A 70497-nucleotide genomic window follows, 5' to 3' on the forward strand; every position below is an offset into this window, starting at 1 on the left:
GCCCAAGCTTCTGCATCAGGTAAAGACTGACAAACCCACCGGCCATTAGAAGCAACTGTTGGATCCCATCCCATCAAGATACATAGAGCTCTATGAAACCCTAGGTGTGCTGCTCTAAACCCAACCTTAACAGATGTAAATGCATGCGCTGCAACATCTTTTGTTTGAATAAACTCTTTAGAGCTGTTGAAAAACGGCACATAACACCAGTAAGTTAACTTGAACAGTTAGTAGCATCCAGGTAATCTGAGTCCAGCTTTTGTTCAAATAAACATATTTAGCACCAGCACCTTAAAAACTTATTCTTGATAATACTACAAGGCTTGCAACAACTACTAAACCCAAAATTGGCAGCATAAATAAAATAAAACAAAAAGACAAATTTACCCCACTATGGACAAAGAAACAAGGGAGATAATAGAAGTAACAAGCCCACACAAAGACAAGAGAAGGAAACTAATTTAAGAATAACACAAATAATGCTCAAAAGGGGACTGTCAAACAGCAATTGCAAAAGAATGATTCAAAATAAGGATTCTAAGCAGGTTTCATATTTTAGAAAACTTAATGGACATAAGAATATAAGATATATGTTAAGATAAGCAATGTTTGCACGTTGTCCAGCCCTCCTAAGATATAAATAGATAAATAAGGAGGAAAGAAAGATCCTCGGTCTCAGGGTTCAGTTTACTGCTTAACATAGGTTTTTTTGCCTGTAATGGCATCTAGCTCTCAGTATCAATCATCAAAAGCTACCCTTATTTTTATAATGATAAAGCTTCAAAATACCAGGCGTCTTAGGACCTAAGATGTTTATTTACAATGCATTAAATCATACTGAATATTTAATCGCCAAAAACAACTGTATTAATCACACAATTCACTTAGTTGCAAGGTTGAGGAATATTAAGACTGATTAGCAATAGGGCTCCTATTTAAAGAGAATCAAATCAATGTCAAGACAGACCTGGAACATATGACGCACTTCAATGTGCCAGCTTTTCCTTGCTCCTTGAACTTTTTCTGTTGACCTAGGTTTGTATTCAAATAAAGCATGCATTTTAAACACCAATGGTCCACCTGACGCTTAAGTTCTTCAGAGTCTTCTGGAGGATCTTTCTCCATGGGTTTCACCTTGAGTATTGAATGGTCTGGATCAGCTTCTTGAGGAGGACCTGCCTCTTTTGTACTCCCAGAGTTTTTAGCAGCTAGCTTCTGCTGAGACTCCAAGTCAAGTCTAGAATGTGAAACTTGAGAATCAGATGGAGAAACATCCATAAAAGATGGTCGCTTGAGCCTCTTTCTAGTGCTGTTGCATTTTTCTTTGCCATGAGGTTGTGAATCAATGTGGTTAACATTCAGAGAAGGCTTGACAGTGCTTTTAACATTTCCCTTCAAAAATTTTGAGGCTTTAGGTCCATAACAACGAGGTATAAAATGAGGGTACTTAAGCCGGTTTTTTATATCATTGCTGTCAGTTTCACCAGGTTTGCTTAAACGGCTTTGCAATTTCTTAGACAAACCACCAAATGGCTGTTTAGATTCACTTTTAGGCTTTCTTGCAGTTTCATTTGAATGAAAATAATGACCTGAACTCCTATTTGAGTGACCTAACTCATTATCAAGCTCAGCAGTTAGAAGCCTATTATCATAGCTCAAAGCACCTCTACCACCCAAGGTAGAAGTTCTGTGCTTAGGCCCACTCATCTTTCCAACTAACCCACGCTTTCTTTTAGAAATTTTCTTGGACTGGTCATGCAAATCAATCTCTCTTGACCTCAATATCTGCTCTGGATCTTCATCAACAATTAGAGTTCCTTCCTCTAGCGTTGAATAGTTCCTTGTTTGGTCTTCATATGATACACCATACGCATCAATTTCATATGGATACTCCTCTTCATGAGGTGTTGTTTCATAATTAGCCCGTGTTTGATGTTCACGATAGCTATTCGTTGGTTTCAATTCAACCCCACCATATTCTATCTCATGGGCAGTCATTCTAAAGCCATTGACATCCGTGATAGGTGCCTCTTGCAGTGTGTGATCAGAACTATGTCGTCTATCATCTTTATATCTGGGCAAGGCAGGATTTAAAGTGTCATTTCCAAATGTTTCTCCATAATTATTGTAATCTTGGACATTCTCATATTTGTCATAGGCATCTTCTGATAAAGCTCTTCTATAACTCTTTCCAGAACTTTGACTCTCTGAATGCATACACTCAGCATGCCTGCCCGTGTTTGAATTATGCCCTGCTCTTAGATAAACACCATCATTATTTGAAATAGATAAAGCATTTGTACCAGCTTTAGAGTATAATATTCCATGGGAATCATAGCAACTTGAAGATGGATTATTCCCACAAGTTCCAAGCCCATCAGCAGGATGATGGAAAATTACTTGGCGTGGAACTTCCAAATTTGAAAAGATAATTCCTTGCGATGGGGTATGTTGACCACTAGACTGTGAACGTGGAGTCAAACTACAAGAGCTATCCTCACCCTGAAACCTATTATAATTTCCCTCCCCGTAAGATTTCACTAACGAAAATTCCCTATCCATACGCTGAGAATAGTTCCTTGCCAAAAACCTCCCACCATCTTCAGCTGGATGACTAGTCATCACACTCCTTGTGCATCTATGATATTCAGCATCTTCAACTGAAAGCCCAGTCTCTTTCCTAGAGCTTATCATATTCCTGTTGTTTCCATTATAATCAGCATTTTCAATCTGAAGACCAGTCAAATTCCTAGTGTGTCCATTACAATCAGCATCTTCAATCCGAAAACCAGTCACATTCCTATTCTGTCTATGATACTCAGCACCTTCATTCGGAAGTTCAGTCACAACATTCCTAATACTTCCATGATATTCCAGATCCTCAACCAAAACACGTGCCACATTCCTAGTACGTCCACGGTATTCAGCATTACGAGCATTATATTCATTAGTTGGTAAATTCCTAATCACCTCGCCTTCCACAATTATCATTTCCCTACCATTATTGGCATGCCCACTATCTAGATAACCCCTTTCCATGCCATCAACCATAGAATTCCCTGATTCTCTCATCAAATTCTTCCACTGAAACTTCGAAGCCGTATCACCATCCCTAATTGGAATATCCTGATCATTAAACCGCGAAAATGTCCGCAATTGCCTATCACCATTTCGGCTCATTCTAACCAAGCCAACCCCTCTCTCTTCAACAACACCATCCCTAATTGGAACATCCTGATCATTAAACCGCGAAAATGTCTGCAATTGTTCATCACCATTTCGGCTCATTCTAACCAAGCCAACTCCTCTCTCTTCAGCAGCACCATCCCTAATTGGAATATCATGATCATTAAACCGCGAAAAAAATGTATGCAATTGTTCATCACCATTTCGGCTCATTCTAACCAAGCCAACCCCTCTCTCTTCAGCAGCACCATCCCTAATTGGAACATCCTGATCATTAAACCGCGAAAATGTCCGCAATTGTTCATCACCATTTCGGCTCATTCTAACCAAACCAAACCCTCTATCTTCAGCAGACCAATGTCGACTACTACCGCGTTCTTTTTCCCCAGTTCTCTCTCCATGATAATCCATTTCTCTTCTACCATCATCATCTTGTCTATCTACCATTCTTCTTCCTTCCCTCGTCATTTTACCACAAAAACTAAAACCCAGAAATTCCAACTTTATTTAAACCTAATTTCCTCAAGTAACAGCGATTAACACAAACAGCATGCATCTACGCTAAATCATAGCAGTTCTTCGCAAAAACAAAGCGAAAACTCAGAATATATTCAGACATTTAAAACGAAAACCATTGCGCAGTTTAAAAGCCTAATAAAATCAAAAAATCGAAAACAAGAACAGAAATTGCGAGATTAAAGCAAAAGAGGAGAAATTTCTTTAATTTTTGCGAAGAACACTTGAGATAAAGCAATGAACAAACCCTAAGACAAAATTCTTCTGGGCGGGAAAACAAGAAATGTCGAAAATTTACCTAGAAAACGACGGGAAATCAGAAAACGAAGTTGTGAATTGAGGAGAAGGAATCAATCCAATGAAACAGTATGCAAATTTGGGGAATTTTGCAGAAGAAGAAATTCATGCGAGGTTAAGTTAATTGAGGTTTTAGGGAAGTTTCTGGAAATTCTGTAGAACAGAGGAGAGAGAAAATAGGAAGATGAGTGTTGCATTTTTATAATTTTCGCTGGGATTCTTCTACTTTTTTCATGGTTGCTAAATGCAACCCTATTTTACTTTAACACAACCCTCCTAAATACCCATAATACCCCTGTAACTTTTTTTTCCCAAATACTATGTCAGTTAGATATCCAGACGTTCGTTTTCTAGTGAATCCATTAACTCAACTCTTCTTCTTACTCTTTTTATTTCAGAAATTCAATCTCACTTTGCTCTTTTTTTAAAAAAATAATTCTGAACCAGTTAGAATTTCTTGACCATCTTTAAATTTTTGAGTTATACACTTCTCTTCATCTTGCTATATTTTCCCCCAAAATCTCTACATTGAAGTTGATAGGAATTCACAATGATAATTCGAATATAGTAGTACATTGCAATTTTATCGAGGAATTTAACAAAGAAAAGGCAAATTTAGAAACAGATTTGAAAATTAGAATTTATAAATTGAGGTATTTCATATAGCTGGGCTGAAGCATATGGGTAATTTTCATATAGCTGGGCGAAATTAGATTGTTTTACTTCATGTAACTTGACTGAAATATGATCTATTGTTTCGCTTTATACAAATTCTTAAATGGATCTGGTTCACACTAATTTATTGTGGACCACTAACATTAGAGAAAGTAGGGTTGTTTTATTAATAAAAAAAAAGGGTCACTATAATTAAAAAAAAGGTCACTATATTGAAATAAAAATTTATTTTGGTAATATATATGCCTAAGTGGTTATTTTTGTAATGAAATATTTTATATACTGATCAATATGAATAATAAAGGCTACTATGTTAAAAATAGGGTAATAGCGTCATATTTCAAGTTCACAATATTATTAAACGTTGTAGTAGTTTTAATAAAGGTTACTAGATTAAAAATAAGGTTACTATGTTAAAAATAATGGTCACTATGTTCAATATAATATCAGTTGCGTGTGTATAGACCTCGGGTCCACAATATTATTGTGGACTAGGTCCACGCAAGTCTTTTTGTTCTCTTTATTGGATTGAAGTCTTTCATGTTGTTTCATTTATTGGATATTTGGATTGATGCCTGCTATTTAGTTTACATGACAATCCCGCAAATTGTTTCGCGTTTCATTTCTTTAGTTGTTTGATGAGTACTGAGCATGGATTACATGAACCTTTGAAGAGGCAAGAGGAGGTCCTTGCTTTAATAATTACATGGACGGACAAGAGTACATGTAGATTTACTCATATTCAAGTTGAGTTTGGTAAAAAAAATCATCCGTTTCAATTTGGAAGTGTTTAGAATATTGGTTGTATTTTTGAAAAGTGGGAGGAAAAAAAAAAGTAAGAGTGGGAGGTTTTTTTTTTCCTTAAACCTTTACAAATGATGGAAACAAGGGCTGCGTTAAGAAAAGTGAGATTGTGTTTAGCAATGCCCACTTTTTTTATTTTTTGGACAGAGGTTTTGGTATCTATGATATTTATTGTCTTTTACTTCCTCCGTTTTTTTTTATTTGACCCGCTTTTAATAAGTAATATCATAATATATAACTTCTATAATTTTTACTTATTAGAGGGATTTATAGTTATAGATTTTCACCTATTATAGTGATAAATGAAACAAGTCAAGTAAAAAAAACATAAGAAATATTTATTTAGGAGTACTGTTTATTTATTTATTTATTTATTTTGAATGGGCCTCTTTTAGTCTTTTGTGTTATTCTAGAGATATTTGATAATGTTTTGGAGCATAGACAATTTTGGGCTACGCTAGTACACTTAAAACATTCAAGGTTTGCACCATATATTTAAATTTTTGAATAGGTAAGAAAAAAATACTCAGAGTATATTATGAGTAAATTCTTCTCAAGAAAGGAATTTTGTAATATATTTCGTAATGTATTAGAAGAAAGAATGGTAAATACAAACATCTATATTCATACTGCCAAATACTAAATGGCCTACATTAATTATCTAATCTGTTGTCCGATTTGACTCTCGATAGATGCAATAATATTTCAATTGTAAAAATGAGTGGTGAGAGAACTAGTGTCTTTGGTAATATGCATGCAATTAATTTTTTTTACAAAAATTCAGTTTGTTTATAGTTGGGTAAGAACATTTTAAATACATAATATTATAGGTGAACATCAAATTTTGGAAGAGTCGCTTATAAATAGAGAATAACTAATTTACTAATAAAGATCACATCTACTATAGGAGGGTTACATAGGCAAAGTTTTAATAAAAATTTACATTTTATTTTTTGTCAATCACAAGGATTATTTTACACTTTCTTATAGTTGATTATAGTAATTCATATTCATAATTGGAACATATTATATTTAATATATTCAATTTTCAATTCGATACAAAGTAGTTTGAAAAAGGCTATAAAGCCCTCAACATCCAAATAGTATAGAAGAACATATGTAATCTTACTTAATATGTATTAACATTGCTTAATTCGTCAAGAATAAGGCGTAAAAAAAGAAAAAAAAAATCATAAAAGGTGTTGCAAATTGGATTATATGTTAGGATTTGACCGTCTAACGAATTTTAATAATTTCCTATGATATATTGGTAGATTATTTAGAACTAGTATGAGATGGTTTCACCCAAGACTTTTGTTAGTGGAAGAACAACAAAAGAACAATGAAATTTGTTTTAGACCCAAGTATGAAGTATTTGTTAAAATAACTTATTCTTATCATTTTGTTGGAAGAAAGGTTTAGTGTCATACTTGGTATACTTGTTGCAAACTTAATTCATTGTACCAAATGAGAAACAAAGAACAAAAAATATTCTTTGGCAGAGGGAGGTAAGTTAATAGTAACTTGTAAGGAAACCATTGGCATACATATATGCAAAGCTAATAATATTAATATCACTCGGCCATATCTCATCCCTTTTCCTTATTTTTCATTGTCATGATATCAACTTTATGAACATGCACAAGTTTGCTACATTTACAATGAAGTTTTGCTTGATAAATCTACGAAAGTTGTTACTTTCTAGCTCCAATTCTTAAGGCACCCTCCCATACTGTGAATACTGATAGAGTTGTAGTAGTAATTCCTTGTAAGTGTAGTTTCATCCTTGTTAAGTTTGCTTTCTGAACTTCTCATTGCTTAATTGGTTTTTATACGAATCTTGAGCTTGTTTTACATGAACATTTCTTACCATAATCTAAATTGTTAAAAAAAAGGTGAAGTGAATATTGTTTTTATTTATAGGCCAAGTTTAGCTAGAGATGATTGGTATCAACATAATTTACTTACAGCATCCTTACTTTACATACACCTTTTTAAAATTTATTTTTTCAATACTACGAGTACTATTACATGTTTTCGAAATGTGAAGCACAAATTGCATAAAAATAGATATAAATATAGATCTAGTGTGCCAAGAAATAAGCCTGAGGCAAATGCAAAGCCAGCAATAGCAAGATTAGCAACCAAAACAAAAATTCAGAAAAGTTCCAAAAAGGCAGAGACAGTTACTCTTTGATTCTAACAAGTATCAGAGGCAATTACCCAAATTAGTATGTTTAGGGGAAAAAAAAAATTACTGTAAAAACAAAGTACAAGTATTTGAAGTAGTTGTTAACTCCAAAACAAATATGTCAAGTGCTAACCTTTACACAATAGCTGCTGATTGACAAAGATGGGACTTAAGGGCAAACATTGACACACCAGGCTATATTAAACTTGGCCAAAGAATGTGAAGTGGCATAACATAATATGAATTGACGAACAAAGAAACTTAGCAACGACAAAATGATAAAATGATTAATCACACTGAAGATCATGGATATCAGACTGCCAACAAGGCGAGTTGCCAAATACTATAGGGCTTTAAATACATAGTTGACAAACTAATGGATCAACTTGAAGTAAATGATCAACACAACTACAAGGACCAGTACTGCGATGATAGTACCAATAATCCATTTGTTCCGGTTCATTCTCCTTGACATTGCAGTCAGAATTTTCTTGCTTCTGCCAACATTCTCGTCAACCCCATGAAGCTGGGTACAATAATTAGCATAAATTTGATTAGAAAACGGGCTTGACAAAAAGCTCAAAATGTATGCAAATACTGAAGATTAAATTCAATGTTTAAGGGTTTCCAAGGGAAAAAAAAAAGATACATGTCACACAAAAGGAAGCACTGCTTACTGTATTATGAGCATGCAAAAGTGACTGGCGTTGCGAATGCAAATCTTCTAGTATAGAAACCCCAATAGCTTCAGTTTCCTGCATGGTCATTCTGCTCTGCCTGACTCTGTCAGTGGACTGATTCAATCTCTCTGTTGACATCAATAGCCGCCCTCTTTGATCAGCAGAAGCCTGAACCGCGTATAAACAAACACAAAAAATATGAAATGATCAGCAAGATTCATATAAGTAGTCATGTTTAAAAATATACTACGTACTTTATATTTTACAAACAATTCACAAGTTTCTCTTCAATTTTTGGATGAAGAATATACTTCCTCCGCTTTTTTTAGTTGCAACACTTATTTTCACAATCTCCTAGGAAATTTTGGAAGAGGAGAGAGATAGAGAGAAAAATAAGAGGGACCCATGTGGGTAGGAGAGAGAGAGAGAGAAAGAAATGTCAAAAATGGAAAGTGTTGCAAGTAATTAACAATTTTCCAAAATAGGAAAGTGTTGCAACTAAAAAGAAACGGAGGAAGTATAATAAGTCAACTAATTGACTAGAGTTGTTCGCCATACAGATAATGAGATAGGTCATAATAAACAAAATATACAACACTAACCATCAGTGCATCAGCCATGCCCGATTCCAGTAACGCATCTCGGGCGGCTTGACTGTCTGTAGAAGAAAGTCTTTTGATCTCAGATTTCAGGTTGCTTAGGTCATTTTTATACTCTCTAAGCTTGGTAAGTACCATAGCTTTCACATTCGGCTGCAATGCTCTTGCCTCCAGGTCCATTTTCCGGATCTGGACATGTTCAAAGAAGAAACATATTTGTAACCACAACTTGCAAAGGGTTGACTTAAGATTAATGTTGATCAAGAAGAATTGCAACAGAAAAGATCTTATACAATACCAGTGCTTCTGCTTCTTCCAACCCACTTTTGATTTCAGAGACTTTCTGTTTCTTCTGTTCTGCAAAGCAGCACTGGATAAATCAGACAAAAAAATGGCAATAGCCACACCAACGAATGATGATTCAATTAAAATATTATGATTAGTGAAGAGAAGTGCCATACAACATCTTGAGGAATGTAAAAGTTCGTTTTAATTAATGCAAAGCAGTATATATTTCTGTCTTAGTAATTTAGTATGCAGACTTGCAGAGTTTTCCAGGTTGTGAAGCTCCAGCCTCCAACTATAATCTCATCAGCCAAAGTAAAATCAAAATCTGTCTAGTAGAGAGTGCTATCAAGTTGCCAAATGAGGAAAACAGACATTGCAGAAAAACACTGGATATCTTTCAATAAGAAAATAACAGCAAAATCACCCATTCGACTGGATCTTATGGAGCCCGTTCATTCATCACATGATTCAGGGTTGATCATAGAATAGATTCATTAGATGCTGCACCTTAAGATGTCTATATAATATTTATCTTGACAGATTTAGCAGGATTAAAAGATAAAATTCTGTCCTCGAATTAAAAGTGTCAAAATAATGCATCTTAATAAACTGTACTTTATTCCCCATGAAACAAAAGTTGACCAATGACCTTCCAATCATCCAACTACCCCAACAGAAACAAAATCTTGATATTTGTTGTTGCTGGGGTAAGCTTGCAGATGGGCTTCCCCTGCTTAACCGACCCACAACCCTGCAACACTGAGAAATACGTATCTTCTAAAGTTGTATTTTACATCATTATAAACTCCAAGCTCTCTATATTAGAATTAAATGTGCTCCCATCACTCAGCAGTCCCCAGTAAGAAATATACGACAAGGATTTAATGATTGTAAAACAGAAAACATAGCTCTTTTCTCAAATAACACCATAAAGATCCCCTTGCTTTGGTAAGTAAAACCAATGAAACTTGCTTCTTCAAAAGTTTATGTTACCAGATAAACAGGTTGGTCAAGTCTTATTGATACGATCAAGATAGATCCCTAAGCGCAAGTTTGGAGGATTTTGAAGCGCACAAGCAACAAGGAAAAGGGTTTATAATTCGCTCTAGAACCCTTATAAATCAAGCATAAAGACTCAGCACAATAATCAAAATTCAAGTCTCTCTCATGTAATACAATTAACCCTTAAAATGGGAAGCTCAATTGAACCCTGTAGAAAATCTCTACAACAATTGAAATATTAGAACTCTTAAAGAAATAATTAAAATATTATCAATACCAAAACTTATCTGAAGCTAATCAAATACTAACTAGATTGGGAAATTGGACATGCTGGCTTGGGCAAACTGTTGCTCCATTTCTCAGAACCCAAAAACAACTTTAAATCACTAAGTATATCCATTACAGCTTTGATTTACAAGATAAGCCACACCAAGATATTAAAAATCTCATTAAGATTATGTGATTTTGAGTAAGACCCTTTGCTCCCACATCACCTATAGGGAGATCCTATCAACATCTACCTCTTATTCTCCCGAAGCTAAAGGGGTCAAAAGTGGAATTAATATGAAATAATTGGTCCAACTACGATAAGCAGGCAAAGCTAGCAAACAACTTCAACCCAAAAAATGGCCATGCTAAGAATCAAGATAGATTCAACCCAAAAAATGGCCACGCTCGAGTATTTGATATTACTCAACTTTTGATTCCTTCCAGAAAAAGGGAGGGTATACAATGCTGCCATGATCAATTCCTATTCTAACGACTTCGCCCCAACTTCCCTCCAAACCATCTGAGTTTAATCAACCTTAGGGATTAACCCAAGACAATAATCCCAAATTATACAATCACAAACCATCCAATCATTCAACCATTTCTTTCCACCCACTTAATTATAACTGAAAACCCTCATTCTACATAAATAAAGAATTTGCCGCCATTATAACACAAAGTAATTCACCAAAACAATAAAGGAATTCAGAAAAATTGGGAATCACCTCCATTGAGAGCAGCAGCAGCAGAACATTTCCGAGTCAAATTCGCTGAAATTTCACAATATTGACGCTCATACCCTTCAAAAACCTGACTCATTTTTCCGAATATTTCTTTGATGACTAATTCTGAAATTGGTCTCTGTCTACCCTGATTCCAACAAAATAAAGGGAAATTCGATGAACATCAAATTCAATTCGTAATGAAAACCCTAGATTAATCAATTGGGTTCGATTAAAGAGAAAATTAACTAAATAATTAAGGGGAGAGAAGACGGTTACCAGAAAATTGATCGGAAATTGACGCCGGTGATCGAAGGTCGTAATTTGATTTATCGAAAAAGGAGAGATCCGGGAATTTCCAGCGAAAGGAGTTTGCAGCGATTATTTGGTGTTGGGGATGATCTTGGCAATGGCAAAAATGTAACTTTTTCAACACTGTTTTAAACAAAGGAACTTTCTTTATCTTGTTTTTTGGTCGACAGCTATTTTGTTTTAGAGTATGATTTTATGCGGTTTTAACTTTTAAGGGTTAACTATAGAATATCGAGCATTGTTTTGTTTTCTTTCGGTGTTCCCGACTTCCAGCTATGATCCGAATACTGAACTATGGAGTAGATGATATGCGTAAAAAAAGTTGGTTTAAGTATGTTTAGGTTAAGAAAAGTGCACCTTAGAAGTGAAATATAATTGGCTATTTAAAAATTCTCAAGTTGGTGCTACATGTCGGTCCACTTAGTTATTTTGTCAAGTGGGTAGTGGGTGTCCACGTGGCCAGAAGTAGTTCTCCACATGGCTGGCAAAATAGGCTGATATAGATAATGGGCTGGTATTGGAAATGAACCTGATGTCAAGGCCCAACCCAATTTACCTGATCCATATCGGTGTCGGTATTGTCCCGCACACCTCTATGTTTCACAAACATAGAGACATTCCTTCGGACTATCCGTATTTTGGTCAAAAAGAGACAATCCGCCGTTATTTGTAAAAGTTACCGTGTCAAACATTTTAGTTAACGCCTACCTGCTATTACTCTTAAGTCATATCAACACATATACCCTTGATAAACATATCTCATTAATGGTTAAATACCCTAATAATATTTGCTATAAGCCTATAAGTTATATTTGCACCATGCTCGCAAGTGTAGGATCTGATTTTCGATGTGATACGACTAACGAGTACGAGTATATACTGTTTGGGTCCAATTTACTCCAATTGGGCTACTCCACAAATGATTCAATTACAAAGCCCAAAAAAGGTTCAACTCTCCTAAAGCATGTCAAGTCAGTCAAAGGCCCGGTCAACATGGTAAGCCCATCTGAATTCAAGGCCCAATTTATCTATTTGAGCAAGGTATAAAAGCCTTGACTTCCTTCTTTTTTACATTCATTCACTTCAAGCCTCAAGCAATTAACTCTCTTGCATAGCTTTCTCTCTAGAAACACTGTACTGACTTCGGTATCGGAGGGGCCTTCCTCGGCACAACCCCGAGGCCAGTTTACGTGTGTTTTCTATGCAGGAAACCTTCGTCCAGTCATCACTTGGGCCGAGTCCAGTTTTCAGCCCACAAGAAAGATCCAGACGAAGGACCTATTGTTTTCATCCGAAACAATTTGGCGCCGTCTGTGGGAATGACATTAAAAAACAAGCCAAAAATCCATCATCTTAGCAACATGACTAAGAGCGAAAAGAGCGCCAAAAAAGAATGGTCCTTCTTCCTCATAGAAAGGCTCAATTCCATCTTCACCCTTAAAGAAAGGACCACCTTCATCATCATCTTCTGAGGCTACATCGTCAAGGAATGTTGTCGGATAGATCACCTCACAACATAGTTCAGCTGCCAAGTTCTCATTGGCCGAGCCAGTCAATCGCTAAGAGTCCAACTCCTAGCTGCTATTCCCAGTCCCGTCCAAGGTGGACGCCCCAAACGGGTCCCTCTACGGAGGAAATGGCAAGAGCCCTCGCTAACTTCATGGATTTCATGAAGGCCCAAGCGACTCAGCATCCCCCACCTCCTACTCCCTCAGTGCGCGCTGACACCATAGAGCAGCCGAGACACTTGAGAAGGAGGATAGGGCAAGAGGAAGGAGAGCGAGTTCCATCTTTTAAGGAGCTCGAATACTGGGACGAGGACACTTGGAGAACTGAACGGGAAAGAAAAAGAAACCTACAATTCTTCGATGATTCCGAGCTCCGAAGTATCAAAAGCAGCAACACCGCATCCACGTTGCAAGAGACTGCCCGCTGAAACGTTCACGAACGCATCGGCCCGAGGGAGGGGAGTGTGCACAGTCGCCTCACCTACCTCTAAGGAACTGCACCTTACCCTGCACCATCCCAGCCGAGGACGAAAACCACTTCTACCTCTCTAAGAGGGGGAAGCGAGGTCCCATCACCTGGGAACAAGGGGAAAGTCGTGATGGTTCCCTCTAGTTCCCCATTCCAGAGCTGGATTCTGAAAGAGCATGTGCCGACAGTAAAAATCCTGGCACACATCACATATGATGGTACTTTAGACCCGAAGGACCACTTTACCTCCTACGAGGGGCAAAAATGCATCTGAACCCCAGGTCCGAAGTGACCTGGTGCAAATACTTTCCAACAACTTTGAAGGGTGTTGCACAAGCATGGATCACCAAAGGTGTAAAGGAAGGCTCAATACCTGGTTGGAAAGACCTCTCAAACAAGTTCAATAGCAAGTTTTCTACGGCAAACCGCCGAGAGAAAACAACTGCGGAGCTCATGAGCGTGCAACAAGGGGAGGACGAAAGCCTCCGGGACTATAAGCGTAGTTCTGCTGAAGGAGGAAGACAAAGTCCAGAAGCCGATCTACTTCGTCAGCCACACTTTGACGAATGTCGAGACCCGCTACCCTTTACTTGAAAAAGTTGCATATGTAGTAGTGGTAACCGTTCGCAAACTGAGGCTCTATTTTGATTGTCATCAAATAGTGGTCTTAACTGATCAGCCACTGGAAAAAGTCCTCAGTAAAGTGGAAAAATCTGGTAGGCTGGCAAAGTGGGCCTTCGAGCTCACTGAGTTCAACATCAGCTACCAGCCGAGGACATCCATCAAGGCACAAGCTCCGGCGGACTTCCTGGCCGAGTGCTCTTACCAGGAAACACTAGATGAAGAAAAGAAGACTGTAAATGGTTCGGGGGCGAGGGTAGTACTTACCTCACCCAAAGGCAAGCCCTTTGAGTATGCACTCAAGTTTGCATTCCGAGCTTCGAACAACGAAGCAGGATATGAGGCAGCGATCGCTGGCCTAGAACTGTGCATATCACTAGAAGCCGAGCATGTCTATTTGAAGACAGACTCTCAGCTCGTCACAAATCAGATCCGAGGCGAGTATGGGGCTTACCTCGCAAAAATCAAAACGATAATTGCGAAGCTGAGAACTTTTGAAGTCGAGCTGATCCCAACGGGTCAGAACTCACAAGCCGATGCACTCTCCAAACTTGCAAGTTCAACTCTAACCGAGCTGAACCGATTTGTCTATGTTGAGGTGCGGCGAAAAAGAAGTGTTGACGAAGCACATGAAATTTGCTACGTCACACCCGAACTGAGCTGGATGGACCCCATCCTAGCTTACAAACTTCGGGGAGAAATTCCCGAAGACAGAAACCTAGCCTCCAAGCTGAAGAGAATCAGCTCAAGATTCATCGTCTTCAGAGGAGAGCTACTGAAAAAATCCTTCCCACTCCCACTGTTGAAATGTGTGTGACCAACAGATGCTGACTACGTCCTTCGGGAGATTCACCTCAGCATATGTGGGAATCATATCGGGGGGAGAACTTTAGCCCACAAGGCACTGAGGGCAGGGCATTATTGGCCCACCATGATCATAGACGCCAAGGAACTACTCAGAAAATGCGAGAAATGTCAAAAAATTCACATTAGTTATCCATCAGCCACCCGAGATCTCCAGCCAATTCTGAATCCTCTTGCATTTGCTCAATGGGGGCTGGATATCTTAGGACCATTCCCAGATGCTCCGTACCAGAAAAGATGGCTGGTAGTCGGCATTGACTATTTTAGCAAATGATCGAGGCCGAGGCCGAGGCAGCCTCGAACATCACTGAGCAAACTGTCAGGAAATTCATCTAGTAGAATATTATCACTCGCTTCGGAATTCCGAAGGTCTTTGTCTTCGTTCATGGGAGACAATTTGACAATCTGTCGCTGAGGCGGTACTCTGAGTTTGGCATCAAGTTGGCCTATTTTGCAATATGCCATCCGCAGAGCAACGGTCAAACCGAAGCAGCAAACAAGGAGATTCTCAACGCACTCAAGAAGAGGGTTGAGGATCAAAAGTCCAAGTGGATATGGGAACTCTCTGGAACCCTCTAGTCACTTTGGACAACCGAAAAAGAGGTTATGGGACATTCACCATTTGAGCTGGTGTATGGATCCGAAGTCGTCCTTCCAGTCGAAATTGGCATAGAAAGTTTGCGAGTGCACCACTTCTCAGCCGAAGAAAATGAACAACTCATGAAAGAATCCCTCGATTTTCTAGATGAGGTCAGAGATTCGGCTCAAGACAGAATGACTGCATACAAACAAAGAATCGACAAGTTTTATAGCCGAAGGGTCAATGCAAGACCACTCAAAATTGGGGACTTGGTTCTTCGAAATACCGCAGCAATGAAAAAAAGCGGCATTCATGGGAAACTCTCAGCCTCTTGGGAGGGATCTTATGAAATTTATGATGAGCTTCAACCTGGAACCTACCGACTTCGTCAGTTGGATGGAACCGAGTTGAAAAACCACTGGAATGTTGATGTACTGAAAAAATTTCATGTGTAAACCCTTCGGGGAAGAACTATCTATGTAAGTGCAGCTTTTAAAATTAATGAAAGGCCTCCGAGCCACCGTTCTTATCAATTTTGAAAGTTTAATTTCTATTTTATGTCTTCTAGGTTTTTTGAAAAGGGGTTTCTGTTCGGCACTGTCCGAAGTAGCCTAACAGCGATATAATACTTCAGATTGCAGCCAAACCCGCCCAATAGGGAACAATGATTTCACAACCGAAGTATAGCCATATGAAGGCACGGTACTTCTGATAAATCAGTCCCTTGGGACAAAGAGGCCGTGGACAAATCTGAAGCATAGCCAAGCACTGGCATTGTGCTTCAGTGGTGTTATATCCGAGGCATTGCCATACTCTAGCATTGTGCTTCAGATAGTCATTCCCTCGAGAAACTTTCAAGGATCACGAGAATACTGCTCTCGAAGTCTAAGACTTCTGAGCAGCGAACTCATAGATTCTTCAAAAAAAAAAAAAAAAGCATAGAAACTTCAAAAATATTTTGCTTAATACAAGGCAGAACGAAGAAAGTCTTCATCTATACCAGTTAAAAAAGCAAATACCTTATAAATCCTAAGACTATGACTTCAGATTTCTGGGGGACAAGAAGCACTCAGCCAGTCTTACTTTTTCAGCAAGTGGGGACCAAATAGGTTCAAGCCGAAGCTCAACACTTAGAAAAATTAACAAGAGAGAAAAGTGCAAGACTAAGTAAAAGAGGCAAAGCAGCTGGAGAATAAAACAATGCATTCAAAGCAGCAAATTATGCTCGGATCCCCGAGCTACAACAAATCAAGTTCGGAATAAACAGAGACATATCCTAAATTGGCATCCACCCACTAAACTCTCAATATACCCTAATAACTACAAATAGCCGTTATTGCCTCAATAACCACGAAATTCAAATGCTAATTAATCATTTGCTTCCCTCCATTTTGCAAATCAAAACCCAACTCGTCAAACTACCGAATCGGGTCTGGGGGGCAAGTTGTTTGGATTCAATTTACTCCAATTAGGCTGGTCCACAAATGATTCAATTACAAAGCTCAAAAAAGGTCCAACTCTCCTAAAGCATGCTAGGTCAGTTAAAGGCCCGATAAACATGGCAAGCCGATATGATTTCAAGGCCCAATTTATTTATTTGAGCAAGGAATAAAAGCCTTGACTTCTCTCTTTTTACATTCATTCATTTCAAGCCTCAAGCAATTAATTCTCTTGCATATTTTTCTCTCTCTAGAAACACTATACTGACTTCGGCATCGGAGGGGCCTTTCTCGGCACAATCCCCGAGGCTATTTTGCGTGTGTATGTTGTGCAGGAAACCTCGTCCCAGTCATCACTTGGGCCGAGTCCAGTTTTCAACCCACAAGAAAGGTCCAGACGAAGGACCTATTGGAGGCCTAGGCTGTGGAGGTAGTGGAGGTTGTAGCTGATGATGAGAAACACCAGTTGTTTGCATTGGTTGCTGTAAATGGCCAGGCACAGTTGGCATGGGGGGTTGATGAGTAGGAGGCGGCTGTGATCCAGAATGCATCGATAGTGGGGGCATATTAGGAACTTGAGAATACTGCGGATGTGGCATTTGGCTTGCCTGGGTATTCAAGGGACCCCTAGGCTGCTCAATTACTTGTGGTGGTATGAACTGAGAATGCATACCCTACATAGTAGTTGACGCGATTGGCAATGAAGGTTGATTATGTTGTTGCTTTCTCACAGGAACTTGAGCCTTGGATATATTTGCTTGGTCCGGCAAACTAACTTGCTTAGGTGCTGAGTGAGCTGCATGGTCCGGCAAAAATCAACTCTCCAATACAGAAAGAAATACAACAGTATCAATATAGAAGACAATTACAATGCATGAAAATGCAGAATTGTTTTCATCCGAAACATATACTAACACAAGTGCTCATTTTATCAGAGTATAACCAACCCAGTTTGCTCATTATTATTGTGATTTATGCCAACCAATCTTCAGCAACAATTTGGAATTTGAAGTCTTTTTACTCTTATGCCTGAATTTGCGTGTATTGCTCTTGCTCACCAAGTGTTCGATGAATTACCTAAGAGAACGTAATGTAAAAAGAATATATACCCTGAAGCTGAAAGGTTTTCGCTTTTCTCTGTATACCACAATGGTAACACCTCCTCCTACTACTGCTCTACAAAACCTTCCTGGGTTTCAGGAGCTATGCAGCCTTGTTTCGACTCCTATCGGTGGCCTAAATGAATTGGAATTGAGTCTTAAGAAATGTGAAGTTCACTTAACCCCTTCAATTGTGGTCGAAGTGGTGAATCATTGTAAAGAGGAAGCATCCACGAGGCGGTTGCTTCGTTTCTTCACATGGTCATGCAAGAGTTTGGGTTCGGCTTTGGGGGATAAGGACTTTAACCATGCCATTCGGGTTTTTGCTGAGAAGAAGGATCATAGGGCAGTTGACATTTTGCTGGCAGATCTTCGTAAGGATCAAAGGGTTTTGGAAGCACAGACTTTCGGAACTGTGGCTGAATTATTTGTGAAGATGGGAAGAGAAGACGATGCACTGGGCATCTTTAAAAATCTGGACCTGTTCAAGTGTGCACAGGACAGAATGACTGTCACTGCTATTGTTAATGCGCTTTGTGCAAAAGGCCATGCAAGAGGGGCAGAAGGGGTTGTGTATCATCATAAGGATAAGATATCCGGTGCAGAGTCTTGTGTTTATAGGAGTATATTATATGGTTGGTCTGTGCAGGGAAATGTCAAGGAGACTCGTAGACTTCTCCAGGAGATGAAGTCGAGGAAAATTACTCTGGATCTTTATTGCTTCAACACGTACCTTAGGTGCCTTTGTGAGTATAAACTTAAGAAAAACCCGTCTGGGCTTGTGCCAGAAGCTCTTAACGTGTTCATGGAAATGAAAACATACAAGATCACTCCAAATTCAATAAGTTACAATGTGTTGCTTTCTTGTTTGGGTAGAACAAGAAGAGTAAAGGAGTCGCTCAGAATCTTTGATTCCATGAGGAAATCAGGCTGTGCTCCTGATTGGGTGACCTATTATCTTTTAATTCGGGTTTTATACTTGACGGGAAGGTTTGGAAAAGGTAATCAGATACTGGAATTGATGGCAGAAGATGGGCTTGAGCCACCAGCAAAGTTTTATCATGACCTGATTGGTGTTCTTTGTGGGGTTGAGAGAGTAAATTATGCATTGGAGTTGTTTGGTCGCATGAAGAAAAGCTCAGCTGATAATTATGGTCCGGTGTATGATGTTTTGATTCCAAAATTTTATAAGTGTGGTGAATTTGAGAAGGGCAAAGAGCTTTGGGATGAGGCAGAGAGAATGGGTATTGCTCTACAATGCTCAAGAGATGTGTTGGATCCTTCAATAACCGAGGTTTTTCCGCCCAAGAGGAAGGAGCACTCTCTGAAAGTCAAGGATACATCAATGCTGAATACTAGAATTACCAAGGGTAATCGTCTTCTACAGATTGCAAAGAAGCCAAAATTTCGTAACAAGAGAAGGCAGAAAAAGAAAAAGCCTAAGAAGAAAGCAGCATCAACTTGATTTGGTTCATATGATAAACTTCATTTGTTTTCTTCTTCTACCAATTCTGATCTAGTGTAATATCTATCTACTGAAAATGAGCCTTCTTATGTAATTCTTGAAAGAGGCACACAGCGGTCACATATGATTTTGATGAAATTATATACAAAGTGTCACGAATCTCATTTCTGTCTGCAGCTACAAAAATTTAGTCTTTCAGACTTTCAGTACCCTTGTTCTCTTGAAAACATGTCTTCTGATGTCCATTTGAGGTTTTGGTTAGTTAAATCCTTTACTTATCAAACTGCCAGGTTTTTCAGGTTTTCTATTTAAGAGAGGTCTGAAATTCTGTGCAAAAGGATCTTTTGGTGATCGTAAGGGCCTCGATGAAATCAATTTTGAGCCGTATGTAGATGCAAAATTAGAAAGAATGCTCATTGCATAATCTAGAAGGGTTTACTGTGGATTGTGATATTAAGAAAATATACGTTAAGACGAATTCAACAAAATTCCATGTGACTATGTCATCTTTTAAAGATTAATAAGAATTTACGGCCAAAATTTTCATAGTTTAACCTAAGTATTAGCAACAGGACAATATAAGGTAGAGTATGACTCCGTATATTACTACGTGGATACAAGTAATGGTAGCAACGTTCAAACAAGTATTTGATCTTACCCTCATATTATATTACTCGCCCCCAAATTATTTATATGCACATGATTACTCCTTCTCTATATTATATACTCTCTCTGTCTCCTAATACAAAGCCTCTTTTGGTTTTTGCCCAAGAAATAAGAAAGTTGTAAATTCTTTAAAACTAAGAAAAAATTGGCAAAAATAATCTCAACTTTGCCTCATTCGCTCAAAATAATCCCAAATTTGGATTACTTTTTTATAATCCGAACTTGATATCAATTTGCTTCCAATGGTTCCAACCGGTCATCTAACTTGTTACAACAAGTTACCTGACACGTGTCGGCATGTAATTGGTCAAAAAAATAAAAATAAAAATAAAATTAAAAAAATATTTCCAAAAATAATTAATTCAATAACCAAAAAAAACACCCACCACCTCATCCTCCACCAGCCCAACCACCCTATCCGGCCAGCCCTCCGCCCCTGCCCCTCCCGCCGCGCCAAGATCCTACGCTTTCGCCGGCGTCGACACCGGCCCTCCGCCCCTACCCCTGTGCCGCCCCCTAAATTACCATTACCCCAATCTCGAAACCCCTCTCCCTCCCCCGAAAACCCCTAAAAAACTCCTCCTCCGCCGCAAAAAGCCCTCAACTGCCCCTCCTCCACTTTCGAAACCCTAGCACAATAATTAGATGCTGCAATTCAGAGCTTTCTCTACTTTCACGCGGGCGGCGCAGCTGGCGGAGAATAATCGGATGGTGGTGGCGTAATGGAGGTGACGAAGATTGAAATTGGTGGGGAGTAGAGGCGAGAAAATGATCGAGGATCTTACTGATCTCGGCATCTCGCCATTGTTGGGTATGGTGGTTTAGGGGCGACGCAGGGGGTAGAGTGAGGGCAGCGCCGATGCGAGGGCGGAGGGCTGGGCAGGGCAAAGGGCTGGATTGGGCGGGGTAGGGAGGGTGGCCGGTGGTGGTGGGTTTTTTTTTTTATTATTATTTTTTTAAAATTATTTTTTTTTAAATTAATTATTTTTTTTAATTAATTAGTTTTATTGAGTAGTTAAGTGTTAAATAATAAATAACAGTTTTTTAAGTGTTAATTAGTATTTTTTGACTAATCACGTGGTGACACGTGTAAATTAAACTTAAAAATAAAAACTTACCTATTCAACCGATTACAGGTGACTTGGGACCATCGAGAGTAAATTGATATCAAAGTTCGAATTATTAAAAAAATAATTAAAAGTTGGGATTATTTTGAGCGAATAAGGCAAAGTTGGGATTATTCCAGTCAATTTTTCCTAAAACTAATGATTAAAAGTACATATGTGCATGTGGGGTTAGAGAGAGATAGAGAAAAAGAAAAAGTAGTTAGGAATAATTGAAAAGATAGAGAGAGAAATTGTTAGAAGTTGAGGTTAAAAGTACAAAAAAGTAATGAAAAAAAGATGACAACTCATCAAAAAAGAGGATAATAATGTCAAAAAATACAACCTTCAAATAAAAAGAGCCACTGTATTTTGCTTTATCCAAAAAGGAAATAAGGCTTTGTATTAGGGGACGGAGGGAGTACTAAAGTAATTACCAAATAAAACACTTGACACAATTCTATGAAATTTTTTCCCTCCAAAAAGCTTCTTTTTTTTTCCCCTTTCTTTTTTTTTTAATTTGTATCAAATAATTTAAAATCATTTTAATATAAACAAACAAGAATTTTAAGGGTATACAATAAACAAATTTAAAATTTTAAAAAAAAAATGTTACATAAGTCATTGTTAATAAAGCTTACTATTATGAATCTGTGCATATTTGCACAGGCACAAAACTAGTAATAATAATACTTTATCCATTGTAAATTACTTGTCATCTATATTAAACAGAATATGGTGAAAGTAACACGTTGACCTCCAAAAATGAATGTATAAGCTAACGACCGAGCTCTCTGAGTTACTTGTATAGTTGTATGTATATATTTGGGGTAAACGCTAAATAAACAATACAGAAATCTCTCTTACCAGAACCATGGAAGACAATAAGAAGCTCAACATAGTAATGTTCCCATGGCTAGCATTCGGTCACATGCTACCTTTCCTACAGCTCTCCAAACGCTTAGCTACAAAGGGACACCATATTTTCTTTGTTTCAACCCCCTCGAAACCGCAAACGCCTTCCAAACATCCCTGAAAACTTAGCCCCTTTGATCACTCTAGTCCCTCTTCCGTTACCTCGAGTTGAAAACTTACCACCAAATGCTGAAGCCACAACCGACATAGGCTTTAGTATGGGGTTTGATCTTCTAAAGAAGGCCTACGACGGTTTACAAGATCCTATGAAACATTTTCTAGAAAATTCTGTTACTACTTATCCATTAGACTGGATCATCTATGATTTCAGTTGTTAATGGTTACCTCCTATTGTGGAAAAACTCGGAATTCAAAAGGCCTTCTCCATATTAGGTGCAAGAATGCTTACAATCTTAGGTCCATTAAGTCAGGATAATGGTCCTGCTGCTGATTCATGTACCAATAAAAACTCGGTATTTATTTGGTAGGATCTTGGACGGAAAAGTGAAGAAAAGCAAGAGCAGAGAGCTTGGAGCGAGGTTATCAAATTGAGCCAGAACTTTCTAGATGAGGGTGATTCAATTTTATAAGTTGAAACTTGAGCGAGGTTATCAACACTCGTGAAAGCTAGAGCAAATCTAGCTAAACTGGTAGCCAAATGTTCAAATTGAAGCTAACTTATTAGTTATTACTTATGTGAAATCTGTTTTGTGTAATTGTGTTTTGTGTAATTGTGTTTTGTGTAATTGAAATCTCTTGAACTTATTAGTTATTACTTATGTGAAATCTGTTTTGTGTAATTGTGTTTTGTGTAATATGTTTATGTGATTATGTCATTATGTGAAATTGCTTTATTTAGACCATTTAGTTGAATATTTATTCAAATAATTTTTCTGGGGAATATTGCTTGATTTAGTTCAATATTTATTCAAATTTCAGAATGAAGAGAAAACATACTCCAAATGAAATGCAAAACATTACTAGCTTCTTTGCTAAAAAGAATCCTACTCCAACTTCTCTTCCACATCCAACACAAAATGAACAAACTATAACTCCACCTCAAGAAAGTGAGCAACTTTCATCTCCATCTCATTATTCAACTCAAAATTCCCCTCAAAATGAACAAGGCCAATGTTCTCCTAATGCCCCAATCTTTGGAGAAAGATTAAGTGAACATGAATTTGCTAATCTTCCACAAGATCCAGGAAAGAGGAGAAAAATGAGTCAATTTCATAAAGATGATAGAGATTTAGTGAGAAGAATTTACATTCAAAGAAAGCCTTGTCAGCCCAAAGACTTTACATTTCCTCAAACTTCTATTTTTGGCAAAAATCGTCGCTTTTGTGCTAAGTGGTTTGATACTTGGACTTGGCTTGAGTATAGTGTGGAAAAGGATGCTGCCTATTGTTTCCCTTGTTATCTATTCAAGGATGAAAATGCCTTTGGAGGTGATGCTTTTGTTAGTGATGGTTTCAAATCATGGAATCGATCGGATTTAATAAGAAAACATGTCGGTAAACACTTGAGTGCACATAATAATGCTGTTTTAGCTATGGATTTGTTCAAGAAACAAAATTCAAGCATCACACAAGCCTTAACAAAACAAACCGCTGAGAGTACAAATGCATATAGGACGCGACTTGAAGCTTCAATTGAATCTATCCAATGGCTTTTACTCCAAGGGTTGCCTTTCCCTGGTCATGATGAAAAAGAAAGTTCCTTAAGAAGAGGTAACTTTCTTTCACTTTTATCCCTTATTTCCAAAGGTAATCCTGAATATTCTAAAGTTGTTTTCAAAAATGCTCCTAGTAATTGTCAACTTACTTCTCCTAAAGTCCAAAAAGATATCATAAATGCATGTGCAAAAGAGACCACTAAAGCAATGCTTGAAGATATTGATGGTGGTTTATTTTCTATCCTTGCTGATGAGTCCGCTGATGTTTCTGACAAGGAACAATTGGCTCTTTGTTTGAGATATGTTAATAGAAAGGGAGAAGTGTGTGAGCGTTTACTTGGTATTGTGCATATTGTAAACACTGCTTCTTTGACTCTCAAAACTGCTATTGAATCCTTATTAATGGAGCATTCTTTGTCTTTCTCTCAAGTACGGGGTCAGGGTTATGATGGGGCAAGTAATATGCAAGGTTCTATTAATGGCCTTAGGACTCTTATAGAGAATGAGTGTAAAGAAGCTTATTTTGTCCACTGCTTTGCTCACCAACTTCAATTAACTCAAGTTGCACTTGCTAAAAAGAATTCAGATTGTGCTTGGTTGTTTGTTGATGTACTTGCACCTCTCTTGAATTTTGTGGGGGGTTCACCAAAAAGGAAAGAGTTTCTTCGTGAAAATCAAGCTCAAAGAGTGGTGGATGCATTGTCTCTAGGTGAACTTGAAACGGGTTCATGTTTAAATCAAGAACGTGGATTAGGTAGACCTTGTGATACTCGTTGGGGATCTCACTTCAAGACAATCTTGAATGTACTTGATTTATTCCCTGTAATCCTTGGTTCTCTTGAGGATATTGCAAAAGTATCTGATACAATAGATTCTAATAGAGCTCAAACACTTACAAATCTTCTGATGTCCTTTGATTTTGTGTTCGTGGCACACTTGATGGTTAGTATATTTGCGATAACAAATGCTTTGAATGTGGCCTTACAAAAGCACGATCAAGACATTGTGAATGCAATGGCCATGGTTAATGTAACCAAGACTAATTTGCAAAACATGAGAGATGAAGGATGGGATTCTCATATGGAAAAGGTAATTTCTTTTATTGGTGACTATGACATTGCAGTTCCAGATATGGAGGCTAAATATGTTGTTCCCGGGAGGAGGTTGTTTAGAGGTAAATGCCCACAAGTGTCTAATCTACATCATTTTCGAGTTGAAGTTTTTTTTGGTGTCATTGATCTTCAATTGCAAGAACTTGAAAATCGATTTCCCGAAATAACTAAAGAACTACTTGTGTGTATGTCTTGTTTGAGTCCTGTGGATAGTTTTTCTAAGTTTGATAAGGAAAAATTGATTAAGCTTGCAAAATTCTATCCTAATGAATTTCCAAGTTCAGAATTGATAGTCTTTGGTCATACACTTGATAGTTACATTTGTTCTGTTAGAGGAGATGAAAGGTTTTGGAATTTGAAGGGTCTTAGTGATCTTTCAATCAAATTGGTTGAAACGGGATTGTCTGAAACTCATGATAGGGTCTATTTACTTTTGAAGTTGGTGTTGCTTCTTCCTGTCGCAACGGCAAGTGTGGAAAGAGTATTTTCTGGCATGAAGCAAGTGAAAGACAAACTACGAAATAGCATGGGAGATCAAATGTTGAATGATTGTTTAATTACTTATTTGGAGAATGATTTGTTTTTGAATGTTAGCATGGAAGATATCATGAATCGATATCAAAACATGAAAACTCGTCGAGAACTATTGTAATAAGTTTGCATTACTATTTAGTTGTCTTTTGTAGTATTATATGAACATTTGGTTGTATTTTGTACTGTTTGAATATTTGGATGTATTTTTTAGTACTATTATTTGGTTGTTTGGTAAATTTTTTTTTTTACGTATTTGATTATCGATTGTGACTCACCAGTCGGAAAATCCTGGGTCCGCCACTGCAATCAACGTTTGTAGTTTGATAGAGTTGTAGTAATTCCTTGTAAGTGTAGTTTCATCCTTGTTAAGTTTGCTTTCTGAACTTCTCATTGCTTAATTGGTTTTTATACGAATCTTGAGCTTGTTTTACATGAACATTTCTTACCATAATCTAAATTGTTAAAAAAAAAGGTGAAGTGAATATTGTTTTTATTTATAGGCCAAGTTTAGCTAGAGATGATTGGTATCAACATAATTTACTTACAGCATCCTTACTTTACATACACCTTTTTAAAATTTATTTTTTCAATACTACGAGTACTATTACATGTTTTCGAAATGTGAAGCACAAATTGCATAAAAATAGATATAAATATAGATCTAGTGTGCCAAGAAATAAGCCTGAGGCAAATGCAAAGCCAGCAATAGCAAGATTAGCAACCAAAACAAAAATTCAGAAAAGTTCCAAAAAGGCAGAGACAGTTACTCTTTGATTCTAACTACTCTGTCTCTTGCAATTCAGTGGCCTACCACTACTTTTTTCAAAATAATAGTCATGGCCACAAAGCACAACAAAAGCAAAGATAACATTAAAAAGTTGTTACTCAACAAATTTGTGCAAAAAGAACATGATTTAGAGCCTTAATTCAAAGTTTTTAAAAAAAACTACAATCAGAAACACCTGTCAATTGAATCTTTGTCATTTAAATTCAGAAATTTAAGATTTTGGATTCCTTAATAATTACTGATAATTTGCTGTCATCTTTGGGACAAAACAAATTATTGCTTCATCTTTTTTTATGATCTCTTTTTAAATCCTCCAACCAATCAATGTCAAAACTTTTTTGAAAAACAGTTTAAGCTATGATAGAGAGCTAAGTAATTGTATACAAAAGGTGCTACATTTAATGATTACTTTGCATTATAAATCAGTGAATTTGAACATAGTATTACATTGGAAACTTTTGAATTACTAGCATCATACAGATCCACTTGTAGGGGCTCTTTCTTTTGTTTAGCTCTAATAATAAGGAGAGTTAGTTAGAAGAATGATTTATTATTTGGATATGCTTAATAATATTACTAATCTTTCATGACTTGAAATAATTATATACTCCTTTTATCCAAATCATTTGTTTTTCACATTATTAGTTCAAATTACACTATCAACGTGACTATCAATTCTGGACAATTGAGGAACTACATAAAGTAAAAAAACCTAACTTGATAAAATTTCAGCCAAGTTCATTGCGGATCTAAAGTTATATGATGAAATAACTCTCCAACAGGTGCAAGTAATTTCCCTTGAGTCAATTTGAAGAAAGTTTCCCCGGCCAAGACAAAGTAAGAACCTTCAAGTCTACGTTAGTGGTTAGTCACATAGTGTTGGGATGATCTATCAAGCCTCAAGTTAAAATTTAGACACAAAGAGATGTATTGCATAAGTATGCCATCATATAGTCACAAAAGTAAGTAACATATAAAATCAATAAACAAAGTAAGAATGTTCATATGAAATTTAGAAACAAGATTCACAACTCATGAAGCTAAGGTAGTTTAATTTCACATGTCAATATGTGACAGGCACAAGAAGCTGGAGAGCAATCATACCTGTAAAAGGCAAGGCAACTTCTCTCCTACCCTGTCTTGGTCCTTAAGGCTTTAAATAATTTTCCATTTTATGCCCTTTACCTTTTTTTTTTTTGTTTGTTTAAATGTTTATAGTAACAGGATTGTATGTAGGTGACCCTTTACTGTCCAGGCCAATCCTTGAGCAATCTTCTACTTCAAGCACCCCTCTACCAAGATAACAGAAAGATTTACTGTCACTCTTTCATATATGTATGCTTTAATTTCTCTCATATATATATTATTGTTCTACTCAATTTATAAGAAAAGGGCATGTCAGAAATAAATATGGTTGGACAAACTAAGGCCTTATGACTATGGGAACAAAAGGATAAGTTTTCATATTAGAGTAGATTGTGCAGATAAGTTATAATGAGCGAGTCATGTTTAGAGCAGATTAAGTGTGAATGTGTGATGGTCTGGATGTCCTGTAAATGACCAGGATGTCCTGTAAATGACCAGGATGGACTTAATAATATCGAACCTTAATTGTGTTTTGGTATACTTGACTGAATTGAGCACATGTGGGCATATATGTGGGCATTGGAGAATATAAACCCACCAAGGTTCCATCCTAAAACCAATTATTGGTGAAAGGGTGAGTGTAGCCCATCAATCTTATGTATTTTAGTCATTCTCCCTGTATTTCTTTAATGTGTGACAACTCGTGTCAACTCATGTGGTCTTTTTTACTAACAATTTGTCTATTACATACTGAAATCACTTTTTTTTTTTTTTTTTTGATGAGTATTACTAAAATCACTTCAGCACATTATAGTTGCAAATTATTTCACAAGCATTTAATTATTGGGCCTACTATTATGAGTTTCATTTTTTTTAAAAAGGATATAAGTAATGGAGGGTAAATACCAATCATAAAAATAAAAATTATGTACTAAAAGTTTGGATAAAATGTACATAGGAACAAATTATGTTGTTAGATGAATTTGCCAATTCACCAACTTAAGAAAATAGCAATCCTACCAAAGGAGGTCCATCACCAATGTTTAAATCCATATATAGATATTAAGTGAGGTGTATTAAAACTTTACTACAACTCAATTATTTAGATCAATTTTAGAGATGATCTTTCTTTTATTGAAAGAAGAAGAAAAAAGGAATTTTATTGGGACCTTCAGGCTACAAACTGTCCCTTAGAAAAAGGTCAGGAATTTCTCACTTTCACTACTTTTGTTTTTGTATTGTAAATTAAAGAGTAACAAAATAGGCAGTTTAGTCATTTCATGTTAATGTATAATAGTATATTATATCATACATAATACATTATAGTATACGCTTTTTAAAAAAGATACCTGTAAATACTATAGTTTAATTTAATTTCATAAGTTGATTCATTGCCTTAAAAGCCAAACTTGATGAGAATCCAATAAGCAAACTGTGTAACAGGAAAATAAAGAAAGAAGCTAAGCTAAGTGCTGTTATAAAACAACAAAAGAGGTGCTATATATTTTGAAGATCAGGTGATTTGGTATATTGGAAATAATGACAACACCAAAACAGATTTGGGAGCAACAACATCAAGGGATGAAGACTAAGAATTCGGGTACTATGAGTTTCATGGGAAGTCCTAATATGGAAGACAAGGATGAAGAGATGTCGAAGTCGGTCTTATCGGCTTTTCGAGCCAAGGAAGAAGAGATCGAGAAGAAGAAGATGGAGGTTAAGGAACGTGTTCAGGCTCATTTAGGTCGTGTTGAAGAGGAAACTAAGCGTCTAGCTGAGATTCGCGAGGTATGTTTTTTTTTACCTCTTTTAAGGGGCTTTCGAGGTTTTCATTTGAATTTGGTCGGGTTTTTCTTAGGTAGGTTGCTTTGGGTTAGGTGATTTTACTTTTAGTTGGTATTGTCGGGTTTAATTTGTGTTAATGAATCTAATTTTTCGAGTCTTAATTCAATGTCCATATTAAGCAATTCGTTATTAATTTGAATTTGAAATCATATTTTTAGCAATAGTACCATGAATAATTTGTAAGGGTGTACCTAAAATTTTAGGAACTAGAAGCATTAGAAGATCCAAAAAGGAAGGAAGTTGCATATGTTCGAAAGAGGATTGACACTATCAACAAAGAGCTAAGGCCACTTGGATTTACATGCCAGAAGAAGGTAAACTTTTCACATCTTTCGCTGTTTTTTTATAAATTTTGTTTTAGGATCTTTGTTAACATCGGTTAATGAATTGAATTAAAATAGTTTGTTGAATGGTCTTTGCTTTTTTAGTATTTACAAAGTATATACATTTGTTGTTTATTTGGTTTAAGGGTCAATTGGAAACAATCTCAAACTAAGATTAATTATGTCCAACAACCTCTTTTGTCATCTCATCATAGGCGAGAGTATCTTTAGAAGTTGTTGCGTAAGAGACTAGAAGTGTACTAATAGGTTTTGACTAGATTATTGTTTCGAGGAAAGTTTTATAGTAGTCATCTTTTTTATATACTCATTTGATTTTGATAGGAACGAGAATACAAAGAAGCTCTTGAATCCTTCAATGAGAAAAGCAAGGAAAAATCTCAGCTTGTTGCCAAACTAATGGAGGTAACAAAAGTAATCACAACTTTCATCTATTATTGGTTTCAATATTTACTTAAATTAATCACAAATTTTAATTATTTAATTTTAAATAATTATTCTTATATAATTTGCAGTTGGTGAGTGAAAGTGAGACTCTGAGGTTCAAGAAGCTGGAGGAGCTCGGCAAGCATATTGAATCTCTTCATTGATTTATTTTTATAATTCTAATTCAGTATCATTAACTGGCTGATTTTTAGCACTTTTTTCCTTTTTATTTTGGCGTGGTTCACTAGAATTGATTTGTTTGATTTTGTGTATTTTAATATTTTTGGGGTTACAGAATTCATATTGTTAGCTGGACATTTTAGAGAACTTGCTCCATCTGGAAATTGTTGTGTTCAAATGTGAATAATATGTGTATTATACTTCTATAATACTTGAGAAAGTTTTCAGATTTGTATACAAATTTTGTGCATTATGGAATATCTTGTGTTATGTATGTTGCTTGTTGATTAAGATTAATATGCTAAACGGAAATAAAATTCACTTACCTCAATCATTTGTTGCGCTTTGTGTACAAGGCTATATTTGTGTACAAAATTGTAAAGATGTCTAAGTTACGGTTACTAAGAATGATGAATATCATAGAGTAAATAGATTATTTATATATAAAAAAAAAAAAAATAAGACAAATTATTTGCTTAATTGCCCCTCAACAATATATGCCAAAGTTTGTACACATATTTCATATTTTCAATTCAATATGCATTATGCCAATCAATCTATAACATACTAGTATAGTACTAAAACAGATACCAGGAATGACACGTGTCACTTTCTGGTACTGTTTTTTCCCTTCAAAATTGTTTTCACTTTTTTTTTTGGCCGATGATATCAATTGATATCAATTACTTAGGGACCCTTTGGTTTGTACATGGTAAACGGAATAGAATGAATAAAGAGAATGAAAGAGAATATAGAATGAAACCCTTTCTATGTACTATGTTGTTTGTTTTACAAAAACAAAGAGAATCACCACCACCACCACACAACCCCTCTTTCCCACTTCTCCAGCCACGACCTCCCCACCCCTCACCGCCCGTCGTCGAACCTCCCCTACCCCTCGCTACCCCGGAAAACCTTCCCCCGCACACGCAAAACCCTAGAAAACGATCCTCCTCCTCTTAAAACCGCCAATCGTCCCTTCTATTTGTTTCTCATTGCATGTCATGCACTTATAATAAAAAAAATTAGTTATCTTCAAGATTTGAACATTCAACCTCTAATTCCAAAATTAAATGTCTACCACCAAATTATGTGACATTTTATGTTATTTTTAGAATACAAAATATTAATATCCAGCGAATGACAATATGAATAAAAATTTTAATTACTAGAAAATTGGGTCATAAATTAAAAAGTATATTAATGATTAATCCCGTAATGTGAACCGGGACATCACAGAGGCCTAAATAATAGATTAAAAGTAAATCTCGTCTATAGTCTAATGGCCCGAACCCGACCCCCTCCCAAAAAAAAACACTAACAACTTGGCATGAAGGATCACTAACTAAACATTACTCCGTAATCCACATCAAACAATTTGGAGGATGCGAAAAAATGGAGCTCCAAAACCCTAACAATGGCGGAGGAGAAACTAAACCCAAATTAGTGGTGATTATGGGTCCAACCGGGTCCGGAAAATCAAAATTAGGCATTGATTTAGCAACCCATTTCCCGGTTGAGATCATCAACGCTGATTCCATGCAAGTCTACCATAGCTTGGATGTTCTCACCAACAAACTCACTCTTTCTGAGCAGAAAGGTAACTTCTTTCTCTTTCTCCCTCTAATTTCTCTCTTTAGTTTCTCTCTCTAGTTTTTCTGAATTTGGGGTTTTGTGTTGCAGGAGTGCCGCACCATCTTCTGGGAACAATCAGCCCTAATGTGGAATTCACTGCAAAAGATTTCCGAGATGCTGCTATTCCTGTAAGATTTTGCACCTTTTTTTTTTTTTTTTTTTTTTTTATAATTTTTGTAGCTGCTAATTTGGGTCTGATTTGAATTCTGGTTTTATGAACTCTTTATCGGGTTAATAGTGATTATGTATGCATTATTATTTATTATGCGTTAAGCTCCTAATTTAGAAAGGGTGATTTCCTGACGGTAATGAATAGTCGCGTTGATAGTGTAATTTGAACTACCCCGGCCTGAGGAGTGGTTTGCTTCCCTATTTTGCCAGGCATTGTTGTTGAATTCATGGAATGAAGACTAGTAGTTGATAATTATGCCAACAATTTCCCTCTTATAGATGAATATAGGTCCATTTTGCTTCTCTGTTGTAAATAAGTAGACCAAATTACAGACCTGTGTTCGTAAACTTTGGAATTCTGATTTTCTTTACATCAATGTATGTTGGTAATTGATTGTTTTGGATAAAACTGAATGATAATCGAGGAGGCGTTCTTGTTCTATCTTATAAGCATCAACAGTTGCCGCTTATTAGGTTATTTGTTCAGTAGCTTATTTTTGTTTTGGGATAATGAATCTCATTGGCATCTGATGCTGCCTTTTCGAAGTTAAATTGCATTTGATGCTCTCTGCTAGAATTTGGAACCTGTTATTCTCCTTGTGTTTGTGTTGGGGCGGGGGTAGGGTTCAAGGTGGGGGGAGTTGGGGGGGGGGGTAAGGGGAGGGTAACACCCCAGTCTATGTACTTTGTCCATACTTGAACACACCTTAGGAAACTTTCTTAAGATCACCTATCCCAAGACTAGTCTTACTCAAAGCACTTATATTGAAAAGTGGAGTGTCTCGTTGTTTTGGTGGAAGGGATATATTTCATATAAATCAATCACTTTCCTTGTAATCTAATGATGTGGGACTTTGGTATGTCTCAATAAGTCAAGAGGAAGGATGGGGTGAGGAAGTGGGGGTGATTTAACTAATCTTTTCCTTTGACCCGCATCTGGTTTCTTATTGTTGCAACTGTTTTGTGTGATAAACTTCTGGAAAAACTAGTTGTAAATTTGCAATTTGTGATTGGAAGAAGTGTATTATGGAATTGCAGATTTTTTTTTTTAATTTTTTTTTGTTTTTTTTTGTTTTTTTTGTTTTTTTTTTTTTTTTTTGTAATTTGTGGTATTAGCATTTAGATTCACTGTCATTGGCATATGGAAATCTGCCCCTTTAGTTTTCATATGCATTTTTTGCTGGCTGTGGTTTCCTAATTATCGTCCTTTGGTAGTTCGGCATTTTTTAAAGATAATTCATCATTATTTTAATACAGAAGCGATGTGTGTTGCTATGTGTAACAACATTTGTTGGATTTTCAGATCATCAAGGATATTTTATCTCGCAATCATTTGCCCGTTATAGTTGGCGGTACTAATTTCTATATACAGGTATGATCTTTGGTTCATTTTGGCCTTTTAAGCTTTCTAGCTATGTAGCCGTATTTCCTACAAAAAAAATTATTTGGGCAATTTTAATTATACATACTCTCAAGTATGGTGTATTATGTTTTCTTTCTTTGCATAAGCCCTCAATTTTTCTGAATCCTAGTTGTCTGTACATTGGAAATTAAGTAATGCTCTTATTCTCTACTTATTTCATATTTTTTAGTTGACAGAGTTGACTTTTGACACTATGTTAAAACTCTAATGAACGGAGGAAGAATATATCTAGCCATTTCATTCTGGTTTTTATGTACCTGTTATGGTCTATTGTACCTAATGATGCTACTTAATCTGTGTTGCATGCAGGCTCTTGTGAGTTCTTTCCTGCTTGATGATTCTGTTGAAGAAATAAGTGATTCATGTATAAGGGAGAATTCAGGTAAACATAAAGGTTATCATTTGGTAGAAGAAAGTCTATTGTACCTAATGATGCTACTTAATCTGTGTTGCATGCAGGCTCTTGTGAGTTCTTTCCTGCTTGATGATTCTGTTGAAGAAATAAGTGATTCATGTATAAGGGAGAATTCAGGTAAACATAAAGGTTATCATTTGGTAGAAGAAAGTCTATTTATCTTCTTATCTACACCTATTGTTTTCTTTAAAAGCAAATATCTTGAATCTTCATTGCAAATAAGCACATTTCACAACAATTTAGATCTTCTTGTCAGGCTATGATCATAATATAAACTTTTCTTTTGTAGATGTTGCTAATCTGCAAAAATGTGAACTTTTTGAGCAAGGCAGTTGTGATTACAGTTATGACCGCCTTAGAGACCTGGATCCTGTGGCAGCGAACAGAATACATCCAAATGACCATAGAAAAGTAATATTCTCAATCTCACATTCCATGTCCATCATTTTGAATTATTATTTGGAGTTAGGGAAGGGGTTAAAGATATGGGTGACAATAAAGATATTTTGCTAAGATACCCCTTGCAATGCTTCTGGACCATCATTTGACTAATATTCAGTGATAAGACTGATAACCTTAGAAATTTCTTGAAGTTGATCAATAAAGTGAATTTGATGCAGTTTAAGGCCAAAATTGAGTATAATACTGTTGGGCCGTTGGATAATGGCTATAATAGATCAGAATATCGGCTGTAAACTGCATCATTTATTTGGTGATTAAATTCTATTCACCACCCCCCAAAAAAATATAATTGTTTGAAGTCATGCCTGCTGCCTATCTATCTTTTCTGTTAAAGTTGCTTGACTTTTATGGTCTGATGTTTCTGCTAATTACTTTCATTGATTTGTGGTGAATTTGTTGAATATTTTGCAGATTAGGCAATATTTAGAGTTGTTCACTCGTTCTGAAATCCTCCCTAGCCAACTCTTTCAGGGAGAAATGACAGAGGTTTGTATTCTTAAGATATGAAAGGACTATTTTGGAATTGACTTTGTTATATTGGGAACTTGGCTTGATTAGGTAGACTTGTATATCCATCTTGTATCTGGATCAATGCCTGTTTTTGCATGCTGTTCAGCCTTTTTTGACTGCTTGCTATAATTTTATAAGCAAATAGGGCCTGTACTGGGAAAATATAAGAAGATAGAGTTGCTAACTATATTTGAAAATGAAATTCTCTTTCATGGCATGGCATCATCTTTATGCATCTTTTTGTGTAAGTTTCAGTTTTTGTGGTCAGTCAAGGAGCTGGAATTAAGTCAAATCTTGGATCTTTTGCTTAAAAATTGTTTCACTTTTATGTGGCAGACAGAAATGGGGTCGTCTTGGTTGTAATTCAAGATGGAATTGCTGTTTTGTTTGTGTTGACGCATCTCTTTCTGTACTAGACCGATTTGTGGACCAGAGAGTTGATCGGATGATTGGAGCTGGTTTGCTTAATGAAGTTTATGACATTTACAACCTGAATACAGATTATACACGAGGTCTGCGACAGGCTATTGGAGTAAGGGAATTTGAGGATTTTCTTTGTGCTAAAATTTCTGAAGTGAGGAAGGAGCGGAACAATTCTTTCCAAGATACAGCTTCACTGAATAATACTGATATATCTCTCAGACAAGATTTGAAGGAAGTTTCAAGTTCCTCTTCTGATACCCCAGATAGGCGCCTATTGGAAAAAGCTATTTCCAAACTAAAACAAAACACCAGACGACTTGTTCGTTGGCAAGTAAGCTTTTTGTCTACCGCCTTATATTTATTTCACTTTTTATTTTTAATGATGGATGTGAACCCACAAATTGCAACTATGCTGTACTTGTGCACTTCCAAATTTTCGGGTTCACTGTCGTTTTAAAAAGGGAGGGATGCTATGATATTTTCTTATAAACTCATTAATTTCCGTCCTCCACAAATGTCCTTATCTATCTTCACATAGTCATTTTCACTTTACTGAGTCAGAGGAAAGATCTTGCCAGGGATTGCTTCAACTCTTTGCCCCAAAAATAAAGTTTATCTTCAGTTCTGACACATATTAAGGACAATCATATTACAATAGACAAATTTTTTTCTCTTTAAACAATTTGCCTCTATCAAAAGTATCATTTCCCCAATGAATCAATCAATTAATTAGGTATATTTGAGGATTATACATTATTACTTTGAAAAGGAAAATAAGTCTTCTTTTCTAGGAAAATATAGAGTAACTTGTATGATTCTCTTTTCATGGATTCAATTTTCAGATCCTTCGGATCATGTACACTAGAGGGATTTAGGGGCCGTTTGGTTGGGGGTATTCATCATAGGGTATGGGAATCAACTGTCCTCATTCCCTTTGTTGTTTTTTGTTAGGCCTTTTTCCCCAATCCCTTTACTCTCCATTCCCCCAAATCCTTCCAACTTGATTCCCCACCCCCTAGGTTTATCCATTCCCTTTCCTTAGCCACCACTACACCACCATACCCACATCAGCCACCACCTTCCTACCCTACCCCCACCACCCAGCCGGCTCGCCGCACCTCCCCTGCCCCTCGCAACCCTCTGAAAAGCCCTCTCTTTCCCCGAAATTCACCCCCGCTAGGGTTTCGAGGATAGGGGGAGAGGCGGCCTGCGGTTTTTTGGGGAGGGGGACTGGTTTCTAGGGTTTTGCGGGGGTGGGGGGTGTTTTCGGGGAGGGGAGGGCTTTTAAGGGGGAAAGGAGTGGCGGCGAGGGGTGGGGGGGGGTGGAGAGTGGTGGCTGGGTGGTGAGGTGGCTGGAAAAGGTGGAAAATGAAGGTAATAGGTGGTGGTGTGGTGGTTGGGCTGGTAGCTTGATTCCCCCTGTTAAAACAAACAACATAGTAAATTTCAGGGTTTTTCTTTCCCTTTGTTCATTCTATTCCGTTTACCCCGTGCAAACCAAATGGCCCCTTAATTGCTGGTCATTATTGTTATTTTGCAGAAGAGGAGGATAAATCGATTGCAGACATTATTTGGATGGAACATACATTTTGTAGATTCTACTGAGTCTTTACTTGGTAATCCTTTTGGAGTTTTTCTGTTTTTGACATCTCCTGATGGACAAATATTTCATCTTGAGAGTTCTACCGGTCTGTTTCAATTATTTTTAATCTTATGAAACACTGATTTTTCAGGAAATTCAGAGGATACATGGATTTGCCAAGTGATTGAACCAGCTGCAAAAGTAATAAGCTCTTTCCTCAATTCTGATGTGACCTCAGCTTCAGATGATACTGACCACTTGGTCCAAAAACTCAATGAGAGAGATCTATGGACTCAGTACACGTGCAAGGTACAATTAACCTTGAATAGATATTATACCCATTGTGTGATGAAGCTACTATCTTTGATGCACAGAAACTCTTGAGGATTGTGTTACTGTTCTCAGTTCTTACCCCATAAATTTTTATAATTTCTATAAATCAACCCTAATTTCTTTCTTAATGTATGTTTTTGTTGATAATAGTGAAATATTTTTAGGTTTCTGGACAAAAGTATTGGTACATTATTTTAGCTTTTGCATTTCCACATTTCATAGTTTGAAAATTGCATTTCTTGTTTCCTTGTTTTTGCTTTTCTATTTTCCATGTCTGCAACATTGGCAGCTAATTTCGAAGATTTTGAATTATTTTCTCTCTTGCTCCATTTTTGTAGGCATGTGACAAGATCCTTCGTGGTGCACATGAGTGGGAACAACATAATCAAGGGCGTGGACATAGGAAACGGATGGCAAATCTAAAGAAGCGTCAAGGTTCTTTCTTTACCGTCTCTTTACAGCTTCCGGGGGGTGACTGCGTAAGTTCAGATGCATCACAAGTGTAATGACGCTAAACATCATACTTTGCTGTCTTTCTTAAATCTTTATTTTGGAGATTGGGGTGTGGTCCGTGTGGAAAGGAGCTGTTTGGGAGAGGTGGTCTTTGATGTTTTCTAAGTTAATGTGTGATGCTTACATGAATCCCTAGTTCTTCCTGTGTATTATAGAGTGCTGAATACATCAGGAGGGAGTAGTCGTTTATGTATTGCTGTTGCTCATGTTATTGTATGTTACATATGCACTAATTACACATTTACACCTATTTTTGCATAAGACTGATACATTGATATTACAAATTTTGGGGTTTAACTTACATGTTGCACTACAAGTTCATATGAGTATGAGATTAATGGTTACCCCCTTTTTTTTTTTTATGGCGTGGTGGGTGTGATTTTCAGATTGTGTCTATCTCATATTGATCTCCCCAGCCTCATGCCTGCCTAGTTGCCTTAGTTGCCTGTATAAGGTACAGTTGGTCATCAATGATTGATTTTTTTCTTAATGTTAATAGTCACAATGTTAAGTATTACATACTTATTTGGTAAGTGTTAGAATTGTTTGAAGGTGGCCAATGGTAAGGTAGATCCTGTGTAAATAAGATGAGTATGTATGGGTACTTAGGGTGAGTGTTGGGGCAAGGATGTAGATGGTCCTTCAAACGACCAAATGCCTTTTCAAATGACCAATTTTGGGAAATTTTCTCAAAAATGAAGTAGATGTGTGGGATGTCCCAGGGTCAAATAGTTGGTTTAAAATTATAAGAGATCTATAAATATGTTTATTAAGTCTCGTGAATGAGGTTGGTTTAGTTATGCTACTATTTCAGGATTATGTTGCATTGGTAGTGAAAAGCTATAAAAGATAATAGTTGTTTACATGACCAACTTGGCATCTCGGGGTTTAGATGTCAGGAACCCTTATCTTCGTTGGATTTTAATTTTTATATACACCCAAAAACATTGCTTATCATAACATTAATAAATAACATTAGTATTAGAATTTAATTAAAATGGAGTTTTGAATAATTGCCGTAAAGTTGTTAATGGAAAGCTAGTTGAAGATAACAAATGTTACTAACAAACCTCATGTAAGTTATTAACAATTTTTTAAACAATATAACCATGTTTTTTAATTGAGGAAGCTATTGGTCGGTGATATTAAGTTGCTAAGCTAGTCAAGCATTACTCGATGGTATCTTAAATGACTGTATCAATTGCATAAACATTGTTTAAAATAAAATGTTTTTGTTATTGTTGCCAAGTCTAATCAACAACTATTAATACAGAAAAACGTTCGTTTAGGTTTTAGGAATAAAAGTCTATCACATCCAACCTAAAAAGTTATTTGAGGTTGGATTTAAAAAATATAAAATATAAAAAATTTATTATTTCGTGCATCACGAGTTCACCATGCCACCACCGTACTTTTAAGAGTGGTATCTAGTTATTTGCCATGGATTTTATTATTGTTGTGGTAGGGTATATTTGTAACTATTGTTATCCTCAAGCATGATTTGTGAAGTGTGAACCATCCTTAATCTGTTCCCAACCTGTCACAAGCCCCGATTGACCCACAACCTAACCCATGTGGTCAACCCCATCCTGTCTATGAGCAATCTAGCCCAACCTGCAACCCTGCTTGGTTAAAGCTTGCGACTCCTTTTTAAGTCCAAGCCGACGATCCTAGCCCAATTTGGATCAACATATGATTTTTCCTTTTGGAAGTTTCACAATACATGAAGAAATTTTACTTCGAGGTTGCACCGGTTTATCTAGTTGATAAACTAGGGATGCTTATCGGGGGGGTAAAAACCTTTAATTTTAGGGTTAAATTGCTACCCTAAAACTGCTACCAATGTTAGCGGTTATTATACCTATAATTAGTGTAAAAAATACCTTATTTATTTATAAGTTTGCCATTTGATAAATAACAAAAAAGAAAAATGTTGCAGTTATGAAAAAATGTAAAAAAAAAAAATATTGCTATTATTACAAAACGAATGAAGTAGATAAATTTATATCTTTTCACTTACTATTATATAATTATGAATTTGATTTTCATTTTTCTATTTTTATTTATTTAATTATTTATTTATCTATTTTTATGGTGAAACTACTTCTAGTTGATAAACTGGGGACTCCAAGTACATATTATAGGTCTTATGGTCATGACTTTGATACCAGCCATAGCATGTTATTAATCATTTTATTACTCTATTGAATTATTCAATTTATATGCTAACTTTGACAATATGTTGATATAATAATAAATGTATGTTTTTTTATATTTATATTATGAATGTTACTTTATACGTTTTTTTTTTTTTTTTTTTTTTTTTTAAGATACATATAAACATATCAATAATTAACATTGTGTATTGATACATGCGACATGTAAAATGATACTCTTAATTTGAAACAGAAGTTGGGGGTATGACATGGACAATAAGTCCATTGGGTTTTTTTGATGTAAACAATCGTCTAATTTCTTATCAATGTAAGACACTAACATAGTCACATGTGATATTTTACAAGAGCTTCAACAACAATTTTACCACCATGTGATAATTTATGAGACTAGAGCTTCAACAACAATTATACGGAGTACTAACTAGCACTAGCAAACTTTAGTTTCTATAGTGGGGGACAAAAATCAAAGCAAACAAACGGCGTCAAAACTTTGGTGACCTACAACATCAATCACCAGCTATTTCTATCTTTTCGCCTTCACAAAACCATCCTTCATGTCCCGCCGTTATCTATTCAGCACGTTCTTTTTAAATTTGTTTTTGGTGTCCCACAATCCCATTTTTTTCACGTGCTCCATAACATTCTTTTTTTCGTCACGTGTGATGTGTGAAGTGTGACATGCCAAATTATAGAATCCTGGGTCGCAAGCAGTGATTCGATTGATGATGAAGAAAGAGAATTCTTAGTTCAGTTTTCCACTTTAACGACAGAAAAAAGGATTGATCAAATTTTATTGAGTCTGACTCATAGTGATCATTTATCAAAGAATGACTCTGGTTATCAACTGATTGAACAACCGGGAGCAATTTACTTATGATACCCAAAATAAAATCATACATATATTTCCATTTTTTGACCCATGAAGTAACTCCATTTCCCAATATCATCCTCACATTTATTTCAAACCTAGCTAAGCTATGAACCCACAAATATCATCCCAAGTACCATACTCACCTCCATCAAGTGGTGGCGAGTCTGACGATACAACATCCTTGGACTCGCCTAGTATCCAATCAGCTCCACCACTCAGCACCTTACTGAGTGGTGAAGCTGCATGTCCTCCCCATAAGCGGAAGGCAGGGAGGAAAAAATTCAAAGAGACTCGCCACCCTATTTTTCGTGGGGTTCACGAGAGAGATAGAGGGAAATGGGTGTGTGAAGTACGTGAGCCTAACAAGAAAGTAGGATATGGTTAGGGACTTACCCTACGGCAGAACTTGCAGCTAGGGCACACGACGTTGCAGCCCTAGCTCTAAGGGGTGACAAAGCTGCTCTCAACTTCCCTGACTCGGCTTGGCTTGCTCCTCGAGCTAAGTCTAGCTCAGCTCAGGACATTAGGCTCGCGGCTTTACAAGCCACTAGGTCCGATCATTGCTCTTCCTCACCTTGTGAAGGTAATAAGAGTGAAGATATGGGAGAAAGTTCAATGAGGTTTGATTCCAAAGAGTTATTGTTTATTGATGAAGAAGTAATATTTAATATGCCAGCTTTCCTTGATAGCATGGCTGCCGGTATGCTTCTTACACCGCCTTATCTAAAAAGAGGGGTGAATTGGGATGAAATGGATGAAGATGGGGCTAATTGTCATATAGATTTAAATTTGTGGCAATATAGCTAGATTAGAAATTTGTGTATAACATCATTTTAGGGCAATAAATAAAATGTGAGACTGTAAGCGTGAGCTAGATTTGTGAAAAGCTAGCTATATATATTCATGAGCTGCAAGGTTTATACATAATGCCTTTAACTACCCAATCTCCGGTGCTTTAGTAGGCCGTGATCGAGTGGTTCCATTGTCTTCTTTGATTCATTATAGTTTTAGATTCAAGATCATTATTTTGGTTGAAATATATGTCTTTTCATCTTAATAATATTGTCAAAGCATGAATATATATAGTGGACCAAATTGATAACATTAGTTCCCAATACACTGGAGGATTGAGTAATAAAGCTACTCTACTACCTATAGCCAAAAGACCTCCACCACTCAACTTTAAAGGTGAATGATTGTTGCAAGAAACTTGTTGAGATGTACTAGGTGGTACTCAAGGAATTGAATCTCATCTACGTCATTTTTTTAACGATTCTTTTTATTTACACCAAAAAGGGTGGGGGGGTGGTTGGGTTTCGACCACGTCACTTAAGAAGAACTTTAGCCCTAAATGAAACAGTTGAAGGGTTATTGAGACAACAATAAAGGAATTACCTATACAAGTATACATATATACAGGCTTATCATGTAAAAGAAAAAAAAAAAATCAATGTTTTATTATTTATCAAAACTTTAGTTTAAAAAAATCGTAGTTTAATGAAATTTTATTCCAGGACCACACTATCCATCAAGTGAATGATATAAAGTTTTTCATTATGGAACTGTAGTGCATGAATTATTTGGTGATGTATATGTGGCTGTCTTATATTATTTAAATTGTTGCTACATACTCGTGTTATTATTCAATGGTTAGTTATTTCTTCATCATGTATAGGACCATCTTCTTCTGTGGTACCGCGCTACCGGGCTCCTATAAGGGCATTTTATGCTCACCAATTCAATATCTTCCCACATACTTGAATTCATTTCTGTTTTCCCATTACTTTACTTATACATTCAATATAATCCTGTCTTTTGATAATACTTTGAATTCCTGTATTCACATAATTCTATTATTAGTATTTTCATAATCCTATAAGGTGATGTTGGTTTTCTGATAGACGTTGATTAGTTGTGCAACTATACATACAAGAAGCTATGGAATACGATAAATTAAAATAAGAGAATAAGCATATGCTAAATACTGTATGTCTTTGAAGATAATAGAAATAATTCGTACTTGCTTAGGAATGTATTTACATTTATTTGTCACAAATTATTCAAGGAAAACAATTGTTTAACTACTGATAATTATATTATAAACGTACCTGAGTTGACTATGGATACACTATTAACGTGACTATAAATTTCGGACTAAGTAATTGATAAGTGAGCATTACATGAACATAATATGTAAGTATAAGCTGAAAAAGTCCCTGCCCTTGCTACCTTACAGTCCTTTGTATGTCAGCTTGTTTTCGTTTCTTATTCCAACTGCGAAGTACAATATTGAATATTCTGTCTATAATTAACTTTTCCAATGGAATAAAGGCAATGCAGATTCGGTCACTTTGGGAAGGCCCAACACCGTATTGCACCAGGCCCAATACTGTATTACACCAGGCCCAACTACAAGGTCATCTCTCCTCCATTATTCAAACTTACTTTATGTCTTTAATTTGGTTTTTGACAATTTGAGCTTCAGCCTAAGCCATAATAATTAGTAGTACTTCGTAATTACGAAGTAGTAATGTGAGACAATGTCTGAATTTGAGCTTAGTTTTAGCACTATATATATTCATTAATCTTACTTGTTTAGACTTGATTGTTGAAGGGACCAAAAGATCACAACAAACGGGCTTATGTTAGGGCCAGACCAAAAGAAAGCTAAATAAATCCTACTTGTAGTAACTTTTTTTTTTTTTTTTTTTTTTTAATGTATATTGCACTAAACATCATCATCACAAAAAACAATCTTATGTATAAATGAAAGTGATAAAGACTTGAACTCCCACTTAGTGCAATATACATTCCAAGAATTCATATCCATTTGGTATCGTATAACGTTTGAACCAAAAGCAATACATATTGAAAACTTGAAGATATTACTCACACAAGATCAATTACTTGATTATATTAATACTTGACACGTAAAGCCATGTGTCCCTATCTTTTCGTAAGTACTTCAAAACTATGCCCAAATAGCTACTTGAAGCGGCTAAACTTCGTACTTGTATAGGTAGACTTCCAAAAATATGCTCCTGTGACAAAGCACTATATCAGGAATTCTATTACGTTAAAAGCAACCTCTTTTCATCACAGTAAGCCGGAACTTTACCTTGTATGATTAAACAAGTTCCTAATTACCAAATAAGAAAGTTAATCTTATTGAACTTAAGACCCAACGTCTTATTGGGCGTTAAGTTAAGACTCCCCTATTGGTAATTATTTAGGGCTCCAATCCCAAATTGATTGTCATCCTATTATTCACTCTCTAGCTAATGCCTTGGTGAAACAATCGGCTAGGCTGAAATTCGTTCGAACATAATCAATAGTGATCACACTATTCTTGATAAACCCTTGGATGTAACTATGCCGCACTCCAATATCCCTTGACTTACCATTATAAACTTGGTTATATGCCTTAGCCAAAGTAGCATTATTATCGCAAAATATGACAATTGACGATATTAGCTTTTGTAACAAAGGAATTTCATGCATTAAATCCCTTAACCATTCTGCTTCTTTACCGGCGGAATGTAATGCTATGAACTCCGATGTCATCGTAGAAACCGCAATGCAAGTTTGCTTCTTCGATGCCCATGAAATGACACCTCCCCCATATAGGAATACCCATCCACTTGTGGATGAATGATCTCTATTTGAGATCCAACTTGCATCCGAATATCCTTCAACAACCGAAGGGTATCCGCTATAACACAAACCTTAATCCCTGGTTTTCTTCAAGTAATTCAACAAACGATGAATCGCTTGTCAATGTAGTATACTAGGATTACTAGTGAACCTGCTCAATTGACCAACCACATAAGCGATATTCGGCCTTGTACTTGTCATAGCATACATCAAACATCCTATAACTCTAGCATATTTTCAGCTGTGAAACTGCATTACCTTCATTAAGTATCAACTTTATGCTAGGATCCATAGGTGTTGAATAAAGAAAAGTCGAACTTTCACTAACATTGGATTTCTTGAGCACTTTCTCAATGTAATGAGATTGTGACAAGATCAACTTCCCATTTTCTCTCTTTATTCTTATGCCTAAGATGAATTCCGCTTCTCCCATGTCTTTCATGGAAAACTGAGAACTAAGGAAGGATTTTGTCATCTCAACTTGTGACAAATCCGTTCCAAAGATCAACATGTCATCTACATATAAACAAATTATGACACTTTTTGACCATTGTCATCATATTTTCTATACACACATTTGTCAGAATTGTTCAATTTAAAAACATTAGACAACACAACCTCATCAAACTTTTGATCTTGTTTTAGCCTAAACAATGATTTAATTAATTAACTTGCAAACTTTTGCCTCTTGGCCTTCCACAACAAACCTTTCCGGTTGTCGCATATAAACCTCCTCTTTCAAATCTCCATTCAAGAACGCTGTCTTGATATCCATTTGATGGATCACTAGATTTTTTAATTGCCGCAAGTGCAATCAACAACCTAATAATTGAGATTCTAGCTACCGGTGCATATGTATCAAAATAATCAATACCAGGTTTTTGTGTAAAACCTTGCGCCACTAATCGGGCCTTGAACTTTTCAACAGTTCTATTAACCCTCAATTTCTTTTTGAAGATCCATTTGCACCCTATTGGTTTAAAATTAGGTGGTAAATTAGCTAACACCCAAGTGTTGTTTTTTCATGATGGAATCCATCTCATCATTAATTGCTTCCTTTCAAAATGGAGCATCCCGAGACTTCATAGCCTCGTCATAAGTTAAAGGATCATCTTGCACAATAAAAAAATGTATGGATGTTGTGTTGAAAGTTCATCCCTTGATCCTTCAACCAAGTACACATGAAAATCCGGGCCAAAGGATTTTTCTTTCCAAGGCCTTTTACTTCTCCTAGGTTGTGATGATTATGTAGAAGCCTCCTCTAAATTATTTTGGTCATCTACCTCTTGATCAATTAAAACTTGATCAAAACTTTGAGTATCGGTATTTGGAGTAATATCCTTTGGTCTAGGAATTGAAGAAAATCTATTTTCATCAAACAATGCATTCTTAGATTCAATAGTGGTGTGAACCGACCAAAAGTCATTTTTCTCTATTACATAGAACCTATAGGATTTTCTATGTTCCGCATATCCTATAAAAATGCATTCCACTCTTCTTTCACCTAACTTTTTACGTTTAGATTTCGGCACTTTTACAATTGCCCTACAACCCCAAACTTTGAGATGACTCAAGTTTGGTTTCCTTTTATACTATAGCTCATATGGGGTAACATCCTTCCCTTTCATGGGAACACGATTTAACACGTAACAAGCAGTTAAAATGGCTTCACCTCAAAATACATCACTTAAACCCAAATATGACAACATAGAATTAACCATATCTTCTAGTGTCCTATTCTTCCTTTCCGCTACTCTATTTTGTTGTGGTGTATATGATGCGGTAGTTTCATGTACTAAACCTAAAGATTAGAAATAACTTGGGTCATAGTATTCACCTCCTTCATCGGTTCTTAATCTTTTAATCTTTCCATTAGTTTGCAATTCTACTTCCTTTTTGTAGATTTTAAATTTGTCAAGGGCTTCATCTTTAGAGAACAACAAATAAACATAACAAAACCTTGAAAAATCATCAATAAATGTTACCAAATATTTCTTATTCCCTAAAAAAGGTGTGTTGTGAAAATCACACAAGCCATTATGCACTAAATCAAACAAAGAATTATTTTTCTCAACAACATAAGGAAATGGTTTTCTTGTGATTTTTGTTAACATGTATATCTTGTACTTCTTTATCCTTGGATCAAACATGGGAATTAAATCATACTTAGACATAAAATAAAACTTTTTATAATTAACATGACCAAGTCTTAAATTCTATAGAGAAGAATTGTCATTAACAACATACACAACATCATTCAAAGTATTACAAATACTTAATTTAAACATATTGTCACACATATAACCAAGTCCTACAAATTGACCACCTTTAGAAAAAAATAAACTTATCTGACTCAAAAACCATTTTAAAACCTAATTGATTCAAGATCGCACCAGATACAAGATTTCTCCTAAGTTCAGGAGCATACAACACATCTCTTAAAATAAGAGATATGCCCGAACTAAAAACTAGTTCAACTTGTCCCTTGCCTAGCACCTTTGCGGTAAAGTTAATGCCCATATAGAGAATATCTCCATCATCAACTTCCATGAAAGTCTAGAACAATGATCTATCTTTGCACACATGCCTCGATGCGCCCGAATCGATATACCACGAACAATCAACCTATACATAATTGATTGCAGAAATCATACACACATAACCCATAAATGAATTAAATGAAATTTGTGCACAAGAGTTACCTTGTTTGTCTTGGGATTGGCTAGCATCGACTTTCCCACCTTGAGTCTTTTTCTTGCTCAATTTCTTCTTCCAGATTGTACAATCCTTCTTAAAATGACCGGGTTTTCCACAAACCCAACAAGCACGTGATTTTGTACCATCACCACTTACGTTAGGCTTCTTACCCTTATTTTTGTTTGAGTCATACCCCCTCTTCCTCTCATTGGACTTTCCACCCTCCACCATGTTAACGTTGGTAGAACTAGGATTTAACTCCTTTTGTCCTTCTTGCACAAGGATTTCTTCCTCAATCCAAATATGGAACTTAATCCCTCAAGATTAATATCTTCTTTTCTATGCTTTAAACCATTCATAAAGTCTTTCCAAGAGGAAGGCAATTTGTTATTATAGATGACACTATAAAGGTCTCATCAAGATTAATTTCATGTTGCCTAAGACTCCCTAAAATCCTTTGAACCTCATGGTATTGTTCCATGACGGCCTACTGTCAACAAACTTATAATTGTTAAATTTACTAACAAGGAATTTCTTTCTAGAAGCATCCTCGGCCATATACTTTGACTCTAAGTCTTCCCAAAGCATTTTAGCGGAATCATGAAACAAATAAATATCAAACAACTCATTTTACATACCGTTCAAGATGTGCCCACGACAAATGTAATAGTCATCCTCCCATTTTTGCGTTTCCTAGTGACCTTCAATGCCTCGTTTTCCTCATCCATTGGCTTTGGGGAAGTGAGAACATAGGCCACTCCAAGTAAGGTCAACAGAAAATGCATCTTTTTCTGCCATCTTCGAAAATCAACTCATTCAAACTTGTCCAACTTTTGAAAGTTTGATGTCAATTCTTTCACCATTGCCATCTTTGTAGGATAATATTACTTTAATTGGATTGTTGGGGACTGTGGTTACAAGGTCACAAAAATTGCAACGAAATCGGACAAATTAACACTTCGAGGCGTGAACAAAATCACTTCCTCAAAGTAATATTTCTGTTAAGATATATGTGAATATATTTTGTTATTGTATTTTAGTTAAGCATATATTTAGATTGATATGCATATAATTGGTTACCTAAATATATGCCTTGTATTATGCCTTGTACTTGGTATATATTGGAAAGTCAGTGAATGAAGTCCCTTGAGGAAAATATTTCATCAATTCTATTATGGTATCAGATTCCTAGGGTTATCTTTACTACTCTTCTTCGATTCTTTTTCCACCTTCCGCAACCCTATTCGGTGGTCTTCACCACTGCTTCTGTTTCATCATCTCTCCACCATGTCAGCCAACAAGAGTTCCTTTCATCCAGCTCTTGCGGTTTCGAACATCCGAAACCATATCTCCATTACCCTTGAGATGGAGAACGTCCAATATTCAACGTGGGCGGAGCTTTTCAAAATTACCGCACGTTCTCATAAGGTCCTTCATCACATTATTCCTCCGGCCGAAGGCAAAGAGAAGGTACCTTTAATTGAGGATGAAAAAGAATTATGGTCGACCCTTGATGCTACGGTGCTTTCATGGATTTATGCTACTATTTCGAATGACCTTTTGCATACCATTATTGAGCCCGATGCTATGGCCATGGAGGCTTGGAATAGGCTTCGTGACATATTCCAAGATAACAAAAATTCTCGTGTGGTAACCCTTGAAGCCGAGTTCTCCACTACCAAAATGGAGAATTTTCCAAATGCATCGGCTTATTGTCAGCGTCTCAAGTCTCTGGCTGACCAATTGAAGAATGTTGGGGCTCCAGTATCGGATAGTAGGCTTGTCACTCAACTAGTTTCGGGTCTCACAAGGGCATACCGAGGTGTCGGTACCGTGATTCGTCAAAGTGATCCTCTGCCGCCGTTCTATCAAGCCCGGTCAATGGTAATATTGGAGGAGGCTGGCTTGGCGAAGGAGGTTGCCACAGGGTCAGAATCTGCGATGGTCACCTCTCACACAGATTTTGACGAGTCGGATTCTACACATTCAAACACCGAACCCAAACCACATCGTGGAAAGCAATCCGGTAACCGTAAGCACGGCAAGCGGTCTGGTTCTGGCGGTGGGAGAGGATCCGGCGGCGGAAATCAGGGCCAAGGCCGCGGTGGCGGTGGCCGTGGGGGTCAACAGCAGCAGCAACAAGGTCAGTGGTCTTCGCAATGGGGTACGCAGCAACAATGGGGTCCTTTTCCTCCTTGGGCTTGGACGCGTGGTTGGGCAACTCCACCTTGTCCTTTTCCAACACAAGGCTGGGCCCAGCAACGTCCTATGGGTCCTAGAGGGCAGCAACCTGGTGTCCTTGGCCCACGACCTCAACATGCCTACATGGGCTCTACAGTTGGGCAGTCCACTCCATATGCTCCAACAGATATTGAGTCTGCAATGCACACGACGTCCCTAAATCCGCCCGATCCGTCTTGGTACATGGATACCGGAGCCACTTCTCACATGACATCCTCTAATGGTAATTTCTCGTCTTATTTTCATTTGAGCAATCATAATAGTGGTATTATTGTTGGTAATGGTCAAATTATTCCAATTCATGGTTATAGTCACACTTCATTGCCCTCCCCTAGCCCTCCCTTATCCCTTAAAAATGTCCTACATGCACCCAAAATTGTTAAAAATCTGAAATCTGTCCGCAAATTTACTACTGATAATTCTGTGACGGTAGAATTTGATCCTTTTGGGTTTTCTGTGAAGGATTTTCAGACGAGGGTGCCAATAATGAGATGTGAAAGCCGGGGCGACCTTTATCCTCTTACCACTTCTATCAACAATCAAGCTTTTCCGTCATCTTTTGCAGCCATCTCCTCCTCACTTTGGCATGATCGTTTAGGTCATCCAGGGGCTCCTATTTTGGATGTTCTTAGACGTAATAAAAGCATTGATTGTAATAAACTCTCTAGTTCTAGCATTTGTCGATCTTGTGTTTTTGGGAAACATGTTAAGTTGTCGTTTGTTCCTTCTAGTTCGAGTACTTTTTTGCCATTTGATATTATTCATAGTGATCTTTGGACATCTCCCGTATTGAGCTCCATGGGGCATAAATATTATGTTTTGTTATTGGATGATTATTCTAATTTTCTATGGACTTTTCCATTAGCTAGGAAATCAGATGTGTTTGATAAATTTTTGGAGTTCAAAGCTCATATCCTTAACCAATTTGAGCGTAATATTAAAAATGTCCAATGTGATAATGGGAGGGAATTCGACAATGGTCCGTTTTGGGAATTTTGTAAGAAAAATGGCATGTCCTTCCGTCTTTCTTGCCCTCATACCTCTTCTCAAAATGGAAAAGCCGAAAGGAAAATTCGAACTATAAATAATGTCACTCGAACTTTATTAGCACATGCCTCTCTTCCACCTTCTTTTTGGCATCATGCGTTACAAATGGCTACTTATCTTCTTAATGTGATTCCTAGCAAGTTATTAGGAAACCTCTCCCCTCTTCAAATTCTATATCAACGGGTTCCCTCTTAAGCTCACATCCGGGTTTTTGGTTGTTTGTGTTATCCTTTAATTCCTTCAACTACAATCCACAAATTGCAACCACGATCAACACCTTGTGTATTTTTGGGTTATCCTACTAATCACCATGATTACAAATGTTATGATTTATCATCAAACAAAAATATAATTTGTCGCCATGTGATATTTGATGAGCATGTGTTTCCTTTTTCACAAATGCATTCCCCATCCCAGTCCTCGTATGATTTCTTATGTGATGATTTGTCTCCTTATACATTACATCATATACAACATCATGTTGCTTCTGATTCGTCCAAGCAACAATCCATGCAAGCACCACATTCTCCATCATCTACTGTTGGCTCCATTCCCACGCATGAGAGCCCAACATCCTCTCCTATTCCAAGCCCAGCCCACACGAGTCCAAGTCATAGTGCTCCCTCTGCTGGCCCAGCTCTTACCTCACCACCTAGTCTAAGCCCATCTCCACCCTCTAGCCCAACACCAGCAACCCAGACTCTAGCACCTACTCCTCTCATCTCCAAACAGCCCACTATGGTCACAAGAAGCCAACGGGGTATTTTTAAACCCAACAAAAAATATGACCATGCATATGCTACTAAGGTTACACGGTCACCACTACCTCGTAACCCAGTAGAAGCTCTTCGTGACCCGAATTGGAAATTGTCCATGGATGATGAATATGATGCTTTTACTAAAAATAAGACGTGGGAGTTAATCAAAGATCGTAAATAACAAACTTTTGTTCTTACTCATCCTTTGTCTTTCTTAGTTAGCCACACCTTAACCAATGCTTATTAAGAAAAACAAACATTAAATTAATCTCCAATATTCTAAATTAATCTACAAATCCTGGTCAAACGTTTATTATTGGTCCCTAACTAGTTCACTAGATTATGAACTAAAGATCCTTTTTCTATGTTCAAATTCTTCTAAGTGTATGTGATTTTCTCGTTTAGTGTTTAAAAAGTCATATAAATCCATTGAATATATATAGAATTTCTTGTAAAAGTTGGATATATTCACACTAATTTTACTTTACGTATAAATCATAATTTGTAGTCAAACAAGCATGATAAATAGTGCAAAAGTACAGTTGTTGCAATATTACTAGAACGAAGGAAGTAATACGTAGATAATTTCAATTTGATATGTATACGGCTTACAAAGATATCGTATAGGTTTGAAGCTTGAACTCTATGTAGAATGCCTTGAACCTATATATTATCAAATGGATGGAGTGAGCTCAAAAAAAAAAAAAAAAAACTTATACTATTATGAGTCATGTTTAATTGGCTTTTAATAAGTAGCTCAATTTAGTATGGTTAGATAATATTAAAATATGAAACCAATTATATAGGCTTGAGCTAATGTTAAATCTAATTTGATAGCTTAATAAGTACCAACTGTAATACATAATCCTTAGCCTTTTTCTCTTCAAACTTTATTTTGATGTTGAAATAATGGTTAAAACTCCCAACCATTGTGTATGTAACATATATACATACATCGACCAATATGGGTCGATAAGTATTAGTACAGTGTAATTACTGTTATTTCATGTTCTCTACAAATTATTAAATTATACAATTTCAAAAATATAAAGAAAAAGATGGTACAAGCGTTTATTCAACACAAATTAACTAGGAAAAAGAAATCAATACTTAAACTCTCAGAATAGCTTTCCACATGTTTTTCTTTTGGTAGTTCAAATGATTCCATCATTGATTGATTTATTTATTTATTTATTTTTATTTTAGGTAGGTTTTGTTTTCTCATTAGTCATTATTTGATGAATTAATAAGTTGAAGTAGGGATCAAAGTTGTTGGGTTTCTTGGGTATTATAGTTTGGGAGATTCAGTATTGTTATTACTAAATAAATTGGTTAATCACACGTGAGTCTATAAAAACTACGAATTATAAAATTGATTTGTATTATAGGCCCCTACTTCAAATTATTAAACAGTAGTCAACACAACCTATTGAACGTTATCCTCGACCAAAGTAGACTAATGGAAACCTAGGAGAGAGAATGTGACATACGAAATGTTGATGTTCATTCATGGTGATAAAAGAGGCGAGTGTAGAGGTGGATCGAGAACAAAGGGTCGCAGAATCCGGCAACCCGTGATGATCACTTTTCCGGCCTTGTTACCAGAAGGGGGATGTTGCTGTATGGTCTCCGAGCAAGTTAGGTGGGTCTCCCGTCTCCGTGTTGGTAACCCGGAAACGTGGTCGATATCTTTGTATTTGATGACTGGCTGTAAGTAGTATTTGCGTTTGTTATATTTAATTCACATTGCCTTTGACTGAGTGTTGTTGAGCTTGCTTATCTGTTTGTCGAAGCTCAACGAATGTCCTGCATGAATTGAATGTTCCTAAATTATGAATTGAATTGTGCTAATTAACCAATTGATTGTCCCGCTAATTAATGAATTGATTGTTTACTGAGTTATGTTGAGGTTGTTAAATAGAAGCGACTGAGCTTCCTAATATTCTTATAGAATCAATCCATTGTCCTGCAATTTGAACAATTGAATGTTGGTTAATTAGGAATTGAATTCGGCAAATTTAAATTTAACAATTGAATTTTGCTACCAATTGATTGTCCTGCTAATCAATGAATTGATTGTATGAATATGTGTTGCTATACTGCTAATTATGCAATTGATTGTTATTTTGATTAGTATGTATTTTCTTTGCATAAATGGTTACTTTGTATTAATGTTATTGAGTTATGCCTGACTTTGCCTATCTGAGCATCTTCACTTTGCAGTATGTGTCCAGGTTTTAGGACCCTTATTCTTTTTTTTTTGAAGAAACATTGAATCTTACTATATAGGAAAATAGTCAATATAGTTGCCTTGTGACCAGTCATATTCTTTAATCTAATTTATGAATCTTTGCGAGGGAATTTTAGGTAACATCTTCTGATTTTCATGCTTGAGTTGATTTTGTTTGCAATTCATCGTACAATGTCAGATGAAGTGTTGGGGATTCTATTTTGAAATTCCTGGTTCTTTGGTTCATTGGTTTACATTCCTGGGTCTTTATTGTGCTATTTTCGTATTTAACCATTTGAAACTCTCTGTTTTGGAGAGCGTTTCTTTAAATTTTGACATGTTGACCATTCTACATTTTAGAACGTCTGGTCTCATCTTCCTTTTGTACCTAGCCCATTGTCGAGGTCTTCATGTAGGTGATTATGACTATTCCAATCCCTTTATCTTATGTTGTCGATTGAAGCTATCGTAGATTAACAAGCTGAGTAAATTATGTGCAGTTAATTCACATAGGAGAATGTCTTCCTTGCAGTTAATTCACATAGGAGAATGTGTTCCTTGGATGATGGGTCTGGTATAAGGTGGTATGCGTTATCTAATTTTCAAGTTTTAGTCAGAGGTAGTGGTTAAATTATGAACTTGTTACATGTGATGGTGCGAACTTATTTGGTGAATACAGGTTAGTAATGGATCTAGGCAACCGCATATGAAAGGGCTGCATACTGGATTAAATGGAATTTTTTTTTTTTTTATTGATTGTGTTGTTTAATTGATTGATTGGTTGATGTTGCTTTACTTGTTTGATACCCTTGAACCCTATTTTGTCCTAGGGTTTATCAGCTACAAACCCTTTACTCCTCTTTGTTCATATTCAATTGTAGATTAACTAATTGTGGAACTTACAATGTGTAGATATCATTCTATTGGGAGAAATGTCTGTAGTTTAATATGATATTGTTGCTGAATTTCACAATTGATGTTTATTTTGTTGTCGAATTTGAGTAGATATCATTCTATCGGGAGAAATGTCTGTAGTTTAATATGCTTGACCACATCAATGGTTTAACCTTATTCGTTAGAGAATTTATTGTCCACACTATATTGCTAGATCTGCGTATGTCTAATTGATTAGGAAGGGGTTTTAGAGCAGGTGTGATCAAGGAGATCCAATTTTGCTTTATTAACAATCCATAGTTTTGGCAACATTTTTGAGTTTTTGATGTTCCACGCCTGATGAGTTATAGAAGGCACTCTATAGAAATGTTTAATTCAGTATTGAACCCGGAAATTAACCTAGTAACGCTCCTTTCTGCACTGTTAGCTGTTATAATAAATAAAAAGGTCTTATACTTGGATCTCAATAAAGTACTATTCCTTTTAACAGTTATAGTACTAAGAATGAACACAATAGCAACTTTATCTGGGGCTGAGAGTGAGGGGAAAAGGGTTTTTCATGGTAGGAATATAAGATGCTTCTTGGAGTCTTAGGAGGCATGATTATCGTGAAGTATTGGAGTTGGGGCGATGGAATACGGTTGAGGCGAGCAGCTGGGATTATTCTGTCACGTTTACTTTGTCTTGTGGTTATATGAAAGGTCTCAATGATGCGCGAAGAGTATGTAGAAATTGCTGGTCTTGTGTGCTGTGGAAAACACTCTAGGCACCATACTGGTGGGGGATGTTGGATTATGCTCCCTTGTATGTATCCTAAATAACTACATTTATGGCTCTAATTTCAAAGGTACGGTTTTGATTACTTCTTCATCAAATGTGTGATGGTGTCATTATAAGAGTGCATTATTGTGGGGAATATTTTCAAGCCTTTAAAATCCCACTAGCTTGAACCCCACTGTGATCATACACTAAAGTACGGTGGCGTCCAAAAGGGAAAAAGATAGAGCAAAAGAGTCGCCAACAAGTTTTTAAGGAACTTGTAAACCGTTCACGAGGTGAAGGTTACACCCCTTAACGATCCAAGAGATCGTCAACTCCATAAGGTCATGAACCAAATAAGGGTTCGGGGATGAAGGTACAAACCCAACCTAAAAGAGATTGAACCTGCCTTAATAATAGGCCTCTACTTTATTCTGCTCGTATTCATGTGCGCTTTCTGACTAACATACAATCAATAGGATTAACCCTAAACCTGTTTAATCTATGTTGGTTGAATTTAATTCACAAATAAATTACTATTGGCGATCACTTGAATTTATAATCACAATTAACCTAACAAGATTATTAATTATCTTATTAAGCGTGATTGCAAGTACCAATTCCCTTTAACCTGCAATAAAAGGTGATCAAGCAATAAACAATATACAATAATATGCATATCAAGCAACATAATAAATAATCATCATAAATCATAATCATAAATATTAGAAAGAACATAGGAAGCATCATTGTGTATGGCAGGGTATGTAATATACTGAGTTTATGCATTTCAAAACTTGTCTAAAAATTGCTTCCCTTTATATTATACTTATTATATCATTTTGGTTCTCTAATTACAGAGTCCTAATGCTAACATGAATTCAAGGGTGAAGGCATTCTACATTAGAAACACTTGCACACCTTATCATGAATTCAAAGTTTGCGCAAAGTTGACTATGAAGCTCACAAGGCTGTTTCAGAAATGGGTTGCTGAAGTCAACTTGGATCCCAAAATCATTCGCATGCAACACCAAGACAAGAAGCTTAACAGGAGGTTCACCATTGGGGAATCCGGCATTAAGAACCAAGACTATGTCTATGCCTTTCCTGATTAATAACATGTTGGTCAGAGGGTTTGATTACAGTAGAAGCTAATTAATGTTTTGTGTTTAAGAAAGTTAAAAGTTGTTGCAATTTGTAGTAGACTTAGCCCTTTTGGATGTAATATAGTACTGGCAAATTAGCTTAATGGTTTTCAGCTAGATGAATCTTGTATTTCCTTAATCGTAATGTTTTTTAACTAGAAAGTACACACCTGTGTCATGTATGTGATGACAACTTCATTAATAGTAAAGGCTTGTTTTGTTAAACTAATTGACTTATTTGTTTTTGGTTAATATCAATGTAGCTTGTTCAAATAATCGAACTAAAAATAGTAATTTTCGGAAATGTGTTTAACCCTAAAACAAACAATGAATGCGTGAACATTTTGTTATCGAATAGATAATTGTCAAATTAAATGGAATAATTTCGTGCATTTATCTTTTTTTTTTTTTCTTATTTCGTGCATTTATCTTGCACGATCTTTAAGTGGACGGCATTTACAATCAATCATAAACAGATATTGAGCATATAAATCCATTAATATCCTCAAATTATCTAGTTTTACCTTTACAAATTTTATTTTAACAGCATTCAGAAAGTACAAACTGAGTTGGACTAGTTCTGCTTAAGTGACCCGCAAATTAAGCAAGCCCAACTTAAAGTAGGAATATAATCTTAATGCTTAATACGCTTGCAAAAGAGGGGCCCCTTATTGAAGATCCAAAATATAAAATTCTCCCTTCCGAACCTTATGAATTCAAATACAAGGTCGCCCAATTTGGTAATCATTAAAGTCACAAATACGAAGCAAATTGTGTACTGCCATATAGAGACATAGACCAATTTTACACTTAACATTAAGCATGTTCAAATTACACATGACAGGCAATCATTCAGATTAGGACCCCAATTTCGGTAACCTTGTTACCAGGATTGGTGACTACAAAATACGACACTAAAATGCTTACTAATTATACAAAAGGTCATACTGTAATCATAATTCCCTAATCATAATTCCTTAATCTCAATCTAAATAGGATGAATTACATCAAGCCATAAATATCTGAATGAATCAGAATGCAAATGAATCACCAAAAGTTTCTCATCACAATAGTTCTCGTCACCTAAAGTTTCTCATCACATATCAAACTGCATCGACCATCCTTCACCTGACATGTTCGCCTCAAAATCTTCACACCAGCCATCTGGCTCTGTTGTTGGCTCTAGGAACTCGGTGTATGGGTTGTCCTTTTTCTTCCTTTTCACCTGAAAGAAAACCTTGATTACAGCATATCGTAAAATAGCAACATCATATCAACACATGAGAAAAAACTTAACGAATACCGGCAACTTAGTAGCTGCGCCTGTAACATCAGCACCCTCTGCTGGAGCTTTCTTTTTTGATGCCTACAGGAGACAGAAATTACATTCAGAACAAGGGAGATGACTGATGATATTAGGAGAATACGAAAAGATCAATTCTTATTTTTTTTTAAAAATGATTAAATTATCAAAGGGGTATTGGTACTTAATCTTCAATTATGGCTCATGAGACAGAAAACTTTTCACCTTTGCTTTTCATGTATTGTATCCTAGCTCAGCCCGTGTCTTGTTCCTAGAGCCCTTAGGCCGACCATGAGGCCTCTTTTGAGTAATTGGATCTCGGACAACAAATCTTGAGCTGGTTGAAGCTTCGTTTTGTGCATTGTTGGGATTTGTTCCGGTGTCCGATACATTGCATGGCTTAGACATTGGAGTACCTCCAGCTTCAGGGGGCTGATTTGATGATCCTTTATGAGAGCAAGGATCCATGTTACTAGGTACCACTTCCGGAATATTTTTCTCCAAGTGAAGTGCACGACGTACTCTGACTTCGGTGCGCAATTTGAGAACTGCTTCTCTAACAGCCACAATTGTATCCTCATCTACATTGGAAGCTTCATCACACAAGGCCTCGAGGTCAGGAAACAGCTTGTTGTAGCGAATGCATTCCGCGGTTTGACTCGGGTCATGATATGCCACTTTTACACGTGTGTGCCTCCGCATCACATCTTTGCGCCACCGATCAAGTACATATTTCGATGGTATTTCATTCACCAAATTTTCATCAAAAACTCTAATGATATGCTTGCAAAGAATCCCATCCTTTTCAAATTTCCTGCAATCACATGTTATGTCTTTGGTAACGGGATTAAATACCAGAGAGTACAACCTCCGATAATCAGTGATTATTTCTTCATTTGATCCTTCCGGAACAATCCATACTCGATCTGAAAGCAGATACTGAATTTCAACGTCACTTATCACAGTCTCAGATTTAGGAACTACGTACAACATTCTAGCACATTCTCTTTGCACTTCTTGGAACTTCGCATCAGTGTAAATTTGTTGGAAGTATCTCTCTGCTCTGAACCCACTCACAAGCCGTCTTATGTATTTTGCATCCCTTGCATCTGCATCGGTCTCATCACCAACCCTCTTCTTCATTGCAGCTGAGTACTTTTCGGGGAACTCGCACAACCTTGTTTTACGGGTGACAAACCCATCAAAAAACCTGTTGATGCTCTCAACCCTCTGCGTAGTTTTCATACCGGCCCAAAAGAACTCTTTCATCCAAGCTGGCACCCACATGTGCCGCTCTACAAACAATTCTTGAAGCCATTCATTGTCCTCCAAACCATACTTCTTCATTGCTTCACACCATCGGGTCTGGAATTCTACGGTAGTGAAACTATCGTAAACAATATTCTTCAACGGGCTCTTGAAATCATTGTACCTGTTTGCTTCAAAGTGTTACTGACCTCCATACACTTGTAGCCTTAAATACATATAGCAATTTTTTCAAGGACCAGGAGTTTACAAAAGCGCTCAGCAGTCAAATGTAGAAAAATAGGCATTATTCACTTATACTAAAGCACTGAATATATCTAATCAGTTCAAGATCAGCAACATACAAGTTATCCATAAAATTATTTAAGACACATAAAAAATGTCATATCAGATAAAGTTAAATTTCAGAAGACTTCAGAATCAGGATATGGATATGCCGTGAATCAATATAATACCCTACTCCTACAAAAAAAACCTCATCCTCATTTTACACCAGAGCATTGCTCCCAAAGCCTCATATAGAGCTACACTCCTTCTGTTTAAGCTTATAAAGATAGACATGTTGTGCCATCTAAATGGCCATCTCATATACACCTAAATGGCAACAAATATTATCAATTACACCATAGCAGGTACTGACTCTCTTGATACATAGCAGGTATCAATTATAACACCATTTCACTGACAAATATGGCAACATCATACTGCACACAACACAACAAAAATAATAGCAGAAAACTTAAATGGAAACAAACATACCAATATGATATTGCAAACAACACAACAAAACAACCACAAAACAGGTGAAGATTCTTCAGAACAAAACAAAAAGAAATCTGAAAAGTTTCATTATAAACACAAAAACAATTTTAATAAAACCAATCTAGAAAACTTACATGGCACACCTCCCAAGTTTGTCAGGAAATTTCCGGAGAATATGCCACATGCACCATCGATGGCGTGTATTAGGCATGACTTCAACTAATGGCTTCCTCATAGCAGGGGCTTGGTCAGTTAGGATGGCAAGAGGGGTTTTATTGCCCATGCACAACAACCATTGTTTAAATAACCATCGAAAAGTATCACAATCTTCATGAGAAACTAGGGCACAACCTAATAAGATCGACTGGCCATGGTGATTGACTCCTACAAAATTAGCAAATGGTAGCTCATACTCATTTGTCAGATACGTGGCATCAAAGCAAACGACGTCACCGAAGTCTTCATAAGCTACACGGCTTCGAGCATCAACCCACATGACGTCCTTTAAACGACCTTTATCGTCCAACCTATGTGCATGGTAAAAATTCTGATTATCGGCTTGCATGGAATCAAAGTAAGCCATCATGGCTTGAGCATCTCCACCGGCCATCTTAAGCCGCCGTTGTTTGTAAACCTCATGCTGCATATCCTTCACATTAGGCAAATTAGGATTTTCCGTGCCTAAACATCGACGTAATACACTCACAGGTACACCCACCTCATAATAATTCACCAACCGCTTGCGAACAGTGGAGGTCATCTTCTTCATACGGTACTCTTTCACTAAATTTGCCATACTTGGACACAGATCATGATTATGCTCCAACTCCACTCTTTGCAACACCCAAAGCCCTTCACGATTCACACTTCCATATACCCTAGCTTTACAATAACATATTTTAGATTTCCTTTTCCCACGTGATAGCTCTGCCTCCCCTATTACACCATTCACATTTCCTCCACAACCGCCAACATCCATTTGCTTCGCCCTTTTCTTAGCCTCTCGCTTCGCCCTCATATCCGGTGCACCATAACATTCACACTTCCAAGTGATTCCCCTTCTCTCTTTACTAGTAGTATATGATCCTTGAACCCGGCTAACCCCAAAGCCACACTCCTCAGCATATAGTTTGTAATAACACTCAATATCCTTCCATCCTTTAAAAACCATTCCGACCTTTGGAGGTTCAATAGAGGTGCCTTCAATCACATCATTTGTTGACACTGTTGTATTTAAGGTCTCTACACTCTCAACTGGGGAACCTTGATGGTTTTGACTACAAGAGTTGTCATTGATACATGGTAAAGGAGAATTGTATTCAACGGTCTGTGAGAGGGATATATTATCCAAGTTCTCTTCATCCAAAGTAATATTGCCTTCATTTTCATTATCATCTACACATATCTCCATCAACGTACCAATATCATCACACCCCACCCCTCCTAAGGGACTAAATCTGTCTGCATCCATTTCAAAATTCTCATCCATTACCCACAGCTACCAATGACCACCAACAGCAGAATTTAACACATAACTAACTGCAAACTATATAAAACACATATTATGTATCATCAACTACAGCAGTTTATAGAATAATGCAATATCAGTAAAGACAGTAATCAAACACATAGGAAACACATATAGGCCCAAAAATTCAGAAATAAACCTAATCAAAAATTCAGAATTTAATTCACATTACCAAAATTTCAGAATTCTTTCACATTACCAAAATTTTCAGAATTCAGTTCACCCAAACTGCATTACAAATAATTCAGAAAACAATTCAGAAATGAAGTCACCCATATAGCAATCAGAATTCATAATTCATACAATAACAATTAGAAGAATATACCACTACACAGGTCGCAAATCAAAGGTTACGACCAATTCACACTACAAATTGTCGAAATTAAATTAGCAACAGCGATATTAACTACGTACACCTCAACTACTGAGGACATTGAGCTTACCTTTATAAGTGACAACACCTTGCATCCAGGCCGAACATCAACGAATGAATTCGTCTGAAGGGAAGTGGGAGACCAAAGTTTACGAATCCTCCATAGATCCAAGCTCCGGACAGCTTACCCTTCGCTACTTTCTGGGTGGGTTTAGTTTGGTGAAGAAAACAAAGAGAGAAGGGCAACAGCGAACAGGGCAAGCTCGATTAGAAAAGTTTCTGGTGTTTTGCTTGTTTTCCAGCAACTACCCCTCCGTTAAATGGTCATGTAACGTCGTCAATTCACTAAAATAAGGGACCCCACCTCTTGGTATTTAAAAATATTAAAATATGCTTATGTGGCTTGTGTGATAAATGACAATTTTTCTATTTTTATGGGGTACTTGTGGAGTCGTAATTGTTTTGAATAAATTGCACATTTATATGGAGTATAACCTAAAAAGGAATGAAGGAGTAATTCCTTAAAAGAAACTTGTGCTAAACCAAGTTTTTTTTTTATATAAACAAAAAGCGAGAAGGCAAAGTATTAACTATTAAGTACTGTATTAATGTGGAGCTTAGCTTACATTAATTTCGACAAGCTAAGCGACCTCAAAGACTGGTCAAGAACGCAAGTGATCACATGAGCTACCGACCTACCGTACTTGGTTCACCGCAGCTTTCACCAAAATCTTGTACAGGTTGTAATTATAAGTCCGGTATTCGAATGAGTTTCAAATCTCATTTTGTAATACTTCCTCCAATTTTTTTTTTTTTTTTTAATGATTATGTTATATATTACATTGTCTTAATTTAATTTATTGATTAATGTTTTTGATAGAGTATAAAACATATTTCTGAAACTCAACCATGAGCTTTAACTTTTGGTTGAGATGATCATTTAACATGGTATTGGAGCCAGCGTGACAGAAAGGTTACGAGTTCAAATCTCATCCACCCCCTACTTTTAAGTGGAATATTTCGTGCAGTGTAAAATATATTCCTATAAAGTAAAAGTGTAAAACATGATTTATCAAGATGTGATAAAAGTAAATTAAGTGGAAAAACACACCAACAACGCGACAAGGTAACAATGTTATGACAATATTATGTGACAAACTTAAAGTGACGCCTCAAAATAGCTTAAAAGGCCACCTAAAAAGTTTTGTTCAATTCTCTTTGCCATATTTTTATTACTTACAGGTATAACACTACATGCATCAATTATATATGTTTGTTATAAAATCAAACCAAACCAAACCAAGCTAAATTAGAATAGATCAAATTACATAAAGATAATGAGTCGTACCAAAAATAAAATTTAGACTAGAACATAAAAAAAACAAATGACATTATACCATACTACATCAAAACTTAAATAGTTTAAATTAAACTATTTTAGATAAGATGAAGATAACAAAGCCTAATTAAATAATGAAGGAAGTCGAATCATTAATATTTCTTCTTCAACTTTGATACAAATTTAAAGTATACTAGCTACCCTACATAACTACATTTGATTATTTGTAGTTCCTATCATTTCAATGTAGCATAAATACGTTACATTTTATTTACTAATATGAATACAATATTAAATGACATTTTATCATAGTAATGTAAGTTTTAACTAAATATAAATAACTCCTTTATTATGTATGTGTGACAGATGCTAATATAAGCTCTACTATTATTAATATATTTTTGAATTAGAGGGAGTCTTATCAATCTATGTTAAGTAGACAAAAACAAGAATCATTTGAGTGAAAATTTGTCTAATTAAACAGTTAAACATATTCAAGTGATGATAAACTTGATGGAATCATGGCCCATACCTTTACGGTTAAGGGAGGTCCATTTGCAATTAATGGCCGGGACATTTGAACTTAGCATTGTGCTTAAATAGTTAAATGCTAGAGGACTACTAGTAGAAATAATCACATGCTTATTATTTTAGTCGATTACAATGTACATTAGCACTTGGCTTTCGGGCAAATTCGAAACGACTGAAAATTTAGTTTTCTTACAATTTTCAGGTCGCTTGTTACGATATTGGTTTAAATTACACTGTCAATTGAACACATAATATCAATTCTGAAGCAGTATTTGTTTTATGGCCTAAGAGTTAACTATAGTCAAAGCATGGTCTTCTACTATTCGCGCATCAATTGGTCTAAATAGGTAAATAAAACCTCTTTTTAGGATCTTGGTTATTATCTATACTTACTAAAAAAAAAAATTTAAAAATAAAATAAAATTATACACGAATAACTTATGTCGTATTCATTAATTTATTTATAATGGTATGGGGTACTCTAAATAAATCTTAACCCACAAAATTTTTGATCTAGTATTTAGAGACTAGACACTTGAACTGAAATCCTTCTTAAATTTTGAATACATATGTACAATAATACAAGCTCACTATATGTGCTTAATTATTAAACGTTGTTAGCAAAATGATAAAAATAATAAAGCGTCATGAGCATGACACATGAGAGTTGGTGCCACCCGATAATTAATTTGAAAAATTGGTAAAATTAAAAAAGTGATGGATATTATTATATGAAATTGTTAAAGTACAGAAATACTTATGAAAATAATTGATTATTAAATGAAACAAGCACACAATGCAAACTAGAACTTCTGGACGTGCTTGGCGTGAACGGCTGAAGGTCGGCATAACTGACCTAATCATTCTAGTCCTAATCTTAATTAAATACTCATTAATCTTATCATTAAATTTTGAAGTCTTCTAAAATAATTGCTACATTAATGTACTTCTTGCTGATCATCGTATCCTTGGCATTGTTAATTACGGATCGGAGTACTACACTAGTTTACTAGTGCACGTACTTAATATAAAAATACTTGCATTTTGAAAATTAATAATAAAATATTTGATGGTGATATTCTGTGGTATACTCATGTTTACTAATTTGGTCCTCAATTTTTTCTTTTTGATATATACGGATTACAGAGTGCTGAAAAAGTTCTAACAATGTGTTTGGGTGAGGCTTGTGTCTTGTGGAATGGAGTAGAATCCATCCAATGTTGATTTGGTTTTTTTTTTTTGGTCATGGAAACTCATACCACTAATATTTAACTCTATTCTAATCCGCTATAATTTCATATCCACCTCACCTCTAAAGATTTCAATTAATTTTCCAAATCTATGTCACCCTAGATACAACCCTAACTAAATACAAATCCACTCCGATTCAACTCAAATCAAACATATTTAGCATGTGTTTTATTCACCTAATTTTTATTTATTTGAGCCTATCTGACCTTATTAAAACTTATTTTGATTACGTTATAATTTGAACTTAGAACTTATTTTTCCTAAACTGAACTTATCTGAATTTATTAAAACTGAAATAAGTGAAAATAAGTTGAATAGAACAGATCCTTAGCATGGTATAGGGGTTTCCAATTTATATCACCTTGATATCAATGGTATGGGTTCCCAATCCATTTCAATAATTATTGAGCCAAATGAACCAATTTGTCGTTGAAATATAGTTTTATCTAACAACACATATTCCACATTAATTATAGACGAATAGATTAAATATACTTTATAAGACTAAGAGTCTACTCTTTTAATTGTCATATGATTTGGAATGAAACTTCCTTCCATGAACTTGTTAAAAGAACTCTTTTTCATATGAAATTATGAATAAAATAATAAATAAATAAATAATGCAAAAATTCAAATCGGGACACTAAAAAAAATATGAAGGTAAGAAGTATACTTATTTTATGACAGCCTTGGATATTTAAAGCTTCCACCTTTTGTAAGGTGTAACGTCAATAATGTTAAACGGAGTAGTACGGCATAACAGACGTTAATCACCGAAGTGTTGCCGGTGGACCTAAAAATGTCAGTGTGAAGATAATAAAACCTCACAAAGGGCACGGACATAATAACGGTGAATTGGTCCTACCGTCAAATGAATTAACTAGGATGATTATTACACTCCCTTTACTCTTTATTACCAATCAATAATAAATCATTGACCAAATTTAAACCAAGTACCACCGTAATTAACCTTCACTGACTTTGAGGGCATGCTATTGTTGAAATCTCGTTCAAAATATCATTATTTATCCATCATTTGCCTTTAATCATAGATCTACCATAAGTTGGTTAGTGTCCACATTTGACATTTTTAATTACAAAGTTGGCCTAAGCTCATCATTGTACACTCAATTACTCGTCTTGAATTCTAGTGTTGATGAATTAAATCAATTACGAGTAATAGAAATTGATGACTTACTGTTCAGTTACTTCAAATATGATAAATCATATATATACAGTGTTTAAAACATTTACGCTTATTGTCGAAAATTTTATTTTGATACTTATAAATTTGTAATGTTCAAAATAATATATAAAGAACGACGGTCTAAACTTTATTGACGACAATTATATCCGGATATAAAATTAATAGGAGTATAATATATAATATGGAGTGGCAAAAGTGATTACTGTAGAAGTAAATAACTTTTGAAAAAGTTGAAAATTAACCTTTTATACATAATGGAAGTAGTAGTGGATTTAAGCTCCAAACTAGGAGTTGAAATCAAAGTTATGTATATTCATAATTTCAAAGAAAAGGTGGGAGAATTATAAAGTGTTTCATTGCATAGGGAATTGATGTGACTATGTGAGAGGGTATTATAATATAAAGTAAAAAGGGGGTGTATGAGCCTTGAATATTTTACGAAGAGAGGCGTTGCATTTCATGCTTTATTTATGGCGGCGTCTTCTTCTGATTTGAATTGCAACTCACTCATGAGTCATTTCTGTATAACCATTATATGCTACGGAGTACTACGCCTACTGCACTAGTAGTGTGACTTTTTGTCCCTTATAATTAATTTATCCCCAAAATGATGTTAAATTTTCATTTTTGGCTTATTGATAACAATTAGCCATAAATTTTTTAAAATACTACGTAGATAACTTAATGGTATTGTGATCAACTTCATCAATGAGGATTTGTCATTCTTTTCCTCACTTTAAATGAGTCTGATTTGTAAAATTGGAGATTAGTGTTTGAAATAAGCTGTTATAATAATACCCAGCATCATTGACATATTATAAGTTTCTTCTCACCTTTTTCACATGAGTTTTGTGGGCTTTTCGTAATTCACACGTTTTTTGTAATCCTCACTTTTTTGCCACATTCACAATTTTTTTTTGCATTTTATGTAGATTTTAAACAATAACATTCCTTGGATAGTGATGTAGTACAAACCAAAACACGTTTCATTTACATAAACTTCAAGTACTAAACTCACTTCAATAACATAAATAGCTAAGCTAACCATTAAAAGTGTCAAGCTCGTGTCAATAAACACATTTACACTACTTTCCGCATCAAATTACTCCACACTCCAAAGTCCACACTCTACAAATAATAAGTACGTATCTTATTAGGCTATTAAACAAAGAAACGAAAAGGTGAAGTTGTCCTATTTGAAATTGATGAGACAAACACCAACACAAATAACACACACAATCTCAACCCTATGTTCATTGTCTCCTCGACTACACCACCACTCCTCTATTTTTTTACCGTTTTTCTCTCTCTAACTTCCATTGTTTCATCTTTTACTGCAGCTGCTTCTTCTTCTGCAACTTGTAATCCCTAAATTTAATCATTTCCATTTTTTTGTTTTCTTCTAATCTCCTATTTTTCTCTCCTTAAATTACTGGTTCTTTGTAGCTTCCCCATTCTTCGATTTCCTTCCCTTTTTTGTCCTGTTTTCTTCCCATCAATTCCATCAGTTTATTTTTTTTCCCAGGAATTCTCAACCCATAAAAAAAAACCCATTTTTTTGAATTTCAAATTTTCTAATTAAAGCCCCTTATCTTCTTTTCCCTTTATTTTTTTTAATACCCCTTTTCATCTTCTTCCTTCCCGCTTTTTATTCTCTTCCCTTTTTCTCAACTGTCAAATTTTACTCCCCTGAGTTAGTATTTTTCCTCTGTTTTTGTTTTATTTACAAAGTATTTATTTAATTTTTCTTAATATTAATTCCAATTACTAATTTTAATATATTTATATTTTGGCATTTTCTGACAGATATAATGATACAAGGAGAGAGTTGACTGACTGATTGGTTGGTTGAGGGAATTCATAAAATATTTGGAGTACATTCATCTGTGTTAAGTGAACAGAGGCATTTTTTTTTTTGTGTTTAGTCATTTCAATGATTTGATTTACTACTGTACTCGTTTCCTCCAAATTAGTCGCATCACTTTCTTTTAAATATAAACGTAAACCGAAATTAACATAGAGCGTTTTATCTTAACAACATAAATTTAGGAGAGAGAAAACAATAATAGGCGTTGGGCTCTAAGCTTATGTCATTTTCTATGCAAATATTGATATAAACATAACAATGTGCCTTTTTCAATGTTATTACAGACTTTCATGATGCTCTGTGTTTTCCTTCATTGAAGCTTCTGTTCTTGTGAAACCAACATTACATTATACGGAGTACTCATTTACTGCAACATTACACAAAATTGTTGAGAAATTTATTTATTTCCTTACTAAATTTGGAAATAAAAACTAATTGAACATTTTGTGGGCTAAAATTGGTGACTGTTACAAAATAGTGTACTAAATTGGAGGGTTTTGAAGGAAATCAAAATTTGTGGGTACCCATTTGGATTATTTAGCATAATTATTAAGGGGTTGTTTCATAATTGTGATAATTGTAGTGAAGAAGGAAGAAAAGGAAATTGGGTTTTTGTGGGGTTTATTTTTGAGGAGAGAGAAAATGAGTGGGCAACAGCAGAAAAGAGAGAAGAATGAAAAGATTTCATCATCATCATCATCTGAAGGTGTTGAGAAAGTTTTGGTTGCTGTAAAAGCTTCAAAGGAAATTCCAAAGGCAGCTCTTGTTTGGGCTTTGAGTCATGTTGTTCAACCTAGTGATTGTGTTACTCTCATTGTCGTTGTTCCTCCTCCTAGTTCAGGTATGAATTTCAAGTTTTGCTGTTTTTTTGTTCGAGACCATATTTGTTTCGGAATAAGGCTTTGATTTTGTTGTTTGTTGTTGTTGTTGCTGCTGTTGCATATGAATAGTATGTGAGCGGATTTAGGATTGATTAATATTGTGGAAATTGGGGATGTTATTCAGTTATTGAACTGAATTTGAAACGCTAATAAGGAGTTTGATTTCGGAATGATGTTGGATTACAAGAATACTGCAATTAGATGAATAGATTTTGATGCATTTTTGTAGGTAGGAGATTATGGGTTTTCCCAAGATTTGCTGGAGATTGTGCGAGTGGTCAAAAGAAGTTGTTTGCCGGTACTAGTTCGGAGCAGAAAATTGAGTTGACAGATTCTTGTTCTCAGATGATTCTTCAGCTACATGATGTCTATGATCCTAATAAGGTTAGCTAATCACTTCCTGGTATTGCTTGTTAGAATGTGTGTATGATAGTTTATCTAAGTTTAAGTGTTTTATTTTTTTAATTTGCAGAAAAATGTGAATATAAAGATTGTGTCTGCCTCACCTCCGGGAGCTGTAGCTGCAGAAGCGAAGAAGGTTCAAGCGAATTGGGTTGTATTGGACAAGTAATGTTCAACTCATTTCTTCTCCCTCATTAATATGTGAAATGTTGGAATGCTAATCTTGTTTTTTGCCATTTGCAGACACCTCAAGCAAGAAGAAAAACGGTGTATGGATGAGCTCCACTGCAACATTGTGGTCATGAAACGATCTCAGGCGAAAGTGCTTAGACTAAATTTGGTCGGATCACCATCAACGGAGCTTCTTTTATCTGGTCCATCTGGTGACCAACTTGATGAAGTTAGAGGGCCTGTTGTGACACCAAGCAGTAGCCCTGAGTTATTTACTGCGACTGAAGCAGGTACATCATCTGTATCGAGCTCTGATCTTGGGACATCACCTTTTGCCCCATCTATAATGAGTGAAAAGTTGAAGAAGAGTGATATGGTGCTTATAAAAGAAAGTAGAAATCTTTTGTCCGACTCAGATTCAGAGGATGAAGACTCGTCTCCTTGCTCAACAAGTTCAGGAGTTAGGCCTTGGATGGGCGAGTATATAATTTCACATTTACGGTCCTCTCAGAAGCCTGAAAAGAGGTCTTCTATGAAGTCCTCACAGAAGTATTCTGAAATTGATAGGGATTCTGGTATTGGATCTCGAAGATATAAGCATGATCTAGACTATAGTGGTAATGTTAGAGAAGCTATGTCTTTATCAAGAAGTGCTCCTCTTGGACCTCCTCCGCTATGTTCAATTTGCCAACATAAGGCACCGGTTTTTGGGAAGCCTCCAAGGTGGTTCAGCTATGCTGAGCTTGAGCTTGCTACAAGCAGGTTTTCACAATCAAATTTCTTGGCTGAGGGAGGTTATGGATCAGTCCACAGAGGGATACTACCTGATGGTCAAGCTATTGCCGTGAAGCAACATAAATTGGCGAGTTCACAGGGTGATGTCGAGTTTTGTTCAGAAGTGGAAGTTTTGAGTTGTGCTCAACATCGGAATGTGGTTATGCTTATAGGCTATTGTATTGAAGACAAGAGGAGGTTACTTGTCTATGAATACATATGCAATGGATCCCTGGATGCACATTTATATGGTAATGGTTCAATTCTTTTTTTTCTGTGGCTCTAGCATTTTACATTTGTACTGTCATATGCTAACACCTTATCATGTGATTTCAGGACGGAGTCAGCCCCCTTTGGAATGGTTTGCTCGGCAGAAAATAGCTGTTGGAGCTGCTCGAGGATTGCGCTACCTACATGAAGAGTGCAGAGTAGGCTGTATTGTTCATCGTGACATGCGTCCAAACAACATTCTACTCACTCATGATTACGAACCATTGGTACGTAATTATAGACATAAATCATTGTTAGTATTCTTTAGTGGGTTTCTGTTCAAACTTGTTACGAATTCTCTTTTCGTCACTGCATAATACCTATAGGCACAACCACTACACCAAGTCGAGGGATCATTTGTTACCTATAGATGG

At 36.1% G+C, this 70497-nt stretch overlaps 8 protein-coding genes and 1 pseudogene across 15 annotated transcripts in view; 6 read left to right on the forward strand and 3 right to left on the reverse strand.

Annotated features, from left to right (window-relative positions):
* Positions 1-4472, reverse strand: part of LOC110683632 — a 5601-nt gene extending 1129 nt beyond the window's left edge. The window contains exons 1-2 of the mRNA XM_021860019.1: positions 968-4472; positions 1-183 (exon numbers count right to left, since the gene is read on the reverse strand). The exon at positions 1-183 is cut by the window's left edge and continues 12 nt beyond it. Of these exons, the coding sequence (XP_021715711.1) occupies positions 1-183; positions 968-3654 (2870 nt within the window). The 5' untranslated portion in view covers positions 3655-4472. The remainder of the gene's footprint in view (positions 184-967) is intronic.
* A 3331-nt stretch (positions 4473-7803) lies between these two features.
* Positions 7804-11754, reverse strand: LOC110683633 (vesicle transport v-SNARE 13-like). The gene is made up of 6 exons (XM_021860020.1): positions 11510-11754; positions 11234-11378; positions 9247-9305; positions 8952-9137; positions 8347-8517; positions 7804-8195 (listed from the first exon to the last, which is right to left on the reverse strand). The coding sequence occupies exons 2-6, from the start codon at positions 11325-11327 to the stop codon at positions 8043-8045; spliced, it is 663 nt and encodes a 220-aa protein (XP_021715712.1). The 5' UTR covers positions 11328-11378; positions 11510-11754; the 3' UTR covers positions 7804-8042.
* Positions 11755-14964: 3210 nt separating this feature from the next.
* LOC110683628 (pentatricopeptide repeat-containing protein At5g61370, mitochondrial-like) lies at positions 14965-19588 on the forward strand. The gene is made up of 2 exons (XM_021860016.1): positions 14965-14975; positions 18124-19588. Exons 1-2 carry the CDS (start codon positions 14965-14967, stop codon positions 19586-19588), a joined length of 1476 nt encoding a protein of 491 aa, XP_021715708.1.
* Positions 19589-23212: 3624 nt separating this feature from the next.
* On the forward strand, positions 23213-26367 carry LOC110683629 (zinc finger MYM-type protein 1-like). Its single transcript, XM_021860017.1, has 2 exons — positions 23213-25599; positions 26241-26367. The coding sequence occupies exons 1-2, from the start codon at positions 23213-23215 to the stop codon at positions 26365-26367; spliced, it is 2514 nt and encodes an 837-aa protein (XP_021715709.1).
* Positions 26368-28522: 2155 nt separating this feature from the next.
* LOC110683635 (probable DNA double-strand break repair Rad50 ATPase) lies at positions 28523-30478 on the forward strand. 4 transcript variants are annotated; one of them, XM_021860022.1, is made up of 5 exons: positions 28523-28666; positions 28910-29254; positions 29515-29625; positions 29977-30066; positions 30168-30478. In XM_021860022.1, exons 2-5 carry the CDS (start codon positions 29006-29008, stop codon positions 30240-30242), a joined length of 525 nt encoding a protein of 174 aa, XP_021715714.1. In that variant the 5' UTR covers positions 28523-28666; positions 28910-29005; the 3' UTR covers positions 30243-30478. The 4 variants fall into 4 exon arrangements, with proteins under 4 accessions (XP_021715714.1, XP_021715716.1, XP_021715717.1 ...); XM_021860024.1 differs by having other exon boundaries at positions 28524-28666; positions 29977-30057; XM_021860025.1 differs by having other exon boundaries at positions 28537-28666; positions 29024-29254.
* Positions 30479-30573: 95 nt separating this feature from the next.
* LOC110683634 (tRNA dimethylallyltransferase 2-like) lies at positions 30574-38066 on the forward strand. Its single transcript, XM_021860021.1, has 10 exons — positions 30574-31858; positions 31942-32021; positions 33368-33436; positions 33797-33869; positions 34192-34313; positions 34776-34850; positions 35215-35628; positions 36838-36913; positions 37031-37188; positions 37551-38066. The coding sequence occupies exons 1-10, from the start codon at positions 31654-31656 to the stop codon at positions 37716-37718; spliced, it is 1440 nt and encodes a 479-aa protein (XP_021715713.1). The 5' UTR covers positions 30574-31653; the 3' UTR covers positions 37719-38066.
* A 2813-nt stretch (positions 38067-40879) lies between these two features.
* On the forward strand, positions 40880-41690 carry LOC110683627 (annotated as a pseudogene).
* A 15294-nt stretch (positions 41691-56984) lies between these two features.
* LOC110683636 (protein FAR1-RELATED SEQUENCE 6-like) lies at positions 56985-61753 on the reverse strand. 3 transcript variants are annotated; one of them, XM_021860028.1, is made up of 5 exons: positions 61501-61753; positions 59664-60990; positions 57727-58933; positions 57502-57564; positions 56985-57423 (listed from the first exon to the last, which is right to left on the reverse strand). In XM_021860028.1, exons 1-3 carry the CDS (start codon positions 61523-61525, stop codon positions 57736-57738), a joined length of 2550 nt encoding a protein of 849 aa, XP_021715720.1. In that variant the 5' UTR covers positions 61526-61753; the 3' UTR covers positions 56985-57423; positions 57502-57564; positions 57727-57735. The 3 variants fall into 3 exon arrangements, with proteins under 3 accessions (XP_021715720.1, XP_021715718.1, XP_021715719.1); XM_021860026.1 differs by having other exon boundaries at positions 59664-61075; positions 61501-61752; XM_021860027.1 differs by lacking the exon at positions 56985-57423 and having other exon boundaries at positions 57500-57564; positions 59664-61075.
* A 5142-nt stretch (positions 61754-66895) lies between these two features.
* Positions 66896-70497, forward strand: part of LOC110683637 (inactive protein kinase SELMODRAFT_444075-like) — a 5688-nt gene continuing 2086 nt past the window's right edge. The window contains exons 1-6 of one of the 3 annotated variants that reach the window (XM_021860031.1): positions 66896-67646; positions 67910-68466; positions 68736-68890; positions 68979-69073; positions 69152-70104; positions 70190-70350. In XM_021860031.1, coding sequence (XP_021715723.1) covers positions 68268-68466; positions 68736-68890; positions 68979-69073; positions 69152-70104; positions 70190-70350 — 1563 coding nt within the window. In that variant the 5' untranslated portion in view covers positions 66896-67646; positions 67910-68267. Of the gene's footprint in view, positions 68467-68735; positions 68891-68978; positions 69074-69151; positions 70105-70189; positions 70351-70497 lie in introns of all 3 variants that reach the window. The other 2 variants (XM_021860029.1, XM_021860030.1) reach the window with 2 other exon arrangements.

Source organism: Chenopodium quinoa, unplaced genomic scaffold (genome assembly GCF_001683475.1).
Source record: "Chenopodium quinoa cultivar QQ74 unplaced genomic scaffold, ASM168347v1, whole genome shotgun sequence".
Classification (NCBI taxonomy): Eukaryota; Viridiplantae; Streptophyta; class Magnoliopsida; order Caryophyllales; family Amaranthaceae; genus Chenopodium; species Chenopodium quinoa.

What these genes read in the sequence shown, in the direction of transcription:
- LOC110683635 (XM_021860022.1), top strand. Translation starts at nt 29,006, where the DNA reads ATGACAACACCAAAACAGATTTGGGAGCAACAACATCAAGGGATGAAG. An exon ending in GTCTAGCTGAGATTCGCGAG is followed by an intron (nt 29,255 to 29,514) that starts GTATGTTTTTTT and finishes CTAAAATTTTAG; the next exon opens with GAACTAGAAGCATTAGAAGA. An exon ending in GATTTACATGCCAGAAGAAG is followed by an intron (nt 29,626 to 29,976) that starts GTAAACTTTTCA and finishes TGATTTTGATAG; the next exon opens with GAACGAGAATACAAAGAAGC.
- LOC110683629 (XM_021860017.1), top strand. Translation starts at nt 23,213, where the DNA reads ATGAAGAGAAAACATACTCCAAATGAAATGCAAAACATTACTAGCTTC. An exon ending in AATAGCATGGGAGATCAAAT is followed by an intron (nt 25,600 to 26,240) that starts GTTGAATGATTG and finishes GCATAAAAATAG; the next exon opens with ATATAAATATAGATCTAGTG.
- LOC110683634 (XM_021860021.1), top strand. Translation starts at nt 31,654, where the DNA reads ATGGAGCTCCAAAACCCTAACAATGGCGGAGGAGAAACTAAACCCAAA. An exon ending in CACTCTTTCTGAGCAGAAAG is followed by an intron (nt 31,859 to 31,941) that starts GTAACTTCTTTC and finishes TTTGTGTTGCAG; the next exon opens with GAGTGCCGCACCATCTTCTG. An exon ending in GACGACTTGTTCGTTGGCAA is followed by an intron (nt 35,629 to 36,837) that starts GTAAGCTTTTTG and finishes GTTATTTTGCAG; the next exon opens with AAGAGGAGGATAAATCGATT.
- LOC110683636 (XM_021860026.1), bottom strand. Translation starts at nt 61,018, where the DNA reads ATGGATGAGAATTTTGAAATGGATGCAGACAGATTTAGTCCCTTAGGA. An exon ending in AAACTTGGGAGGTGTGCCAT is followed by an intron (nt 58,934 to 59,663) that starts GTAAGTTTTCTA and finishes TGAAGCAAACAG; the next exon opens with GTACAATGATTTCAAGAGCC.
- LOC110683633 (XM_021860020.1), bottom strand. Translation starts at nt 11,327, where the DNA reads ATGAGTCAGGTTTTTGAAGGGTATGAGCGTCAATATTGTGAAATTTCA. An exon ending in TGGAAGAAGCAGAAGCACTG is followed by an intron (nt 9,138 to 9,246) that starts GTATTGTATAAG and finishes GAACATGTCCAG; the next exon opens with ATCCGGAAAATGGACCTGGA. An exon ending in GCATGGCTGATGCACTGATG is followed by an intron (nt 8,518 to 8,951) that starts GTTAGTGTTGTA and finishes TACGCGGTTCAG; the next exon opens with GCTTCTGCTGATCAAAGAGG.